At 38.4% G+C, this 72,089-nt stretch overlaps 2 protein-coding genes across 2 annotated transcripts; both read right to left on the reverse strand.

Annotated features, from left to right (window-relative positions):
• Window positions 1-14,028: 14,028 nt before the first annotated feature.
• Window positions 14,029-15,512, reverse strand: LOC145814199 (uncharacterized). Its single transcript, XM_082910752.1, has 4 exons — window positions 15,062-15,512; window positions 14,791-14,992; window positions 14,522-14,634; window positions 14,029-14,387 (listed from the first exon to the last, which is right to left on the reverse strand). The coding sequence occupies exons 1-4, from the start codon at window positions 15,510-15,512 to the stop codon at window positions 14,029-14,031; spliced, it is 1,125 nt and encodes a 374-aa protein (XP_082766878.1).
• A 7,510-nt stretch (window positions 15,513-23,022) lies between these two features.
• On the reverse strand, window positions 23,023-34,873 carry LOC114295920 (putative receptor-like protein kinase At5g18500). The gene is made up of 8 exons (XM_028240220.2): window positions 34,323-34,873; window positions 33,104-33,787; window positions 32,894-32,998; window positions 32,090-32,212; window positions 31,846-32,016; window positions 31,527-31,656; window positions 28,284-28,496; window positions 23,023-23,451 (listed from the first exon to the last, which is right to left on the reverse strand). The coding sequence occupies exons 2-8, from the start codon at window positions 33,766-33,768 to the stop codon at window positions 23,326-23,328; spliced, it is 1,533 nt and encodes a 510-aa protein (XP_028096021.2). The 5' UTR covers window positions 33,769-33,787; window positions 34,323-34,873; the 3' UTR covers window positions 23,023-23,325.
• Window positions 34,874-72,089: the final 37,216 nt, after the last annotated feature.

Genomic DNA, 72,089 nt, shown 5'->3' on the forward strand with positions numbered 1-72,089 from the left:
TTTGGACTTCAAAACATGATTTTGGCCACTAAAAAAGCTCTAAAAATCAGTGTTTAAAAGCTTGGAAAAAGATAGTAAAAGAGTGGGAAACATAAGGGTAAAGGCCTAAAAAATAAGGTACAAAAAAGGGTTATCAACCCTTCAACCTTTAATGGCCTTAAACCCAAGCTTCAGCGCAAAAACACAGAGTTTTGACAACCCAAAAATAGTGAAAAACCAGCAGGAATAAAAGCAAAGCAACCAAACAAATAGGTAGAGCCTTATACCTCTTGAAGAGAAGAAGCAAAAAACACCCTCTAGAGCTCAAACCAAGATCAAAAGTACCTCAGCTCAAAGATGAAAAGAATTGGATAAGGATGTATAGGCAAAGGTTAAGGAATTGGAGGCTAAAGTGTAAAGATTTGCCAGAGAGAGAGAGAGAATTGTAGAGAGAGAAGAAAATTTTTGAGTTCAAAATTTTCTAACCTTTAAAACAATACGAGAGGTCTTCTATATATAGAGAACCAAGTAATTCCCTCAAAAACATCCAGTCCTACATGTGGGTGAAGATGCATGCATTTGTGCAAACAACTGGCACAGCTGGCATAAAATATCTGCAAAACACACTGGTGGCCGGTCGGTCATCAGTGATGGCCGGCAAGCCACATCAATGGTCGGCACCAGGTTGGCAAGAAAAAAGTGATGACCGGCAAGTCTCTATTAGTGGCCGGCAGGTCACTAGAGGTTATAGACTGAAAAGGATAGCTTTGGTCCAAAACTAGGTTTGAAAGGCTATCAGGGTATGCAAGGCTCAAAGTTGTGGCATTCCGCTGAGAACTTCGAGCAGCTGATGAGCAAACAGACTCATCATCGGGTGTGCATGTGAGGACGTCCAAGTTGTAAGGGCCGTCAAAAATGGGGTGTCTACAGTTGCCCCTCTTTGACAGAACTCGGAGTCATGAAATAACGTGAGTGAATTGTCAAAGCCCAGGGACGACCCATTTTAACAAGGCCATAAGACTTGGACAGACAATCAAGACAGAAATAAATGGTTACATCCGCAGGCTGCATACATATCCCTTTGCAAGGAATCAAACCAGTGTAGTTCTCGGACAGGATGCAAACAATACACAATGTAATGCAATAATACAATGTAACAAAATAATCAAACCACAAGCAGTGCAAAACCAAACAAATACCATAAAGAGAAGGAGATGCAAAATCAAACTACGTTTTATATAGAAAAGAAGTGGGCACAGCCAAATACGCCTAACACAGGCTAAGTGCCTACATCTTTAATACTGGCCTCAGCGCAGCATGGATGCTTACACATAACAAAACCATGTTTCAACGTGAAAGGGGTGCGAGCACATGCAAAACTATGTTTTTCATAGAAAGAGAAAGAGTACAAGCAATTAGGTGATATGATATAAGTGAGGAATGATCTGCTGGGGAAAGATAATGATCCTAAATACTGAATGCAACAAGACAAAGTACAATGCAATGGATAAAGTAAATAAGGCGCAAGCTGAACCACATCTAGCCTAAGAAAGGCAGGGACACAAAAACAGACCACGTCTAACACAAAAAAGGTGTTGACACCCTCAATACTGGCCTCAGCACATCATGGGTACTGACACATGACAGAACCATGTTTCAATGAGGGAAAGGTATGAGCACATGCCAAACTAAGCTTAACATGGAAAGGATACAGGCGATAAAATGGATAATGATGTACTGGATGCGATAGATAATGTAGTAGATAAATATGGGTGACATACTCCAACCTCGCTGGAATCGTGAGAAGAAAACGAACAAATCCCAAACACGCTAAAATTGTGTAAGGAAGGGAACACTCAAACCACGCTGAAATCTTAAGAAGAGGTCCTGAGAAAACCGCCCAGGGTCACGTTCCACACGTCCTAAGATAAATTCCAAACACGTTGAAATCATGTGAGAAAAGAAAACACCCTAACCACGTTGAAATCGTGAGAAAAAGTCCTAAAAAAAGGCCCAGGGGCGCGTTCCACGCATCCTAAGACAAATTTCAAACACGCTGAAATCGTGTGAGGAAATGAATACTCAAACCACGCTGAAATTGTGAGAAGAGGTCCTAAGAAAACCACTCAAGGGCGCGTTCCACGCGTCTTGAGATAAATTTCAAACACACTAAAATCGTGTGAGGAAAGGAACACTCCAACCACGCTGAAATCGTGAGAAGAGGTCCTAAGAAAACCACTCAGGGGCGCGTTCCACGCATCCTGAGATAAATTCCAAACACGCTGAAATCGTGTGAGGAAAGGAACACTCCAACCACGCTGAAATCGTGAGAAGAGATCCTAAGAAAACCATTCAGGGGCGCGTTCCACGCGTCCTGAGATAAATTCCAAACACGCTAAATCGTGTAAGGAAAGGAACACTCCAACCACATTGAAATCGTGAGAAGAGGTCCTAAGAAAATCACTCAGGGGCACGTTCCACGCGTACTGAGATAAATTCCAAACATGCTAAAATCGTGTGAGGAAAGAAAACACCCTAACCATGCTGAAATCATGAGAAGATGTCCTGAGACGATGTGATGGATGCAAAGAGTATGATAAGATTGTGCTATAGATGCAGAGGAAATACAGTAAACAAACAAAGCAGCACTTTAGAAAGTACCTCATGTGGTGAGTGGCGATAAACCGCTTTACTCTAACGATGATCTCCCTCTTGTGTTCTTCGAACTCTTACCTTGTGTTCTTCGAACTCTTACCTTCAACTCACAGTACAAAGGTCCTCAAATGCTGATAAGGGGTAACCTCTGTATGTAGAAGCCACGAATGTCGCTTTTTTTCCTGATCATATTCACAACTTTTCCTATTCTCCAACGGGGTGACAGACTAGGTTGGTTCAATATCCAGAATTGAGGCACACACATGCTATCTATATCTATGGGGCTGCCATACAGATTTCAAGCCGGGGATACACCCCTGGGTATTTAAACCAAACTTTAGTCTCAGAAATTCTAAACCTTTGTGTTCTAGGCATCGCCATTCGAAGCAATTGGCCTCCTAGGAACTTATTGCAAACACAACCAAGATGCCTCTGATAGAGAATGGTGTTCGGGGATAGCACTTTGATCGCCATTCTGGTTTGAAGCAGACTTGAGCTTAAGCTTGAGGTAAAGGTACACTCATACTTCGGAGAAAAGACAAGGCCTAAGAAGGTGTATCCAGAATGCAATCTCGGAATTTTTTGAAGTTGAAATACACTAAGATGCTCTGAATTTTCCCTTTTTTATTTTGCTTTGCAGTCCGGAACCTATGTAGCTTCAGATAGGTCCTTGTTCGGTTGCTCTCTCTTTTGATCAAGGGTGGACCCTGCAGTTTATAAAAGAAGGAATTTTGTTTTGTACATCATGTTGGGAATGGCACAGCATTCTGAGCACAGCACGATTTATTTTTGGCGATTGAAACTAAGAATGAGTTCTTAACCGCGTATTGAGCCTTAAATGACTCAACAAAGGAAAAGCAAAGTAAAACAACCTAAACACATCTATTTACACTTAAAACAACTCAAAACAAGAATCGAGACAAACAAAAACAACCAACACAACACTCAGATGTTTACCATTGGTGGGAAACCTCTCAGTTCATGGGGAGCCCACTGCTTCTCCAGGTATTGTTTCCCACCCTTTGTCATTTATGATTGTCACATCACTTTGGCACTCAATCTTTTTTCTCTCATTGCACATCTCTTTATTCTTTAATCTCTTTGATTTTTATCCCTTCCTAGGTGTGGTTGCTGGATAAGCTAAAAGTTATGGACCCTATGAGGGGTGGTCGAATATCCTGCTCCACTTTTAGTTCGTGCTTCGCACTTGGTACGATACTTCGCTGCTTGGAGAATGAGAGAGCTTTCGGCACTTACTGCTAGCTTCAGATGTGCCCTTTTTTGGCGAGTGCATTGACAATAAGGAAAAGACAGAAAACCTGACTCAACTGTGCCCCTAATTCATCATTTTGACCATTTTTTTATTTTTTGGCTTTCTGTTAAAACAATTTTGATCAACATGAGAGTTAGATTAACATGCTTTTCGACTTTCTGTTTTGAAATCATGTAAGTCAGGTTGTGAGCACTGAAAATTTTCCTTTTTGGGTCCAAGAAATGGTCTAATTTTGGGAAAATAAAATAATTTTCAAGAGAATTAGTCAACTTCACTAAAAATCCTCAAAACTGTTGCAAATGGCCACTACCCGACCAATGAGGAATTAACTCTTGAGGTGCACAACCTCAGATCTGAACTTGATTTGCAATGCAGTTGAATCTTCTAACAGAATAGGACAACCAAATTTGAACAAAGATGAGCATAAAAATGAGCCAATTTGCACATGGAGAGGATAGCCGAGTTTGAATAAGGATAAGCCAATCAACATGGATGAGACCAGCAGGTTGAAAATGGTTGGGGCCAAACTTCAGGATGAAGTTGCCTACATATCCCAAAGATGGGAATCAGGCCGCACGTAGTTCCGGGTTTGAGGTTCACTCAGGTGTTGACACTCTCCTTTTGTGCTCTAACTTTTACCAAGGCAGCCCTTTCAGGTTTTCAACCTTGCGAGCTCTGTTTTTCCTTTTCATTTTTCTTTTTTCTTTTCTGTTTCTTCTTCTTTTTTTGCTTTGTTTTCATTCATTCATTTTTTTATTTCTTTTTCTTTTTTTCTTGCTCTAACTTTTATATGGGTCGCCCTTCCGGATTTTCGGCCCAGCAAGCCTTTCAAGGACAAAAAAGTTAACTTGTCCATGTTGATTGGCCATAGGATCTCTAAGCCATATGAATCCACATGAATGGCTGATGTTCTTGACTAAATAGTCTTAATGATGTAAGAGCCCATCCAATTGGGTTTGAATTTGTCTCTAGTGTCGCGGATAAAAACTTGACTATCTTTCAATAATAAATTTTCTTCTCTCAGATTCTGAGATTTGGTTTTCTTATCGATCTCCACTGGCTTGGGAAATGACCCAATTTTGACTCTTCGAGCATTTCTGACATTTTTTCCCCTAGTTCAAGGGTTGCTTCTAATCCAACTATGTAACCTTCCTTTGATCACATCTGACCTTATTGCCCCTAGTTCAAGGGTTGTTTCAAATCCGGCCATGCAAGCCTCACATTGTGGTTGATTGTTGAACATTCTGAATCAAGGTTCAAGGTTTGCAAGCAAAAGGGTCAAGTCTTGAGGCTAAGAGTGATCCTATGCTGTACAATCTTAAGATCAATTCTAGGCATGTCTTCGTAAAACCACGTAAAACATTTTTGAAATTCTTTTAATAAAGCGACCAGTTGCTCATGCTCTTCTGAAAACAATGTAGAACTAATTTGAATCAAGTTAGGATCCTTCCCAATACTCATATTAATAGACATGATCTCATTTATTAAGGGCTTAGCACGCCTCTCTTCCTCTGAATCGATCAAATTTTTGCAAATCCAAAGGAATTCCTTTCTCTCTGTTTTCACCACAGTTTCGGAAACAGTTTTGAAAAAAACTTTAGTCAATGCAATGATTTAAAGGCACAGTAGAAGTAAGTGGAAAAGTACTATCATTTCATTCAAATCTTCTGGCGCAACTGGCTCAATGGTAGAAATAGACTCAAAGAGTGAAAAAGACAAACAAAACAAGACAGTGATGTGATGTCCGAGTTAACACGCCCGAAATCACCTGACTCTAACATAACAAGACTGACTCAATACCCAAGTCTGAAAGTAAAATAAACAGCATTTTCAAAGTGCTAAAAAGTACCCACCACATCTGGAGTAAAATGAACGCCATCAGCAGGTGGTTTATCGCTGATCACATAGTCACATTATCTCCTCAGTTCATCAATCCAGTGCCAATACACTTTGTAGGACCCAGTGGAGTGATGACCTTATTGTCAATCAGATCTTGAACTTCATGGCGAAGACGAAAACAACCGTCAGTGTCATGGCCAATTTGTTGATGGAAGGCACAGTACTTGGTAGCTTTATACCGGGATGGAAGGGGATCAGGGAGAGGTCGAGGGTCAAAGGGTTTGAGATGGCCTTGCCCTATGAGGATTTGGAGAGCTTTGGACAAGGTCATGTAAAGGGGATTGAAGGTGCGATTACCAGTCTTGACAGGATTGACAAATGGGTTGGCAGGTGTTGACTGGGTTTGATGACCTCTAATGGGTGTAGGATTGGAGCTGAAAGAGATGTTTCTAGTCCGGTAGCCCTTTTCATGGTTTATCCCTGGATTCAAAATGCTCCTAACCTGAGTGACAAAAGTGTCATCCATAGTTTTTGCAACAACTACAAGCACTTGCTGCTTGTTTAGCCCTTTGCCCTTTAAAGCCTCAATAGCCCGCTAAAGATGTTCATAGGGATCAATGCTTGCCCTGGCCTTGTTCTTGCCCATTGCATCCACTTTGCCAAGGGATTGGATCGCTATATCAGAGTAGAGCCCAGTTGTTGTTGACGTGCCATCACCCAGACTTGAGATAGCTTCAGGTTGGCCATTTTCAATTGTAACTCGCCCCAAGATTGGGGAGCCTTTTAGCGTGAAAATTCTAGCATGTGATGTGGTCGATGATGGAGCCAAAATCCCAAAGGCTAAATCTGCCACAGTTCTCTGAAGATCTTCAATCATGCTCATTAACTTAGAAGTAATGGGTTCATGGGTTTGAGATGATTAGGGTTCAAGTGCATCCATCATACACAAGTCTGTGCTTTCTGGAATGAACACCTCAGGCTTGGGTAAATGGATCGGGGTGATGTATATGCTGGGGTTGTAGGTGGATGGTGGTGTATAGATTAGGTTGAGTTGTGAAGATGATGGGTTAGTGGTGGCCTGAGGTCCTTTTGGTGGAACTATGATCTCTTCGTCAATAAGATCCTGAATCTTATGACGGAGGCGGATGCAACGGTTTGTATCATGACCGTGCTGCTGATGATAGGCACAGTATTTAGCAGGATTATATCTTGGTGAAAGAGGATTTTGGAGGGGTCGAGGTTCTAGGAGCTCTAGATACCCTTTTTCTACCAGCATTTTCAAGGCTTGAGAGAGACTCATGTAAAGAGGATGGAAATTTCAAGCTTGGGACCGAGTTAAAGTGGCGGGTTTTTGGCTATTGATGGGAGTGGTGACAGTGTTTACTTCTGAGTATTTCGTGCTACCATTGGAACTACGAAAAAATATTCCTTCTTATAGGTTCGTTACCCTCCACAATGATCCCTTGCCTGATGGCATTCTCGATTTGAACCCCAATTTCATGAAGGTCCTTAAAGTTGAATAGCGGGAGGACCATCATTTTCTGTAATAGCCTTTCATGCAGATTTCTAACAATGATACAAACTTGCTCTTTCTCTGGAGGCTTGCTTTCCATCATAGCCGCCTTTGCCATCCATCAAATAACAAACTCTGAAAAGCCCTCCTTTAGTTCCTAACACGTTGCCTCAAGATCACGAGTTGTGACCTCAATCTGCATGTTGTACGAATATTGGGCAATGAAGAATTCGGCCAACTCCTGCTAGCTCTGTTTCACAGAGTCCACCAATTTAGCATACCAAATGGCAGCTATTTCGGATATGGTTCGGCTGAATAATGACAACTTCTGTACTCGGGTCAAACCCATTGGTCGTAAGATATTAGAAAACAGATGCAAATGCATCATCGGATCTCCAAAGCCATCAAAGCAGTCAACATACAGCATCTTGAACCGCTCCGGTAAGGTAACCGCCGATTCAGTGTGCTCATCCTTTATGTCTGGAATAGAGTTGACCCCATGTGCCTTTTTGAACAACTTTTCCAGCTTGTTAACTTTGAGCTCAGTTGGATCAACCTCGAGTTCGAATGGTGCCTCGATTTGATACACCAGGGCTCTGGAAGTTTGTGCTAGGATGGGTTCTGCTTGGATTGGGAGAACCGAAACACCCTTGGTTTGTGGATCTTGAGTAGTGGCAGCATTAGTTGTAGTACCGGGAATAGGGATAGCCGCGATGGGTACATGTGATGTAGAGGCCGCTGCTACCTGCAGTTGCTGTTGCTGTAGGCTAGTTATAACCTCAGCCTGATGGGCCATAACCTCAGCTAGATGGGTTACGTCATGCTGGAGGGAGTCAACTGTTTGCTGCAAATGGAGTAATAATCCCTCCAAATTTGTCTGAGGTTGAGCCATGATAAGGGTAGATGCCCGGGATGAGCTGAACGAAGGAAAGCTAACTGGTGAATGTCGGAACAATGGAACTGGTGAACCCTGTCTGGCCCTCCTTTGTCACGCCACCGGTGAAAGTGAAGCAAACAATGGCTGCCTCTGAACTAGGTTCCCGATCTTACAAAGTCTATTGACACGAGTTCAGAGTACTCGGGGGATATCAGAGCCTTCTAAAGCTATAGTTCTAAGACTACCTTGCAAAAAAGAAAACAAACAACACCTCAGCCCGATTTTACTAGAACAGATATGATCACAGCTGAGTGACTGTACTATACGCTAAATTTTGCCCAAAAATAGATACCAACTTGTAACTGATATGCACATTCTTGTACAATTTCACTGTAAAACACATACTAGTTAAGTGAGAGCCAAAACACCCCTATGAGAGGGTAAGGTTACCCTGTCCTAGTTTCGTCAGGAACTAGGGTTCACTATTCAAACAAAGTGGTTTCATATAATCCTGTATTCAGGTGAGCATCTTGTCCTAGTTTGGAACAATCTCTATGGTTTTCGATATACAACTAGGCCGAATGGTCAAAAAGGGTACCTCAGCAAGACTACCTAATATACCTCTCACACCTAACACCGAGAAGTGAAAGGAGGATCAAATGGTACAGCAGTAGTCCAGATTCAAGGGTTGTGTTCCCATCATGGCAGAGCCCCTGACCGGTCAGCCTTTTGGTAAGCTTTTCAAGCAAGCCTCTGGCAAGCCGTCCAGGAATAGTAGATGGCAAACACAGTGACTTAAACACACCAATGCAAATGCTATGCAAAGAAACATGTAAGTGTAGATAAAATGTCATATCATGAGTTCAAGTCAAATTCTCTAAGTCCCTAGCAGAGTCGCCGAAAACTGTAGCTCGGCTTTTTCGCACCCCCTTTCGGAAGTTCAAAAGAAGCCCTACAGTTCGGACTTCCGCAGTTCTGAATCTAATCTCACAAGTGCAATGTGAAATTGATAAACACCAAAAAGTCCAAATCTAGAAAAATCTTTTTGGAAAATTAATTTTGAATCAAAAATGCCAAAATTTGACAGCTTTGCCTGATACAGAGTCGCCACCTAAATATTTTGTTTTGGAAAAATTTAGGAAACCCATGACTCGTGCCAAAGGACACGTGTCCGTCATCACCAAGATTGTCTCGGCTCGGGAACGTAGGTATGAAAGGAGAAGGTCATGAATTGAGCACCCCCACTCGCCCGATCAAAAATCGGCCTCTACTAATCATGATATGATTTTTATCAACATTATATGCTCTTGTTCCAATTTATTAGGCTAGCATTTACTATGTGATGCGTGCACACAAGGTATAAACTAGTTTGCCCAAATTGGAACAATTCAATTTCATGTTTGTTTTTTGAAAAGTGTTTGATTTTGCCACTTAACAAAGTGGGCTTAAAATTTGTGAATTTGCCACTTGACAAAGTGAGCTTACACGTACGTTCATTGAATCAGTCCAATTCAAGCAAAAGGTCTTTATCCACAAGCATTCAAACAGTTATAGCAATTAAGCACTTAGCATCTTAATAAGCATGCTAGACATGGCAATCACCTACACTCATGCAAGTCTGCTAAAGCACTAAAAACTCACCTAGTACTCCAAGCTAAGATAAAACAAAAGAGATAGAAAAATATGCGTGATTTCTAACTATGCAAGATGGCTAATGCAACACATGCAATAATGCGACTAAAATAGGCTGGGCTACTTAACCTGTTATTTGCAACAATTTCATAGCATGCATTTAAACATGTATTCAACAAGGTATTGAAACGACGATGCAGTTAGAATGATGAACCGAGCCTCGGTGCATGCAAGACAAATGAATGGATGCAAACATGCGATATGCTAATTGAAACGTGATGTCCCTAATCTAACCATCAAAAACGGATAAATAAAAGGGAGAAAGACGTGGGGTTGGAAGACATACACATAATTACACCATTGATGCCCTCACGCAGGAGGGTCCAAATGAATAAACTAGCTAACTAGCAACTAATTAGAGCTAAAGCTAATTAATCTAACTATTGCGAACCGAAATGAATAACTAGCTAAACTAATTAAACTAACTAGCTAAACTAATAGTTATGTTGTAACTATTTAACTAATTATTACACCTCTTGAATTAACTAACTGGTTAACTAACTAATTAAATAATTACAACATAACTAATTAACTACTTAACTAATTAAAGAATTACAAGACAATTATTAATAATTAAACGAAGCAATTAACTACTTCTCCTCGGGAAATGAGAGATGTTCATGCGCATGCACAGTTTCCACCCGAAAACACCGCTGTTTGGCTTCCGAATGCCTCTGTTTACACAGTTGAACATTTCCAGAACAACTTTGCTCCACCTTACCAAGACTCTGCTGAGTTTTACATTAGTGGCCACCCAGCCACCAGCTAGCCATGGAGGTGGTCTATTGGCCACCTGCCGGCCATGAAAAGTGGCCTGCTGGCCACTGATGCCTAGGTTCATCTTGCTGCAACAGAGGACAAACAGAGCATATACATGGTATTTTCAAGGATTGTCTGCACAATTCATCCCTCCTTTTCATGAACAAATCCAAGCAGTGGTGAACCTAAGCCACAAACCACCAATTCAAGCAATTTCATTGCATGATGGCTTATGAACCCAAGAGTGCAAGTTCAATAAATGCAAGAAAAAAAAGACACAAATCTCCTCCCTTTCATGAAAGATCAAGAGAAATGGTTGACCTTGGAGACTTTGATCATTTCATCACTAGCAAGTATAAAATGGTCCAAGTTCCATGTGTTCAATTAACATCTGATTGAACACACCAAGACACAATCAAATTCTTATCTTTGCACAATTTTAGTTTCAACTTTTAGTTACTCCTTTTAATTACCCTTCTATTCTTTAACCAATTAAGTCCATTGGTGAGTTGAGTCCTCTAAAAGAGAAGGGAGTGTCAAACAAGGGGTAGTTTAAGGCAAGAGAGAGATGTCATGCCGTTGATAATGAACCCCCAAAAGAGGATTAAACCATTAAACCATTAAGCATAGATCTCAATCTCAAGCTTAAACAATCCCAAGGTTGAAACAACCCTCAAAGCAAACAAAGAGTGAAGAAATGAGGAAGGTTGCAGAGATTATGCTTGCTAAAATTAAGTGAGAAAAACACTAGAACAATGCAATCAACTCAAACAAGTGGTGTCTAAAAGCCTAAAACACCAAGCTTGTGAGGACACTTACACTAGAAGCATGCAAAATAAGACTCAAATGACTTAACCAACCCAAAACAGAGTTAAAACAGTCCAAATCAAAATTTAAAACATGCTGGATTTAAGCTACAAAAGGCTAGAAAAATGAGCTAACAGATAGAGCTATCTAGGCTAGCAAACAAGACATAAGGAGGAGAGGCTAACCCCTTCAAATTTGGACTTCAAAACATAATTTTGGACACTGAAAAAGCTCTGAAAATCAGTTTTTAAAAGCTTGGAAAAAGATAGTAAAATGGTGGGAAACACAAGGGTAAAAGCCTCTAAAATAAGGTACAAAGAAGGGTTATCAACCCCTCAACCTTTAATGGCCTTAAATCCAAGCTTCAACCCAAAAAACTCAGAGTTTTGACAGCCCAAAAACAGTGGAAAAACAGTAGGAATAAAAGCAAAGCAAGCAAACAAATAGGTGGAGCCTTATACCTCTTGAAGAGAAGAAGCAATTCCAAGCAACAACACAAGCAAACAACACCCTCTAAAGCTCAAACTAAGCTTAAAAGTACCTCAGCTCAAAGATGAGGAGAATTGGTTAAGGGTGTATAGGCAAAGGTTAAGGAATTGGAGGCCAAAGTGTAGAGATTTGCTAGAGAGAGAAAGAGAGAATTGTAGAGAGAGAAAAAATTTTGAGTTCAAAATTTTCTAACCTTTAAAACAATATGAGTGGTCTTCTATATATAGAGAACCAAGCAATTCCCTCAAAAACATCCAGCCCTACACGTGGGTGAAGATGCATGAATTTGTGCAAACATGTGGCATTAAATTTCTGCAAAACACACTAGTGGCCGGCCGGCCATCAGTGGTGGTTGGCACCAGGTCGGCAAGCAAAAAGTGATGGCCAGCAAGTCTCTATCAGTGGCCGGCAGGTCACTAGAGGTTGCAGACTGAAAATATAGCTTTGGTCCAAAACTGGGTTTGAAAGGCTATCAGGGTTTGCGAGGCTCAAAGTTGTGGCATTCTGCTAAAGACTTCTAGCACTTGACGAGCAAAGAGACTCATCATCGGGTGTGCATGGGAGGACGTCCAAGTCATAAGGGCCGTCAAAAATGAGGTGTCTACACCATGACAACATAATTTAAGGCTTGATATCTTATTTGCCTATTACTCCCTTCAATAGGATTCGACAAGTATTTTATTAAAGGAAATCTCCAATCTTTCTCTGTCACATCCAAAGTAAGAATTGGCAAAAAAAATTCTACACCTATTCCTAAGCGCCGAAAAGTTTCTTTTCTTAATTTGAACCACCCTTTCTTGAGCTCCTCTAGGAATTTTTAACCCAAAAGCTGCTTGAGCCATCTCATTGGCTTCTTTATTTTCCAACCTGTTTCTATGTGTGAATGTGATATGGTCAAAGAAACTCATTAACCATTTAACTTTAGTCAAATATTCCTCTAGAGCACCACTTATACACTTGAACTCACCCAAGACTTGCTTAATGACCAACTGTGAATCCCCAAAAACTTGAAGACTCTTAATCTTGTAAACTGGTACATTTTCCTATCTGGTGCAATTAGCACAATACCTGCTTTAACTCCTGTATCTGTCTTTGAACAGTCAAACATCAACTTCCAAGGTTCATTCTCCACCATATTAATCTCATATGAATCTAAATCGACAGATGTACAAGGGTGTTCTGTCAGAAAATCAGCCAAGGCTTATCCTTTGACTGCTTTTTGTGGCATATATTTAACACAATATTCAATTAAAGCTAATATCCATTTGCTTTGTGTTCCTCTCAAGATGGGCTTGGACAACATATATTTAATCACATCTGTTTGTGCTACCACATACACCTCTATAGGTAGCATATAATGCCTCAATTTAATAGCTGCAAAATAAAGTGCCAAACACAGCTTCTCAACAGAGTTATACCTGGTTTCAACATCATTTAACCTTCTACTTAGGTAATAAATGGCTTGTTCATGACCCATATCATTTTCTTGAGCCAATAGACAACCAATCGGCAAGTTAGAAGCTGAGATGTACAATTTCAAAGGCTTACCTGTCACTGGGGGCATAAGCACTAGAGGGTTTACCAAGTACCTTTTGAGTAAATCAAAAGCTTCTTGATGGCATGTTTCCCATTTAAACTCATGGTCTAACTTGATTTTTATCAAGGGAGAAAATACTAAAGTTTTCTTAGCCAAATTAGCTATGAATCTCCTCAAAAAATTTATCTTTCCTAGAAAACTTTGTAACTTTTTTTTATTTGTTGGGGGCTTTGCCTCTAAAATTGCTTTGGCCTTATTAGCATCCACTTTATCCCTTTGTGGTGTACTGGGAAGCCTAGAAAGTTTCCAGCAGATACCCCAAATGCATACTTTAAGGGGTTCATCTTGAGTTTGTATGTCCTCATTCTTTGAAATGTCTACTGCAAATGTTCCAAATGCTCATAAAAAATGTCATATTTGATGGCTACATCATCTATGTAGACTTCAAAGTATTTTCCAATCAAATCATGGAAAATGAAATTCATTGTCCTCTGGTATGTTACTCCTACATTCTTTAATCCAAAGGGCATGACTACCAATTCAAATGTCCCTAAAGCACCAGGACACCTAAATGATGTCTTATGTATATCATCTAGGTTAATAAAAATCTAATTGTACCCAACACAACCATCCATAAAGGACAAAATCTTGCTCTTGGCTGTTGAGTCTACTAACAAGTCAGCCACTAGCATAAGATATTCATCCTTGGGAGTTGCTAGATTCAAGTTTCTAAAGTCTATGCACACTCTTAACTTACTATTTTTTTCCACAATAGGGACAATATTAGATAGCCACTCAACATACCTGGCTGCTCTAATAAAACCTGCTTTGAGCAACCTTTCAATTTCCTCCTTGACCAATAGGGTGACTTTGTTAGTCATCCTTCTTCGAGGTTGTTTATGGGGAAGGAAATTTCCTTTAATTGGGAGCCTATGCTCCACCAATGTTCTATCTAATCCAGGCATTTCTTCATAAGTCCATGCAAAGCAATCAACATACTCAGAAAGCAAACCAACTAGTTTGCTCTTACATTCATTAGATAGATTAGCATTTACATAGATGGGCCTCTTACAGGGCTACTGCACATCTGCTTTTACATACTCGCTAAGTTATATTCCTCTAAAAGGTCCTGCACATCTGCTTTAAGGTCATCAAACTTGGCAGGAGCAGCCTTCAGATGTTCCAGTTGCACCTCTTTATAACTCAGAGAGCTACTGTCGATAACACATTATGCCCAGGAACAATTGGGCAAACACTTAAGGCTAAACTTACTTTCTAAGAAGAAATAAAAAAAGCCTAGTAAAAGTAGATCTAATTACATTAGTTGTCTCATCCAGCTTGACTTCTTCTATCACATGTAACTGCATTACTCTTGATCTTCAGTAACCTCCTCTATCATAGGCCTTTTTTGCTTCTGCATTAGGCTTGGTTTGGCCAATTCCTGGTATATCTGCTTAAAAACTTCCTCAACAAAGACCTTGAACTCCTCATTAGTCAAACTCTTTCCCTGGAACTTAACCTCTTCCTCATCAATCACAACTGGACCCAAATCCTCATCATACAGCACAACTTCTATATTGTTAACATCAGCAACAAAGGGATTTGCATCTGCCCAGTAAACTTCTGTTCCTCATTTTTTACCTTGACCACCACTAGTTAAAAAGGTCAATGCCTGGTGCAGACCATTAAGGTGTATCCAATCTCTACCTAGTAACACATTGTAGTTAGAGGTAGAATCTATTACAAAGCAAGTTGTTCCCATTAACTTGGAACCAACCTGAAGCTGTAAAGCCATTACTCCTCTAGCCTCAGATGATCCACCAATGAAATTACGTATATTCACATTAGCAGGAAACAAGTCATCGGCAGATTTCCCAATAGCTTTTAGTGTCCTAAAAGGAAGAACGTTGACAATAGCTCCATTATCAACCAACATTCTTTCCACTGGCACCCCATCTAGATAAGCTCTGACATATAAAGGCCTTAGATGCCTGATAAGCTTGTCTTCTGGCTTTTGTAGCACAACCTTTTCTCCATCGATAGACCTAACCACCTCAATTGATCTCAGAGGCTTGGCTTGTGTCTCAATCATTGCTATCTGAACTACTGGTTCAGTCAAATCTTCAACATCACCTACGAATTTATCTGGCTAATTTGGATTGGCCTGAAACCTCTGAGGGATGGCCATAATCATATTGCACTCCTTAGATAGAGGTAAAGAACCAAAGTGAATGGCAGCCAACTTCTCTCCAAAGTCACCACCAGAACTATCTGATTTAGCTTTGTCTTCTCTAATTCCTTCATTAACATTCATGCTATCAGTGACCATTTCCTAGTCCTGATCATCCTTCATTGACACATCTTTCTCATTACTATCATCTTCATTAGACATTAGATCCTTCTCTAACTCTTTCAGCTTCTGCCTCAACAAAGCCTTCTCAAAAAGCTTCCTAACAGGTCTGTCATCTGCCTTTTTTGGCTCCACTTTCCTTTCCATAATCTGAACTAGTTTGTACTGGATGAGCTGTAGAAGTAGAAATTGAACCTTTCCCTCTAACAGCAGAAACCAATCCATCTCTAGTCCAGACTAAATCCTGCCTTCCAACTGGCTTGTCTCCTGTAGCTGTAGACATCATAGCATGGAATTTTCTTTGTTCCCTCCTTTTCTGAGTTCTTGTTTCGCCTATTGGCCTCCAACCAGTCATAGGAAACTTTGGATGAGATACTCCTTGCCATTCTTAATGAGATGGTACTGGAGGCTTTACCATACTTGGTTGAACTTGTTGCATATCTAGCCTCATTCTTGGGCCACGATACTACTGTTGAAGTCCCCCAAATGGCCTCACAAGCTGCTGTTGCCCTCTATATAGCCTTCCAGTCTGTTGGTGGCCATTATGTGGTGCACCAAATTGTTGTTCCTGGCCAATGTATGGCCTAGTCAGTACCTTGGGATTTTCATAGGGCTTAGAATCCTTTTGTTGTTTGAGCATGGCCCTTACATTACTTGATCCACCAAAGCACAGATGAACAAGAGCCCCGTGGAACAAGAATGGAGCATCGTTCTTGCCATAGTTCTTTGCAAGACCAAATATCCCTGGGTCTGTCCCATCATAGAACAAACAATCATTGTCAAAAATCTGCAGATCACCACTACCCATGGTATTAAACCTCAGGCCAACATTTTTTTCAATTTTTTGAATTCCATCAATCACAATGGCCTTAGCTCTTTCTTTCTCAGTACCACATCTGAAACAAATCAACCTTTCACTAGGCTCTTCTTGAACCTTTTTTCCCTCTTGTTTCTTTTGCCATTTTCTCCATTCTCTCTTTATGAAGCTTTTCTAACTCCACCAAGAGAACTCTGGGTTTTTCCCTTTTTTCTGTTGATCATTCGACTGTAGATCAGTGGCTATTATATTGATTTCCACCATGTTTGGGAATGGGTCACTATCGATTGCCATAACCCCTTTATCTTTTTCAACATATTTTAACATTCCTTTTTGAATTAAGTCCTGCACACAATTTCGAAATGTAATACAATTATTAGTGGAATGCCTAAAAGAATTGTGCCATTTACAGTACTCCTTGCCAACCTTGTCCCTTTCTTTGGGAATATTGTAGCCAAGAGTCAAAGTTAAAAACTTGTTTGCTAACAACTCATCAAATAATGCATCTGCTTTTGATAAGTCAAAAGAGTACTGTCTATGTGACACAACCACATTCTTTTTGGCTGGTTGTGTTACTGGCATGCTCACAGGTTTGTCGGCTTTCTTTAATGTTTCACAAACCATAGGTTTTTTACCTATTACGTGAGTAACATCTATGACGATATCCATGTCAAACTCAACCTCTTGGTAATGAGTCCCTAATGAGGCTTGCATTTCTCTGCTGCTCTTCTCTGAGAATGGCCTCATAGTTAGTTGCCCTTGAAAACAACTCAAATAGGTCTCTAAATATCATATCTTCAAATTTTTTCCTAAGTTCAAAATCTAAACCATTCTAAGCTAGTCTTATAACTTTTATTTCAGGCATGTACACATGACATCTATTTTTTGCTTTCTTAAACCTGTCGATGTATTGTTCTGCACTTTCTCTTTGTCTTTGTTTAAATTTTGACAAATCCATCATCGTCACTTCAGGCTCAGGTCTGAAGAACTGGGCATGAAACTAACTCTCCATTTCTTACCAAGTATGAATAGAATTTTCTAGCAAGTTAATAAATCATGTAAATGCCACTTTCGACAAGCAATGAGGAAAGAGTTTTAATTTTAAATTGTCATCATAGCCATGTTCTCCACACTGGAGTATGAACCTACCTACATGTTCTATGGTGGATTGCCTCTCTTTCCCTGTAAATAAAGTAAACTCATGAATTTGTAATTTCTTGGAATGGGAGTTGTTTCTATCCATGGAGGGTAAGGACTCCTAAACATAGGTCTATCTGGCCTTCTTAGGCCTGGACCATACATTTCTTGTATGATGTTCATTATTTGTTGTCTATTATTAATCTGAGAGTCTAAGTATTGCTGTTGTTGTCTTCTTCCTCAGACTTTTGGTTGGAAGTAATGAAAGGGGGGGCAAGCCCTCTAGGCCTTGGATGCATCATGTTGGGTTCATAATATGGTTGTTGCATGGCATGATCTCATATATTCTGAGGCGTTACATGATTAACTGGTTTATTTCTCTATTCTGTCATAGCCTGATAACCTACAACAAGCCCATCAAATGCATGAGTACCATACATTTGTGGCCTTGGTTGCCCCCCAGGTCTCATTCCCATATTATTCAAGTTATGATTAAACGCTGAGTTTGTGGGTACTCCCTCTCAAACACAAGACTTATAGTCATACCTTCCTCATATCTTTCTTGGCGTGTGGGAGGCCTATAAAATGATACAGGTTCATTTACATTTTCATGTTGTTGAGGGGCCACAAGAGGTATGAATTGTGCTTTTACCTGAGTCTCCTCCCCAACCCTTCTTGATTAGCTGGGCTTGATGTTGGCCTTCTCAAACAAAGCCAGTAAGTCATCTATCATCACTTGGTTTTCATATGCAGACATGGAGCCAATTGCTTGCTGAGTGTACAACAGAAAAGCCCTTCTTGGATCAGCAAGAGGGCAACTGGACTGGCCAGTGTTGGCCACATTTTGGCCATTTCCTCAACCTATTTCTTGCCTGGCCACTGAATGGCCATCAGCTAGGTTGTCTTGCACTCCTTCAAGCCCACCATCCAACTCTTCTCCATTTTCAACCCTTTTCTCAAGGTCTTCAAAGACTTCGTGTTTTTTATTCTTAGCCATCACTCCAAATTAGATAGGTCCCATTAGGCGTGCCAAAATATATTAGCAAAAATTTGGTTTGGGTCAAATCGACAGAGGTGATTCGACTAAACAACCAAAGTTTCACAAAAAACAACAGATCAAGCAATTGTGGTTTGAATGTTCTATGTCTTGAAAGCTTCAAGGACTTATTTGGAGGTTGTAATACGAAGAAAAAAGTGTGAATAAACTGAAGTTTGATTGAAGAACAAGTAAATTTGACACTTAATTACAAGAATTAAATTTCAAGTTCAATGTGCATCACAATCGATAGAAGAAAACTTAGCCACATGCTAAATTACAAACAGAAATACTCCTAAGTATAAAAGCTATTGCTAATTAAGTTATGTTACTCCTAATTCCACATGGGTTGTGAATGTTGTTAAAGATCTTCTTTACTTTGAATTTTCAGCCTTTATACTGCTGGCCTTACTACTTCTCTGCTGCCACGTGTCCCACCATTAAGCAAGTTACCTCCACTTCCTGTATAACTGCCCATGATCTCCATAACTGCTGGTAACTGCTTCTCTGCTGCAGCATTCTCTTTTCCTTGCAAACAAGACACATACCCTACATCACTTGCATGCCTAACTTCATGGCTTGGCATCTGGGCCATGTTTGGCCATATCCTATTGCACTATCAGATGAATCGACAAGAAGAACTACGTCTGCCAAATCTGCTCCTTTAACTGTTTCGTTTTTGTGACCTACTTTGCATTTTGGGATCCACATCCCACTATAAACTCGTGGTCTTTCCCCCTAGCATCCACTGGATCAGCTTTCTGTATTTTGTTATGCTTATTCGACAGAGAAAAATAAATTTTAGTCCCAACACCATCCCTGTACAAAAACCATGGATCCATAATCATATATATACACATAATGGAATCATATATATACACTGTAAATAATCATATATATACATACATATTGGAATCATATATATACATATATATATATATATATACATCTATAATCATATATAAAATTACACAAATGCACACAGATATTGGCTTGAGAGAGAGAGAGAGGGTAACCGTAGCCGGTACAATGGACGGTGACACTCTGACTGGGGACAGGCTTGGGTCCGGTTCCGACATTGAGGACTTCCTTTTCGACTTCCATCTCTAAATCTATCTGATCTCTTTTGGTAGTGGTTCATTCAGCAGTGGCTCCATTCGGTCTCCGCCAATCTTGAAGGGGTTTGGGGCTGTCGCTATTGATGACGATTGGGATGGTGGAGAGAGGGAGTGAGGAAGATGGAAGATAAAGAGAGTAATAGGGGGTTTGGGGTTTGGTTGCCAGCAAGGGTTGGGCTCCGACAGGGAAGCATGGAATGGGCTCCAATGGTGAGTGAGATAGAGAGGATGTGTGTGTGTGTGTGTGTGTGTGAGAGAGAGAGGGAGAGAGAGAGAGAGAAAGAGAGGATGTGTGTTGAAAATGGTCCAAAGAGGGTGAGTGAGATATTTTCAGCCCTTAGATTGAATCAATGTCCAAATTTTGACAAAGGGACAAAAGTCTCATCCGGATTCAAAATCTGAGCTGTTTTGTTATATAGATTACATCATTAGTGACTAAATATTTTTATTTGCCAATTAATTTTATAAATCCCTTTAAAGTTTGAAATGTCTCCCTCCAAATATTTTAGTTTTTTGGCGATTAAAATGTTTTTTTGTCGCTAAAAACAAGTTTTGGGTGACCAAACTTTTGGTCACCAAAGATAAATATTTTTTTGTCGCTAAAAATAAGTTTTTGGAGACTAAATTTTTGATCACCAAAGATAAAAAATAATTTTTTATTTTCCATTTGGCAACTAAATGGTTTAAGTTGATGGAATTCGGGGTGAGTAACAAATATACCGATCTGTCCAAACCGACTGAATCGAACTGATCCGTCGCATTTTGGACGAATGCGTAATGATGAGCAGACGGTTGCAAATTAATTTTTTCCAATCCGCCTAGTTTTGGGCAAATGGTGAATTTGAAGTTCCTTTGGCCGCAACCGTATCGCCAAACTGCGAGTACCCCTAGTAATTTGTAAGACTTTATGTTTTTAATTTGTTTAGATATTCTATTTGTGATTTCAATTGAAAAAGAGTTTAAATATTATGTTGAATATATTTTGTTGAAAAAGAGTTTTCAACTTAAATATATTTTTTGAATTAAAAAAAATAAATGTATTATTTATCTATATTTTTTGGTTTTTAAATCTAACTCTAAAAATAATAAATAAGAAAGATGATATATACTGGTTGGTTTTTGTTTTCAAAAACAGATATAAAGTAACAATACAAAGACATACAATATCTACTACTGCTCTGTTCATGGTTTTGGTGATTTGAATTGTTTCTATATTTTAAGAATCACAGATTGTAATACTTTATGTGGATAAGGCATGCAGTGATTGTAATATTCTAAAGTTTCAAACTTTCTTTCTTTGGATAAGGGATCCAGTAATTATAATACTTTTTTAAGTCATTGACCATAATATTTTATTTATTTTTTTTTTTAGGAAGTACACAAGTTGAATTATTTTGAAAATTTATTAAATTTTAAACCGCCAAACCGATTCGCATCCAATCCACTAATCTGCCAATCCGCTCAATCCACATCTGCCGAATTGCCAGACGGATGCGAATTGATTTTCTCCAATCTGCCAATCTGGCAAACAGATAGAGGATTGAAAGTTCCATGATCGCAACCAACCCGCGCCCACCCCTAAGAATTATGAATGCGATGTGATTGAATGAAAAGATTATTAGTGTAATGATATTAGGTTAGAGATATAGGATAAAAAAATTTTGTTTGTATACTAATGTAGTGATATTAATTAGTTAGAACTAAATCTATAAAATTACCTAAAAACCCTCCTCATATATAACATAATTTTATTAGTTTTGTAAAGTGAATGGCAAAATGATAATTTAATCATCAATTTATGTGAAGGGATTAGCTATCCCAACCCTCCTATGGGAATGTTAATCCCACCATGAGAGGAGATTCATACTCCCATGGGATTGCTAATCCCATGACATTTTATTGCACACAAACATGAGTTTGGTAGGTTCTACGGATCAGTAATCCAGCCCTCCCTCCCAAACTCTCAATCAAACATAACCTAAAGCTTCTCATCACATTGACAAAAACAAATGTGAAAAATCTAAAAATCCCCTAGATGTTCATTTGTGATTATGTATCAATTTTAAGCAGTATATAACAATCCCAATCAAACAATCAAGACAAAACGACACAACGATTTTTCGTGAAAAAACCACAATTGGACACCTCCAATTGTGATAAAAAAAAAACCACGGGCAACAGCCACAAAACAATCCACTAAGAAGATATAAAGGAATTACATAGGTATACTCTCAATTACCTAGCGAATCCACGCCCGAATTGAACCAACCTCTGTGTTTCTTCCAACCCCGTCTTCACCTCGGAATTGTCTTGACGATGAGCCACTCCGAAATCCACCAAAGCTTCAGGCTCGAATTCTTCAGAATCCACCGAAGAACAACTCTCCCTTTTGCGTAGAATTAACAAACAAACCTTTGATGTATGCTTCTTAAGTCATGAGTTGAATACTCAATGAAAATATCAAAAAAAACTAGCAAAATATCCTCAGATATAAACTTTAGAATCCAAAAAGAAGATCTGGAGGACTTGTCCAAGTTTTGGGAGAAAACTAACTACTTATAAAAATCCAAAGTAATCCTAGTTTTGAAAAAAAACCAATTCCTTATAGAAATCCAAAGTAATCCTAGTTTTGGAAGAAAACCAATTCTTTATAGAAATCCAAAGTAATCCTAGATTTGACCCAACACGCGAATTTATAGAATCTGTGTTGGGAATTCCCGCTTGAGCGGAGGCTTCAAAATTGTGTGATTCATATAGGCTTCACGCTCGAGCAGAAGTTTCCACGCTCGAGCGTCAAATCACACCATCCAGTACTTTTTCAAGCAAAACAGAGATGCTGTGAGCTTGCAATCCCCGCTCGAGCGTCACTTTCCCCGCTCGAGCGAGACGACCAAAATTGAAAAATCTGAAAAATTTGATCCTATTACAACCTCGGTTTTGATCTATAGAAATTGACAAAGGCATGATTCAGGTTGAATTCGCATCTAATAAACGCATAGCCTCACTGAAATAAAAGATACGAAAACAAATACAATTGAAAGAAATTTTGGCAAATGAGGTTGCCAAGAATAAAACCTAACAAAATGGATTTAGTGAGTTCTTTTTTTTAATTATTATTATATTATTATTTCATAAAGAAGAGCATTTCAACAAACAAATTTAGAATAGCTAAAATAACCTGTACACACCCACCTCAATGGTTTTGGTTTTACACAATATCACCACTTTCTTACACAAATAAATCATCTCTCCAGCTACTTAGATACAAAACAAAACAAAGAAGCAGCAACAGCAAAAAGAGTTCTCCACCTTTTTCCAACAGACATTTTTCCTCACCCAAATTTATTGCTAGAATCAGCTTGGACATGGAAAACCAAATATTTCAGTAGGCTGAAAAAAACTAAGAACTGCCGGTACCAGATCCACTAAAAGAATGAATAGGTTTTGTTATGTTCTGTAGCTGCTTCTGCCCTCTGACTTCGGATCTGCATTGTCACTCTTGTCAGTGTCGTAATTCTCCCTCTGGGATTCAATCTCCATGTTATCTGCGTGAGCTCTTCGGTGCCTTCGATCCTAATATTTTTGGAGTAAATACAATTAAGATACACGTCAAAATCAATTACTATCAGTCTCTCCGGTCCTTGAAAACATTCAAAATAAAAATTTAGCATGAGCTTTATTTGATCAGATCAGAGGAAGCCGGATTGCATGGCATGAAATCAAGAAGATTGGCCTTGTTTGGAAAGGAGACTATTTTAGTTTTTAGCTATTTTAGTAAGCTAAAATATTTGTATTTGGGAAGAGAGTTGGATTTTTTTGTAGTCGGATGTGATGCTTACGAGAAAAAAAGTAAAATGATTATGAGTTTTGATATGACATTTTGTCTTATTGACTATTTTAGTTTATTTTGTCTTTTTGTGGATTTTAGTTCAAAAAGCTTAAAAAATCCTTTCCCAAACATATGAACCGGGAGAAAAAGGAAAGTTATGCCTAATGACTACCACATTGTGAAGGTTGACAAAACTGCCATGAATTTTTTTGATTTAACTACATAATTATTTGATGTCACCATAAACTAAGAAATGTGGACCAGTAAGTGCATAATGTGTTGAACCTAAGAAATGCAAAAGGTTAAAGTTGAGATGAATCTCTCTCTCTCTCTCTCATAAAGCCTTCAAAAGATGTTAAACTCCTGATCAAGATAACTACCAAAAACCAACTTCTCATCCACATTCAATAAGGTAGTGCTCTAAGAAAGAAGCCAGCTTGGTCATAGGACACTGTTGTGAGGTTCTCCCTTCTAAACAATTTTCACAAAAATGAACTTGGTAAACATAGCAAATGGTATTAGCTTAATAATCTACAGATCTGAAGAACTAAGTAACACAGGATCCACTACCACTTAATTAGCACACCTGTGCAGCCCTTAACAATAGGATTGTGTTCTTGCAATTTATGTCAGCATTACTGTAGCTCTAAAAAGAGTTTAACCCAAGAACAAATAAAAATAAAACACAAAAACAAAAGGTGAAAGAATGGAACTTCACCTTTAAAACAGAAGGAGAAAGACTGGAATTTGACTTGGTTTACCATGACTAACCAATTTTTCTTTTTTCTTTTACTATAAAAAAGGTAAATTATGTCTAGCCATTTGAAATAGATGTATAATGCCTTTTATGGATCCTGCACAGATGTCCATCTCAGGTATAACAGAGTAAGCTCCAAGTAGTAACACAGCATGATTTAAATTTACACCGTCAAGAAATGTTTAGAACAAGCAAACAACCATCAAGTTCAAGATGGATTCCTTAGACAATGATAGGCAAACTAAATTTGATCAAGGAAGTTGATGAACAAACATAAATTCAGGGATACCTCAACAAAAAAAAAAAAAAAATACACACATCGTAGGACATATATTGTATGGCCCGTGTACTTGGGCTTTATCCCATTTTGATCTTTTTTATGATTTCTGGAGATCAGGTATAACCTAGGTAATAGTCAAGACCAAGTTTTCTATGGCTGATCCAAAACTGAAGAAACGGCTGGCCTGAAACAGTGGAAGATACTTGACTAAAAGGTTTTAAGATGATCTAGACAAGCGTAAAATACATAAAACAAGATGCAATTTCAATAAAATAATTAAATAGAAGAGATTGGTTGCCAAAAGGTTAACTAGAATGACTTTCTAATTTATCTTGGTACATTATTGAAAGGGATGCTGAAAAATGACTCGTGTAGCCAACCCCACTTGAGTGAGACACAAGGTTTAGGCAGTGTTTGATTCACTAGAATGGGCTAGAATGGAATGATCATTCTATCAAAATGTCCATTCCCATGTTTTGTTGACTAAAAAAATAATGAAAACTGTATTGCAAATGGAATTATATTAATCATTGTAAGGGAATCATCATTACATAGGGGATCCTAACGAATGACCATTTCACCTCATTCTAGTGAAACAAATAGAGCATTACTTGGTTTGGTACGCTCCAAGAAGAATGGACATTTCATGGACACTTCTAAGAAGATAACATGTTGTATCCAAGATAGACATAACAAGACACTCGTTGGACACTTTTCAACACTTGAAAACACATGAACCACATTATAAGTTTGAATAAAATGATAAAATAAAAAAAAATGTAAATTTAAACTTAGGCCAAGTTTGGCATCCTCCAAAAAAATCCAAAAAGTCAAAAAGTCACTATCCTATTTAAGTCACATCACCTCTCTAACACATCACTTCAAACCCAACAACCCATATTTCATAAAAAGTCAAAAAGTGCACTTATTTAGTCTTCCCAAACTTGGCCTTACTCTACTTATTTAGACTTTAAAAAAATTATTATTCTTGACTTAAATATTCATATATATGACATAATAATTATTTATTCTTATATATGACATAAAATAAAAATATAAAATTATATTTTGCACTTGTCCTCACGTGTCGTGTCCTACATTTTTTGAAAATTTCCGTGACGGCGTATCCAAGTTGTGTCTATGTCATGTCATGCGTCTGTATCCATGGCCGTGCTTCCAGAGTTCGTCTCTGTTTTTCGAAGGACTTCTCCCCTTAGATGAAAATTCTCTCCATTCGACAAACTCGCCCCCTTTCTGTATATACTGTCGACTTGCTGTTGGCGAGTGGAGTTTTTCTATATTTGGATGGTAGATCCTCCCATTGGTTCCAGTGAGATCGAAAAATCTCGGGTTGGAGGTTTGGATCTTCTTCGTGCATTGAACCATGGCATGAAGGTGAGGGTTTCCATCTTCATGGAGCTCCCTTGCGACAAGTATGTAGTATGGCTGACAGGCTAGTTGGAGGAGAGACTGGAGGAGTTCTAAGAGTTGTTCTTTTGGGCATGGGCATTGTGGGTAGGTGAGGAAGACATTCTTGGCATAAAAACAAAAAGAGGATTGGCGAGGCATTATTTAGCTTATTTAGTGATTAACACTTAACTTACACTGGTGTGAATGTTGTTTGTCGAGGCTTTATATAGGGGGAGGTCACACCAGCCGCGGGGGGGGGGGGGGGGGGCGCTATATATAATATTACTAGCGCCCCCTGTTGAAATTGTACCCGATAGGCAATTTCATCCGTCGATGGACGTACGGATGGTGACGTGTAAGATGGAGATTAAATCCGTACTCACACCAAATAGTAATCACTATTTGGTGTGAGTGGTGTGAGTAGACGTGGCCGGATCCTGTCCACCCACGTGTCACGATCGTGGTGGTTTTTCTTGGAGATAAAGCAAAGGTGCACAGAATTCCGCGTGAATGAACAGTAATGGGCGGGAATTCAAATTTTGAATTCCGAATCTTCGTATTTACAGCTGTCTATATATCTGGGTCCAGCCTCAGATATTTGTCGGTGGAGAGAGATATGAGAGATATGCTTTTGCAGTTGGAGAGTTATTACACTGAGGTGATTTTCTGGTACCTTGTTTCGTCCCTCCTTTTCTTTCTGCCATTTTTGTCGATTTATTTGGTATACAATGTTGTACTCCTTAGAAGAGTATCCCGAGAATTACGGGCAGTTCACTCAAATGTGTGTAGATCGCTTTTTGACGTGGCAACTAGGACTGTGGGAAGAGAGCCGGCGGAGAGCTCCGGTGAAGTTTGTTCCGGTGTACGAAGATCAGAGGGCAAAAATATCAAAGCTAAGGTGTCTGAACAGAAGGGTTAGCAGAGGTAACAGATCCTGTAGAAGTGTTCGTATAAAAGATTTGGAGTTATTTATAAAAAATGGAAGGAATAGGAAGCAGCCATTACCGGACCCCCCTTGCGTACCGGAGGTCAAGGACACCGGCGGCCAGTGGATATAGGCGTAGTTACCGTAGTCGTGCACCTTTTAAGACCCAGTATGTTCGCAGACGGTACGTTCAGAATATTCCCCGATTTATTAAGAAGACTAAGAGGGGAGTAAGGAAATTACAGCTATACGATGAACAATTAAGGGACGTTAAGTTTGATAATAAAGGCGTGTCGAGATTACTTAATGGTATTGAGTTGGGTAATAAGAGATCTGACCGTCAATCAGACAAGATCGTGGTTAAGGGTATCAAATTCATTGGTAATGTCCAATTGGGACAGGATGCTAAGGACGAAGCTGTGGTCCACCACGTGTTGTTTTTTGTCATCAGTGATAATAGTCCGTCAGACTCCGTCCCTACACCTGACAAGATATTTATTGGAGTTGGCGAGGGTAATCCTGAGACCTGGATTGTTGATCCTGACCAGTCTGACCGTTTTCGAATGCTAAAGAAAATGAGATTCAAGCTCGTTGGTGGCAAGGACAAAGAGTACGTTCGTCACGGGATAGAAGTTGTAGACCGGTTCTTCCCAGTTGATGTTTGGACGGACTACAAAGATACGCTGTTGGGAAATGTTGGAAGCATTCAAAAGGGTGCCATATATTTAGTGGCTGCTACTGTTAGTGGAAAGGAATGCAAAATTACTTTAAGGAGTCAAATGTACTTTAAAACTGTTTAGAATTGTAATTTGATGTATTTTTATTTTTAATGTTCAGGTTAATGGAGGTGGACGATATAAAAACTGGGGTTGTTGAAGGTGTTTCGGCAAGTGATTTTAGTTGTATTGAACTTGCGTTGCCTAATTTATTTTCTCAATTTATTGAATGTGTTTTTAGAGTGTGTGGTTGATGATTTATATATGTTCATACATTATCAATGACTGAATGGGTAGCAAAACAAGCTTTATATGCAAAGCATCATACCAATAGAACCTGATGCGAACGCAATGTACGAGTGACAGAACTAGATACTGTATTAAAATATAAAAAAACCAATTCAAGTAAAATTATACAAGCAGTTATTTTCTTAATCGATAAGTCAAACAGAATGTTAGACCTATACCAGTATAATTTAGAAACTGACCTCTCTGGGTATGGGATACTCCTCTGACTCAAGCATTCGAACAACTTGGCTCATCTTGGGTCTCTTGTCTGAATCTGGGTCAACACATCTCAAAGCTGTCAGAAGGGCTCGTTTAAGAGCTCTTGTTGACGGCTTTGTTTCAATGTTTGGGTCCACCACTTCCTCTGAGCGCCTGCTTCCAACCATCATTTTCAGCCAATCAACCAGATTTACCTGCAAAGCATTATATGGTTTATGTTCAACGAGACTACGAATAGATATCATGAACTACATTTTCTAAAAAGGGTCCATCAGATTACAATGTACACAAGACCTGCCTAGGAGCACATAAATGATTGAAAAAGAAAACTGCAATTAAAAATGAAGTAGAGCGAATCTGCAAAGAGCATTTATTAGATAAATTTACAAGCATATGGAACCTATGGGGCATAAGAAATGGATATATCCATAGAAACTTCTTAACATTACCTATAAAACAGATATACCCACGTCTGAAAGTACAAATATATGGAAGGATAAATCATAAACCATTTGAACAGTCTAATCTATTTCAGAGACTATACTATGAATCACATTAACGGTTCTATAAAAATGGTAAAACAAATCCATTTTAAATGATAACTAGTACGAAAGGAAAATTGTGTCTGGGAAGCCTTGAAACTACAGATATGTTGATGGATGTGCCAAAAAATATCATGGATGTTCTACTCTCTCTCTCTCTCTTGAAAGTACAAATATATGGAAGGATAAATCAATGTTATTAAAATGGATAAATCAATGTTTTCTTGAAGCCTTGGCGCATCAAGGCGCCAAGGTCTCCTGGGGCCTAGGCTCAAGGTACAAGGTGAAGCGCAGGCTTCACCAAAGCGAGGCGCACCTTGTACGGGAAAAAATAAATAATTTAATATAAGTAAATAATTTAGGGTTCAACATAAACAAAATGAAATGTTAAACATTTAGTGTTTTTTGGATATTAGGATTTAGGACTAATTTTTCTTCTATCATTGATTTGGGGTTGAATGCCCAATGTATTGACATCTGTAATAAGAGTAGGGATCTTTTGTAACTGCACTATATTAAATCAATGGTTAGATTTTAAACAAAACCAATTAAGGCAACAATAAAAAAAAAAAGCCCTCAAGACTCAAGTTTTGGGCCAATCAAGTGCCTTATCACAGTTGTCTAGTCTGGAACACTACAAGGCACAAACCTTGGGCCTGGACGGGACTTGGGCCTAGGCGCACGCCTAGGCGCGCCTTATTGAAGTCGCCTAGCGTGGAACACTACAAGGCGCAAACCTTGGGCCTGGATGGGACTTGGGCCTAGGAGCACGCCTAGGCGCGCCTTTAATAACACTGGGATAAATCATAAACCATTTGAACATTCTAATCTATTTTCAGAGACTATAGTATGAATCACATTAACGGTTCTATAAAAATGGTAAAACAAATCCATTTTAAATGATAACTAGTACAAAAGGAAAATTGTGTCTGGGAAGCCTTGAAACTGCAGATATGTTGATGGACGCACCAAAAATATCATGAATGTTCTCTCTCTCTCTCTCTCTCCCCTTCCTTTTTTATTTTTGTTTTTTACAGTGATAGTATCCAAATAGCTGTCAACAGAAAAGTCTTAGTAACTAATGTTAAACAAAGGAATAAATCATCAAGAGTGGTGATAAAGCAAAATTACATTATAACATATATTGTTCTCAATAGATTATAATTTATAATGACAGCAAATCCAAATGCCAGATGAAAAGTAATTTTTTAACCAAATTCAAACTATGTTAGTGCCTACAAACATTTTCCCAGCAGTGAGACATCTTTATAACATTTAAGAGATTCTTGTATTGAATCTCTTCAGCTCCTTGTTTTCTGTCTTTAGCACACTTATCTCTGCTCGCGCATCCTTATACATGCGTTGGAGCAGAGCCAGCTGGGAGTTTAACTGTTGAACCTCATTTGTCCTACTCTGCAGCCGGTTCGACAAATTTGTAACCGCAGTCATGGTTTCCACACATGACTTCAATGTATACTGATTGGCCTCCACATCCGACTGCACTGCCATTCTTTGCTCCACAGACCGCATAGGAAAGTTCAACGGAGCAAACTCCGGGGCGCTTGGTTGAGGTTCCAGTGCCACCGCACCAGTTATCTCTCTTGTTGACTCGTTGAGATCGGGAAAAAGAGTGAGCAGACCACGGGACGAAGAGGCCATATTCTGGGTAGCTGAACGGGAAGAAGAAGCCGTGTTTTTGGGTTGCTGAGTGTTTCAGAGAAGGGTTGGTTACAGAATGTTACAGAGAACGAAGAGGTTTCAACTGGTTTGTTATGCTTCCAAGCCTCAGACTTCGCTTTGGTTTATAAAGACAGAGACGACGAGGCCGACACGCGCTCTGTCAATCACGTGCATCGTCGCGTGTCAGGCGCCCCTTTTGATGGCTCGACGCTTTCTGTCGGGCACGCTTTTTGATGAAGTGGGCGCGCCTTTTGATGGCACGCCTTTTTATGGATTGGGCACGCCTTTTGATGGCACGCCTTTTGAAAGATTAGGCACACCTTTTGAGGGTGCGACTTTTTAAGGGTCCGACAAGACTCTGTAAACTGTCCCGACATTGATTCCGGTTAGCTCCTTCATGGGTCCGACAAGACTCTGTAAACTGTCCCGACATAGATTCCGGTTAGTTTCTACAAGGGTCCGACAAGACTCTGTAAACTGTCCCGACATTGATTCCGGTTAGCTCCTTCATGGGTCCGACAAGACTCTGTAAACTGTCCCGACATTGATTCCGGTTAGCTCCTTCATGGGTCCTGCTACAACGGTCCGACATGACCCCATAAACTGTCTTCTACATCGGTCTGACACCACCATACAGTGTCCTCTACCACGTTATGACACCCCCATACAGTGTCATCTACAACGTTATGACACCACCATACAGTGTCCTCTACAACGTTATGACACCACCATACAGTGTCTCCTCTCCTTTTTATGTATTTTCTTATTTTGTTACTCTCTCCAAACTCAAGTTGGTTAGTTTCTATCCTCCTTGAGTTTGCGGGGGGCTGTTAAAATTTACCATCACCTACCACCACTTACTCCTCACCTACTCCTCATCTACTACACTCACCCTCTCCTATATAATGAGTCACTCACCATTTGTAATATACACAACAAGACATCAATCAATTCATCAATCAATAATACATAAATTCTTACAGAATTGTAATAATTGATTACCTCTTGCGCAGCACGACCATAGTCCACCGGATCTCGTCCTGTAATGGCTTCCAGAAGCACAACACCAAAGCTATAAACATCACTCTTTTCATTCAAAAGGCCGCTATTTGCATATTCGGGAGCCACATATCTGCATAATTTTTTAGGAAAGCAAAAGAACATGAAATATGATAGTACATAATTATAGAGAATATTCACAAATTCCACCAATAAGGAGACAAGAAAGAACCAAAGCAAAAAATATATAAAAAAGAAAGGTGACTCAAGTTGGGATTGCAACTTAGCATATGCTGGAGAGAATATGAAAGAAAATACTAACCCAAAGGTTCCCATAACCCTAGTTGTGATGTGACTTTTTCCGGCACCAAGTAGCTTGGCCAGGCCAAAATCAGAAACCTTGGCATTGAAGTCATTATCAATCAATATATTGCTTGACTTAATATCTCGGTGCACCACTTTTGGCTCGATTGCTTCATGCAAGTAGCCAAGACTGCAAAAAAATCAGACAGATATACTAAGAGCTACAATGATGGAAATAAAAGATTACAAATCAATTAACTTACGCTTTAGCCGTGCCAAGGAGAACCTTCATCCTGGCCTCCCATGTAAGATGTCCATGTTGGCGCATAGCTCCATGAAGCCATTGTTCCAAGTTGCCATTGTTGACGTATTCGTAGACTAATAACCTGAAATATTTAAATATGTGAGACAAATGCTGTTTCTTATATCTTACATTTCAGTAATGCTCCGTTTTGTTTCGGTGGAATACATTTCTAGAAAACGTTTTCCTCATTTTTTTAGTATTTGACATGATGGAAAATGAAAGTCGATGGAAAACAAGCTTATTTGGGCGGAAAACATTTTATACTTTTGATGGTGGAAATGTTTTTCAAACTAAAGTCGTACCAATGCTACCACCAGCATCATCACCTCCACCACCACACCACACCACAACCACCGCCACCCCACAACCACAACCACAACCACCGTTAACCCTCAACCACCACCTTACCTCCACCTCCACAGCCCCACCATCACCACCCACCCCACTTCACTAGTGACACAACCACTAGCATATTAGTCTCAAGTTTGCAACCAAACATAGAAAAATGTTTCCGGCGAAGAATATTTTCTGAACAAAAATTTCAAAGAAAATGTATTCCGTTGGCAAATGTATTCCATTGAAACAATCGGAGCATAAAATTAATCCAGCTCTTAGAACCAGCACTATCATGCCACTGCACATAATTTTAAGATCATAGAGGATTCTTTCCTTCATGACTTTGCTTTTTTAACACTTTTCTTGGATTTGGATTCAAACAGAAAAATATTCAAGACTTCTAACATACTCAAAATGAGAGTTGTACCTATGAGTTCCTTCCATGCAATAGCCCAAAAGTCGAACCAGATTTTTATGACGCACATGGCCAATAGCATCAACTTCCACTCTAAATTCCTTCTCTGCCTGGCCCCTAAAAGGAAAAAATTTAAACTTTCAACTGCAGATGAACTGAAAATATCGAAAGGAAATAAATCACATAAAGATGTGAAATCAACAAAGCGATTTTCAAGCATACAGATTGTTCAGAAGTCTTTTGACTGCCACTGGACTCCCATTAATCAAACATCCCCTATAAACAACTCCATATCCACCCTCGCCAATAACATTCTCCTTTGAAAACCGGTTTGTTGCAAGTTCGAGATCCCTCAATGTAAACCAGTGACCCCACCCCAAATGAGAGAATTCAGGCAGTCCAGTTAGAGGAGAAGAGGCGGTTATTGGATGTGAAGAAGAAGGTTTATACGCACCAAAGTTGCCCGAGCTCACTTCTCCTGATTGAGACCCTCCACCATCTTTATCCAAATTACGAAACGAACCTGACTGACTACTATTATCTCCATTTTTCGTTTTCCCCATACCTAGATGAACAATAACCTTATCCGATTCTTTATCACTGGATTTTTCGTGAATGGTGAGAAGAATCCCATCACGTGGAGCAAATTCATCCGTAGGGACTTGCTCCATGCGTACTTCTTTAATTTCCTTGGAAACAGTTGGGATTTGGCTATTGGGAATATTGTCTTGAGCTTTCCTAGATTTCTTCCGCGAAGTAAGATAAAAGGATAATGCAAAGAGGATAACTATAATAAATAACCCAACAAAGATCCCAATCAATTCCCAGACTTTGAGACCAAAAATGGAAGTTCTTTTGGATAATCCTGTATTCAGATCAGTAGTCATCCTTTCGGTGTCAAAATACCTACAAAATGAAATAAGAAAGATAGTTATGCAACTTTGTAATCTTCTCTCTTTTTCAATGATAGGTGAAATTTTTTGCATGAATAGTATTACAATTATTTTCTTGCCATCACACTATATCCCCTCCTAATATGTAGTTTGTCATCTGATAAATTTTCATTCATGGCACTAGGGATACAAAAGTTCACTATTACCTTTCAAAGACAACAAATTGGAGAAGAAAATATATATTTAAAGATAAAAATGTAAAAACATGCAGACTAGATAAATGCACAATGGGATGCAACAAGAAACAACATCAAAATAGGAAGAAAATTGGGGAAATAATAAGAAAAAAAAAAGATGAAAAAGAAAATGCATTTCAAGAACTCTACAGAAAGATCAGAGAACATAATGGGGATCCAACAGCATGAAAGCACTTTTCAGTTTCCCATACAAATATTCACCAACATAAAACAAGAACTTTCCATCGACCACAATCTCTAAATGATCTAATAAATTTTATGAAAAAACAGAGACAATGTTACAATGTTTACCTCTCTGAGACACAATTGACAAGAACAGCCTTTAGATGCCAGATCTCACAAAACCCATTACCATACCCTCTCTACAGACATTGAAGAAGCCATCAATCAGATCTCTGAAAACAAGATCACATATCAAGACACCCAAATCAACCCAAGTTCAGAAAACCAGTTATATATCCAATTTGGTTGGATTTACTATCTGGGTCTCTCTGTAGGAGCAAATGTGAGTCTAAATCTAAGTTGAAAATGTACTTTCGGCTTAAAAGCCCTAACCCAGAAACAAGAACCAGAAATGCTGTACTGGCAGAGGGAGGATGGTAAAAGAGAAAAGTGGGGATAATAAGAACGAATGATGGGTTTATCAGTGGTAGGTGATGAGAAAATGCATCACAAACAGTAAAGAGAGAAGTAGAATTGGAAGGTACTGAACTCTTTTGAGAGATTTTTCTTTGGGTTCTTGTGAAGATGACTGATTATCAAAAATTCACTCTTGATAATCAAATATATAAACATTGTGCTAAAAACTGTAAAAACTTTTTATTCTTTTCTTTTCTTGGGGCTTTTCTTGTACTGTTGTTTTGTTCGTTCATACGGTTTCATTATTTATCTATTAACTTTTTGTAATATTGTTAGTCATCACTTGTGGTTCAGTTTTGGCCGGTTTAGTTTGCGATTTCAATATATACATGGTTGGAAGAAAATTAAACTCCTAATTGTGTGGTGTGTGGATTACGATTTGTGCGAATAGGATTTTGAATATGTAGATAATTTGTGAATTAAATTTTTTTAAAAAAAATTTATTTTTGAGTCTTTTTCTTTCGTTTTCTAAATATTATTTTGGGTTCTTTTTTCCTCATTTTTTAAAATGCTTAACACTAATAATTAATGAATTAAAATTTATACAATTAAAAACACACAAAATCAATTTTCAATATTAGCAAATCATTCAAAATCTTAAATTTTTAAATAAAATTATAAACTAAAATAAGCCCATCTTTCAAAATCTTAAACTAAATCATCAAAATTATTCAATACCCAATAACACAATTAAAGCAAAATCATTCAAAATCCTAAACTTACCTAAAAGTAATTCTTTATTAACTTTTACATTAATCCAAATTATATAATAAAATAATAATAAATTATTGTCAAACTTCATCTGATTCAAACCCATTAAATAAAATAAAAATATTTACAAACTCACAGATTCCATCATGAATCAGATCCATAATTAGGTTTTGTTTTGTTGGGCAAAAATATCTAGGATAGAAGGAATAAAATCAACAGCTCAGATTAAAAAAATAAAATAAAAATAACTAAATAAATAAAAGACTAAAGTGCAGGCAGGTTCTTGTGGATGCTGGTAAAACCCGCAATAATATCACATTCCAAACTGCATCCGCTTGCATTGTGTCTGCAAAACCACCCATTTGTATACTGATCGATTTAGGTTGTGCAGGGTGTACGGTTCGAATAACTCTATGCTCAACCCTAATCAATACTATCTATATACTCCCTTCGTCTTAAAATAATAATTTCTTTTAGGGAATTTAATTATTTTTTATAATACAATTATTACATTTTTAAAATATTAATTTTTCAAAATTACTCTTTGATAATATATTTTTTTCAAAATATCAGCCTCGTTTGGGGAGTAATTATTTTAGCTAAAAAATTAAAAAATTATTATAAGTTGTTACATCACTCTCTCTATTTTTCTGCACATCTTTTCGTAAAAATTCAAAAAGTTACTAAAATAGCATGTTTTCAAACGAATTGTCATGATTGTACCTTTTGTATTGTTAATAAATTTATAAGAAAAGTAAAATATGAAATTCATATTATTTTAATCTTTAATTTTTAAAAATAGACTAATATTTTGAAATAATAAAAAATTAAATAAAAGACTGATAGTTTGAGATGGAAGATGTAACAAAAATGAGTTGATGATTGTGATAGTGAAGGCATAGAAACAAACCCAAGTGAGAACAAAAAAAAATTATTTAATATTCCTGAGGCATCATGTGAAATATTTATAATCAATTACAATACATTATGTTTCTTGTTATTTTTTAAGTATTTAACATAAAATCGTGAGTTTTATATCATTCATCAATCACAACACGTATAGGTAACATATGGCCGTGCCCAGGGGCACAAAATAACTTTTCAGTAAGAACAGAAGTGAAAACAGAAACACTTTAGTGGAGCTGCTTTGGAGGGTCAAACAATGGATAGGGGTGATGCTGTGACTTAAGGCATAGTAGTTATTGTTACCTCCTTTTGGGAGGTCTTTTTGAGTGTTTTTCGATAATCTGAATCGTGATATTGTAAGATTCGTCAAGAATATTATTCCTATAAAAAATCAAATTAATCGAATATTCATAACCCCATGATTAGATCTCAATTGTTTTTAAAAATTTATGAAAGTTATGTTAATCATTAATTTTTATAGAACCAAATATGCTTTGGCTATATGGTTATAGATATCCAATCAATTTAATTTTTTATACGGATGATCTATTTGACGAATCCTACAATATAAACGGTTCAGATTATCAAAAAAACACTCAGAAAAGCCTATCCAAAGGACGCAACAGTAACTAAGGCACAGCAGCAACCATCTGACAGTAAGGGTATTAACACTAGGTTGAGTGATTTAAATATGAAAATGAAAAATTATGAGAAATAGATGTTTGATGTGATTTTCAGAAATTTATTTTAAATTTTATTTAAACCTAAAAATTAGTTTCTTAAGAAAATGAAAAAATCAAAAATACTTGTCATTCTTAAGTAGTTTTATTATTTTTGGGGACAAAAATAATTTTAAAATATTTTTTATATTTGTTTTTGTCAAACTAATTCTATTTTTTTAAAATAGTTTCTTTTTATTTCTTACTAAAATTTGTAAAATTTGATGGAAAATAAATTGATTGGTTAAATTTTGAATTGAAAGTGACGTGGGAGAAAAGGGTCCCACACACTCTTTTTTACATTCTATTATTTAAATGAATGAATATTTAATACATAAAATTTTCTCGTTTTTACTTGTGTATACACATTAAGGCCTAATTTAACATTCAATTAAAAATGTTATAATTTTTTTTTAGTATTTTTTCTACGTAAATTTTTGAAAAGTCTAAATTAACGAGAGTATAATGTATTAGGTTTAGTAAATATTTTGTATTAGTAAAAGGTCTATCATTTGTGAAATAGTTTGATGAGAAATTATTTTTTATTTTAGGAGAATATTTTGTTTTCAATTTTACATTTTAATTTATCTGTTGACTTTTTTGTTAACTATCTGTTCAAATTTATATCTATCTGTTCAAATTTTTTGTCCATCTGTTCAAATATTTATCTATCTGTTCAAATTTTTGGACTATCTGTTCAAGTTTTTCTCTCTTATCTGTCCAAATTTTATTATTTGTTCAATTTTTTCCTTTGAATTCGATCTGCCTAAATTCTATCTGTTCAGTTTTATTTTTTTTTCTATCTATTAAAATATATAGCTAAACAAAATCATAACCATTGAACCAAAATTTTACTATTTGTTGAAATTTACCACCTGATCTGTTGAATTTTTACACATTTCTTTTCTCTCTCTCTCTCTATCTCTATTTGTTGAATTTGTTTCCTATTTATTGAAATTCTATAAATTTTATCTGTTGAAATTATGTTATTCTCTCTCTCTCTCTCTCTCTATATATATATATATATATATATACAGATATTAGGGGTGAGTATGGTCTAGATTGGACCGGATTGTGATAAAATAAGGACTAATCCGTTATCTACGGTTCTTGAAGAATTAAAACCAATCCAATCCGTTTAAATCATGGAACCAATCTGAACCAATCTATTTAAACACGGATTGGATCGGTTTAGGACCACAGATTCACATAATTAAACAACAAAAAATATATATATAACACTTTAATTTCATAAAAACATAAACATAGTGCTATATTAGTTCCACAATAACAACATGTCTTTCTATAATAGCGACATACTGTTCTAAAATTTAAACAATCATAAGAAAACTGGTTTCATCATAAGTATTTAGACCATTAAAAATTAAAACTAAAAACTAACAAACAAAAGTAATAAAAGAAGATAATATGCGGGTTTAGGTTTGAGTTTAGGTTTTATATGGAATAAGAAAAGATACAATGCGAGAGGATGTATAATAAAAATATAGACTATTTGTATACGGTCCGGATCGGTTCTAATCCGGAACCGTGGAGTTCAATCCGGAACCAATCTGTAGACTATAGATTTTTAATTCTTTAATTCGAAATCGAACCACGGATTCAAAAAATAATCCAAACCTACTGGATTTGACTGGACTGGATCAGATTACGGATTTCACAGATTCCTTGCTCAGCCCTAACAGATATTATTCAATTCAATATGGTTTTATCATTTGATCAACTCAGATCACAAAAATCAAAAAATAAAAATCATTAACATCATCATCATCATCATCACAAATCAAAAAACTTTTAAGCTTAACTCAGATATAAAAAAAAATAAATACATAGATCAATTTGAGATCATCAACAATATCATCAACATCATAAATCATCATCAAATTTACCACAGATCTAGGTTATCAACATCATCATCACAAATCATCATCTAAACTCTACTGCACGGAGATTAAAATTATAGAAACCTTAAACCAGTAGACATATATCAAATATACATATATATATATATAGAGAGAGAGAGAGAGAGAGGTCAGTGCTGGAGATTTTGCATTTTTTGGCCAGTCTTAGATTGAGAAGGAGATTTATATCCCGGCTTTGGGCCATGGTAGAAGCCGGGCAGATAGGTCCGAGCAGGTTTAGGCCGAGCTATATGGGCTTCTCCAGAGTTAGTTTGTTCGGTCGAGGCCCAGTTCCCATGTTGGGGCTGAGCTAACTTGGCCGAGGTAATTGTCGGCCAACTCGGGTTACGCGGTTCGCGCGTCTAGCTCGGCGGGAAGGGTCTTCCGAACACCGGCTTAATCTGTTTGGAGCTCAGTCGTACCGGGAAGCTATTGAACTCGGTTGTAATGGAGCTCAGCGAGTGGCGCTGTCGGGCTCGTTATGTAGCACGGTCATTGGAAGCCGAGGTGATGCCGCCGGGCTGCCACATTCCCGCTAATGTTGTTTGGTGATTTGATTAGGTGGTGTATAGCTGGATTTACGCTGACAAATGGAAGAGCAGCTCCACGTGTCAATAGACGAGTGGGTGCAGAGGTGAACGCAGAAAGCATATAAGCATGACTGCGACCCCATACCTGGCATGGAACATCATTTTGTGAGATACAATTTGACATCGATTGATTTTCTCTCTCTCTCTCTCTCTCTCTGAATGTGTGCTAACTTGACTGTCGGAGGGGTTTTCCGGCAACACACCATCGGGTAGCTCACCGCCGTTGTGTTCTTAGGTCGATCGGATAGATTCGGAGCTTGGATGAAAGGAGTACGGACAGCAACGAATATCTTTTCCCCGTACAGATCTACCACAGATTCAATATTGGGAGTGTTTGGAAAGGGCTTTTTTGGGGCTTTGTGGGCTAAAATCCACAAAAAGATAAAATAGGCTAAAATAGCCAATAAGACAAAATATCACATCAAACACATAATCATTTCACTTTTTTTTTTTCACAAACATCACATCCAACTACAAAAAATTCAACTATCTTCCCAAACACAAAACTTTTAGGCTACTAAAATAGCCAAAAACTAAAATAGCCTACTAAAATAGCAACTTCCCAAACACCCACAATAGATCTGAAGCCTGACATCACAAATTTGGCGACTGAAACGTCTTCGATCGAAGTAGAGGTTGGTTAGTTCCTCGTCATCTGTCTTGATCTCAAATAGTAAAAACAAGGATCCCTACGAGCTTAAAAACAAGAAAAATCGCCTAGTACATCAGATTCTCTCAAATAAAAGCGTAGAATTCTAAAGAATCACATAGATAAACCTCTCTAGAACATGGAAAACCCTAAAAAATGTGTGTGTGAGAGAGAGAGTGATCGAAGCCTAATTGGCAGATTAAAGCGAAAAGTATCTCGATCCAGAAGGCTTGACTGTATGATTCCAATGGCCAAGTTGTCAGAAATGGTTGAGCGAGATCAAAATGAATGCGCTGACGTGGCCCCACATCTATTAGGAAGAAGAGAGAGAGAGAGAGAGAGAGAGAGAGAGAGAGAATTAGGTGCGAAGTGGAGGGGTGGCGACGGCGAGACAGTAAAAGAAACGAGACGAAAATGGTGGAGGAGGTAAGACGGTGACAATAGATGAGGCAACGGCGAAACGGCTATAGCGGAAGTGAAGAGAAAACAGAGAAAGAGAAGACAGAGAGAGAGAGAGAGAGTATTTGGTTTGGTTACATAGATAGTATATGTTGTATATATATATATATATAGAAGGATAGTTTGGTCATTTTATACGAACTTGTCCTTATAGACAAAGGATGTGTTTGATTGGACGAACTGGATAAGGGAGGATTAGAATCTATCGGACTTGAGTCCTGGGACTATGAATCCCTCGGACTATTTGGTTGGATTGGATATGTATCATGTGTTTGTTTTTTCATGGGATTAGATGTCTGGAAAGGACTATTTTTAGTGAATCCAACGTTTGGTTAGACGGACTGGATAAGATAAATAAATAAAAGACTATTTTACCCTTTTTCAATTATTTACTAAGTAATAGTAATATTAAACATATCTTTAATATTTTAATTATTTTTAGCTAGATTAAATAAAAATTTATTTTATTTATTTTTTACACAATTAAATAAATTTATTTTTTTTAAATTAAATAAATAAAATATCAATAAAAACATATATTATTTTTTAATTAAAATTTTAAATAAATTTGTTTTTAAAAATGATAATAATAAAACAATGAAATTAAATAAAACATCTATTAACATTTAAATAATGAAATTAAATAAAATATAAAATAAAATTTAAAATAAAATATCTATAAAAAATTATTTTTAAAAATTAAATAAATAAAACATCAATAAAAACTTAAATAAAATTATTTTATTTTTAAATTGAGACATTTAAATTTTATTAAATTTTACTAAATATAATACATAATTAAATGGTAGAGGGTTAAAATGGTCATTTCATCACCTAATCCCAACAGTGGATAGTCCCCCGAAAATTGTCACACTCTCCCAGGATACAACAGTCCCCCATATGGGGGATAAGGAGTCCGGCCGGATTCCATGTTTGGCGGACTAAAAAAAAAAACAAACGGCGGATAAAGAGCTTTCAATGGATTACAATTCAAATAATGGATTGTCCCCCCTTAATCCAACGAATCAAACACGCCCAAAGTATTTTAGAATGTGAACCTTTGGACAAATAAAATTAAAAATTGGATTTTTGAACAAAGTGTCCCTTTTTTTTTTGGTCTAGTGTAGAAGAATATAAAAAGTAAAAAAAAAATTAAAAATAATTTATTAAAGATAAAAAAAATCCAACTGCCTTTTATTTAATTAAGAATTTGTTTGAGAATTGATTTTTTAATTTTTAATTTTACTTTTTACGAAAAGACGGAAAAAGATGTAAAGAGAATGAATTTATTTTTTGTATTGGCTTATTAACTCTTTGGTTTAACAATTTTTGAGTTTTCAATTTAATTTGTATTTTTTTGGTTTTTAGTAATTTTTTAAAATATTTTAATCAATTTTATTTTTTATTTTTTAGATCCATTTAACCTAGATAATTTGAAAATACAAAATTTGTTAAAAAAATCTTTTAGAAATTCACTAAATACAAAAATAAAAAAAAAGTATATTTTCGTTTTTTTATTAGATTTATTCATAAATATTTTAATTTTTAAGTACATTAATATTAGGTATATTTGAAAAAAATTTGACTAAAATATAAAATGTTCACTAAAAATAACAAAATACATAAAATAAAAACTCAAAAACTATTTTTAAAAACTCAAAACCAAATATATTTTAAAATTTTATTTAAAAATTAAAAAATATTCCATAAAAAAATTATTAAAAAGTCAATTCCAAACGTACAGAGACATTGGAACATCGAAGAAAAGATTCTGATGCATATCTATATCTATACTATTAATAAAGGAAACACCTTAGTTGGCATCCTAAAATCATCCTCCAACATCTAAACAAAGATTCTAATACATATCTATATCAATACTATTAATAAAGGAAACACCTTAGTTGGCGTCCTGTAACCATCATCCACTTCAATGCCGAGTGTTCATTTTGTCAGTAAGAAAAAAAAAAAAACAAACCATTAAACAAACAAAAATGTTAGAAATTCTAAAAATTTTACAAAAAATTATGTCAAATGTGAGATATTTGGTAGAATTTTAGACAAATAATAGGCACAAGACTTGAACTATAGACAAATAATATAATAAACAAAACTCTTATCACTTGAATTAAACATAGTATATCTCAAGTGATAAGACAAGTAATGGATATTCTCATCAATTCTAATATACACCAAGAACTTTTTTTTTTTTTTTTACTTTTCATTAATGATGGGTTTAGAGTCACCAAATTAGTGGTCTCTATCATAATTGTTAAACATAATATATGTAATAAATATTCTATTTTATTTTTACTTATTTAAATTTACCACGTATCGAGTGTGCAGTATTATATACCTACATACCATAACACTTGCAAAGTAACTAAAGGTAGACTGGGGCTGTTTGGGTTCTCATTTTTGTGAGTTTATCACCTAAACATCCTACATTTTGTCTTCTTTCTTTCTTTTTTTCTTTTCTTTTCTTTTTTGTTTTTTATGGTCATCGGGGTCAAATGCTCTTAGCAACTGTCATGGTAGAAGCTTAGGTTCTAGCATTTTGGAAAGATGGAATGAAAGTTGTTGTAAATTACGAATTGATTTGAGTGGAGGATTTAATTAGGGGTTGTTTGAAATGATCTAAATAAGTGTATTTTTTTATTTTTGTATGAAAAGATGTACAGAAAAGTAGAGAGGTGATATGATGAAAACAAGATAAAAAGATGAATTATATTAGGGATGCCAAATTTGACCTTAATCAAAATTAAATTTTTTCAACGATAGAGTAGTACACACCCATTAAAAAGGCACTTTTTTTTGTAATCAAATTATTTTAATATAGTGTTAATTAAGTTATCGTTTTAATTATGATCTAAAGTGATATTGAGATACGCCTATGTAGTGTTTGATCATTTGCCAAAATGATTTTTGTTATGAATGGTGAAATGAGTTTTTTTATTTTTTTATTTTAAGCTTTTCACTCTTTAATGCCTTTACTTATCAATGCAGCAATGGCATTATAATTTACATTTTTTGTTTTCTTTCCACTACTTCATTTAAACCAAACAAAATAACAGAAATTATTTCCTTGAATTTTTTTATTTCATTTCAAATCCTTTCCTTTTATTTCATTATAAAATTGTCCAAATGGATGTGATTCCAAACACAGTGCAAGTTATTCCCACTCTTCTTTCCAAACATGTCATCTCAATTCCTAAATTCTTTCTCAGGTTAAAAATGTTCAGTAGATCAGTCTATGACATTGGGAACCTTCTCTCTTCAGTGGTGGCCTGCAAGCATGCCACATGCTGCAATCCAAACTAGATTATTTCTTCGTACTAAGGGGTTGTTTGAAATGTTTTAAATAAGTTTACTTTTTGATTTTTTATGAAATATGGGTTGGATTTGAAATGATATGATAGAAAGGTGATGTGACTTAAATAGGAAGTGACATTTTGACTTTTTTAGTATATGCCAAACAAGGCCTAAGTCTCGGTTTGTTTCGGTGAAATTTTTTTATAATGAAAAATATTTTCTTATGTTTGATTGCGAAACGATGCATTTACCTAGACCTTGGAGTAGGAGGTTGGAAACCAAGTCGAGACGGGTTCTCATTAAAAGGGAAGTGAACCACAATGTCAAGACACCACTCAAGAACTGCAATTCCGACAACATTGTTAATACTAAAGCAATTTGGGTGAGAAAGCTTGAGTTGATTTAATATATTTACTTAGCTTTTTTTATATATTATTGTTTTGTTTTTCTCACTGTTTTTGGATGTATGTTTGTTTTTCTTTTTGGGTCGTTTAGTGTGTGCTTGTTAGTTTTTCTTTTGTTTTTTGTTTATAGTTTTTTTTTTAAAAAAAAAAATGCAAAAAGATTTTCTTAGTATGGTTTTGCGAGTTTGGAATTTTTGAAAAGTTCTTGGTGCATATTAGAATTGATGAGAATATCCATTACCTGTTAATATGTGTGTGCTATCTATGGTCGTTACTCATTTCGGAGTGTGTGTACTTTGATTAGTATATCTCATTTTGTACACACTCTTGAATTAGCAAATATCGGACTCTTCCGCATAAGTGATCAAATTTCTCTATGGACTTTTAGCATTGTGTCTTTTGCATTTCTAAAGAAATTGACCTATACAAACAAATCATGGGTGATGTTGAATCTCTTAACCACCTTCCATTTTTTTGTATCTCCACGACTTTCCCCTTAGTTCTTTGTAGTCAAGCCATGAGGAAAAGACTACCTTAGAGTCACCAAACAAGCTATCCTTATTTTGTCCATACTTCTCTAGTTTGATTTCCATACTCTTAAGTGTGAAAGCCGCCAATGAGTGCGCAAAAGAAAGAAAGAAAATTTTAAAAAATATATATATATATATATATGATTCATTGATTGAAAAGGAAACTTTGCATTTACTCAACAAATTCCCCTTAATTCCTACTGATTTGACTTTCCTAAGTTGTTGTTAGATTCTCTTGCTGGAAGTCCAGCTATCAGATCGCTACTAGGATTAGAATCTAGTGTTTGTCGAACTCCAAGAGCCGCACACACGTTTATCATGGGATCTGTACTTTTCACATGTTGCATCACATTCTTTTATGAGGAATCTTCTAGAGACTGTGCACATTGTGTTTTCAAGTAATTATGTTTATTCCACCATATCATTTTTGTCTTTTTCTTCTTGTTCATTGTTTTCAGTGTTTGTGGTTGCTTTTAGTGAGGGGAAGTTTGATTTATCATTGCAAGGGTTTTTTAGCATGAACTTACATTGATTGGTTTGGTAAGAGAGGTTGGCATTAGTTGGTTTGCATGTTTCTATGCATTGCTTATTTATTGCGTACTTTTCATATGCTATTAATTTTTACATCATCTTGTCCTTGCTTGTGTGGTTTATGCTCTTGCTTTAGTTGATTGAGCTTCCTTTGACAATTCATGACAAAAAGGAGAAGAATTTTAAGGGGAAATTTTGAGTATTTTTGAGTGTTTTTGCATGTTTCTTAAAATTTTCATTTATTCATGTTGCATGTTTTTAAAATCTATAATTTTCAATTTATTCATATTTCCATCTCATGCTTCAAGATAAACTTATCATATATCTATTGCTTTTTCATATACTCTTGTGGCACTAATAAATGTTTTGCAGATCATGACCTTGAGAAAGAAGTTTGTTTTTGTTGGCTGTAATGGGTTGGGGTGATTAGGATTTTATTTGTTAGGTGTGTTTTGTCACGGAATTGCCAAATGAAGAGATTGTTAGGTTTTTGTAATTGACAATCCCGTCTGACAAAAACTCCTTTCAATTGTAATTTTATTCACTCTTTTGTTTCAGTGAGGCTATGAGTGTTTAGATGAGAATCTAACCCGAATTGTGCCTTGCAAAAGAGTTTGTGATCTTAATCCTTTCATGTTTTCCATTTCGTTGACTATGTACGGGGGTCGAGCTGCCTGGTCAACTCGGAGGTCCAAGGGACAGTGCCCCATGGCGGGGTCGAGGGGCAACACCCCCGAAGCAAAAAATGTAATCAAAGTTATTTAATCGCTTGAGCGGTCATTTGTGCGCTTGAGCGGTGAATGGCATCATCAAGTACTTTTGCAAAGCATCCAAACTTCTGAGAGTATCTTATATGCACACGAGCGATGGAGTCTTGGCTCGAGTAATGGACATACATTTTAATGAGTTCACTCGAGTGATGAAGTGATCGCTTAAGTGATCAACCTATATGTTTCACATAGCCTTTAGTTACATCGCTCGAGCGATGAAATGTGTACCCGAGCAGCCTGCGTGATCCTGTTTTCTATAAAGTGCGTTGTTTGCTATTTTTAGATTTTGAGTCGTCCAAATTTTCAGAGAGGAAGAATAAACAAAGTTCTTTATATTGGAGGGTGCCTTATGAGTGTTTCCTTGATGATTTAAGAGTTATCAATGGATCTGTGAACTTCATATCAACACCATCAAGGGTTTGTTTATTTTTTTTTATTCACAAGAGAGAGAGTTATTCTTTGGTGGATTCCGAAAAACTTGAGCTTGAAGTTTTGGTGGATTCCGGAGTGACTCATCGTCGTGGATTCGATATCAGCGCTGTGGATTCAATGTTGGACAAGACAATTCTGAGGTGAAGATAGTGGTAGAAGAGGCACATTGGGGTTGGTTCAATTCGGGTGTGGATTCGCTAGGTAATTGAGAAAACACTTCTGTAATTCCTTTTTGTTTTTTTAGTGGATTGTTTTGTGGTTTTGGCTTGTGGTTTTTTTTATTACAATTGGAGGTGTTGGAATTGTGATTTTTCCACGTTAAATCGTTGTGTCGATTTGTCTTTGATTGTTTGATTAGGATTGTTATTCGTTGTTTAAAATTGAAACATAATCACAAATTAATATCTTGGGGATTTTTAGATTTATCAAGTTTTATCATTCCAAGCAAATATATACGTCTGAGAGAAAACGGAGACACAATTCACAACTTGCTAGTTGTATGAACCAGAGGCGATTTGAACATAGAAACTTAATCTTAAACGGTTTTACCACTCAAAGCTTGACCAAGTAACTGATGACCCATACAAATTCTAGAAGTAGAACATTTTCCCATTATTTCCTTGTTTCTAGTGTTCGAGAAAAATTACATGTTTGAAGCAATTAATCAAGTATATAAATTCCATATGTGAATTGATGTGACCATAATTACAGCCCTCAGTGAAATTGTCTCTAGAAGTCGGAGGAGCTCCACACCCATTCCTTAAATCTCTCATACTCTTTCCTTAATCAAATCTATCATTGGCACTATGAGCCACCATGGCTTATGAATCATCATCAACGGCTCTCTCTCACTACCCTCTTGCCGTTAATAGTAGCCATTGTCTTCACCTTTTTTTTTTTTTCTATTTGTCATCAATGGTGGAATTGAAATTGTTGTGGATATGAAAACTAATGATCATGGGCGTTGATGAGTTTGGTGGTAGTTGTGGAAAAGAGCATGGCTGTGGAGTGGAGATTGGGTACTGATTTGGTGGCAGCGCGGCAAAAGTGGTAGAGTTTTGATGGGTTAAGGTGGACTGTTTGAGTGACAAGAGAAATAGTCGATGGTGTGTTGTAACTTTGGGAAGAAGAATTAAGTATTAGGAGATGTAGTTACTGAGGATAATTAGGTAAGGGTAATAAAGTAATTTTACATTTTCTGTTAACTTAGTTAAAAGGCAAACACTGACAAGAGGTGCAGTGTTATTGTCAAATGATGGAAAGAGAATCTGTATTAAACCCAAACCTCAAGTATTGTCAGTGTAATTTACCTTTTTTTTTTTTTTTTGTGTTGAGTTTTTATTAGACACTTGTGAAATTAAAATAAGTTAGTTTTGTGTAACTTAAAAAATGCTCTTCTAAAGCCAAAATGACATAATTTTATAGTGATTAACAAAAATTCTCTAACTACTATAGCTAATTATAATAAATTAAAATTTTAGAGATAAAAATTTTAAAAAATATATTTTTAAGGAACAAAATATTTTAATAGTAAAAAATTTTATTGGGTGTTTAGTGACTAATTTAGATATTAGTAATTCTTACATTTTATTCCTTGTGTCGTTTTGATCCTACTTTCAATTAGCTTAATTTTGACCATTGATTTTATATTTTATGTCAATTTGGTATAATTGATAATGTCATTAGGATTTTTTTTCTCCGAAAATCATCATTGAATTAATCAAATTTATAATTTTGTCCCAACAAACATGACATATGCCATTCATGTACATATTTTTGTATAATAATACTAACAATTGTATCCAATTAAGCCAAATTTAGACAATCAAAATCGAATTAATTGAAATGACATAAACTAAAAGGAATTTTTATTGATAAACCTCATTTAGAAGATGTTCTAATCCAAAAAATCCATGAAAGAATTTTTAACCCACTTAGTCCCATGTATTTATATTTTTATTCCATAAAGTTTGTTTTTTTGATTTATATTATTTTCTTAGACTCTTATACCCTTATATTTAATATTGATATTTAATGTTAGGAGAGGAGAGAGAAGGAAAAAGACCAAGGCATAAAAAATTTCATACACAAATTAAATAACATTGATGTTATTATTTTATATTATTATATAATGTGAATATATTTTTAATTGACAGCACATTAAAAATAATGTGAACATTGAACGTTCACAACACATTTCTGAAATATTTTCTCTCATCTAATGCAGTGATGTGAACGTTCACAACATGTTATATTTTTAATTGACAACACATTCTTATTCACAACATGTAGTGATGTGAACGTTCACAACATGTGAACATTCTCTCTCATCTAATGTAGTGATGTGAACATTTACATTCGTATGTTTTAATATGAATATCCACATCATGTAATTGAAAGACAATGAGGGAAATTCATTTCAAATACATGATGTGAATATTCACATCATGTAATTGTCAAAAACTTCATTTCAAATTAATATGAATATAATAACAGTCAATATTCTAATGAATGAGAACTACCCAAACATAATGACAATTAACATTAATATGGGACATGAGAGATTGAAGGTGTTTTGGTCTTCTTATCTCAAATAGGATCTAATGGAATAGTCGAAAAAAATATGAGTTTGATGGAATAAAACTCTTAGAAAGAGGACTTATCAAATAAGCTCCCAAACTAAAATGACACAAGAACTAAAATACACAAATTACTAATAAAATTTGCTCTTGATTTTTTTTTTTTTTGTAAATGTTAGCAAATACAATAATCATGAGATACACAGCCGTGAATTATAAAATAAAACAAAAAATGTGTCATAAAGTATTTCCTTACATTATATTTCAATTTTGGTGTTTGTGAAATATTGAAAAATATAAAAATGACCCAGCCCCATACAAGTATATTATACTGAATCAATTGTTATCATTTAAAAAAAAAAAAATTACTAAAACACAGTAAAATGAAATTTGTTTATAATTTTTTTTAAAATAAAAGTAATTGATTATAAATAAATTAGTGGGTACACATAATTAATATCATATATAAATGATTTTAATCAAATAATAAAAAAGAAAAAAGAAAAAAAATGGATGTTATGCCTTGCATTTGCACACACAGTTGCTTGACACACAGCAGCATCAATACGGCGCCGTTTAATCTCACAGCAAGTCTGTTGCGCAGCAGGCACAAACATCCGATATATATAGTGATGAATAAATTTATTAGTTGTAAAATATTTATAATACTAAGATTGATTGTAACACACAGTTGCTTGACACACAGCAGCATCAATACGGCGCCGTTTAATCTCACAGCAAGTCTGTTGTGCAGCAGGCACAAACATCCGATATATATAGTGATGAATAAGTTTATTAGTTGTAAAATATTTATAGTACTAAGATTGATTGTAAAATATATTTAAAATGCAAAGGAAGCAAAAAAAAAAAAAAAAATCCACTAATTTACTTGTGTATATATAAAAAATGACAAACAAACTAGCACTGAACTTGAAATATCACAATACAAGACTCTCTTACTTTCTTACTCTTTTTACCCCGCGAGAATATTTGATAATATTCAATGGCATTGCAGCCACCCACGCCTCTTCATCCTTGCTCCACGAGAATATTTGATAATATTCAATTGCATTGCAGCCACCCAGGCCGCTTCATCCTTGCTTTATCAATTTTTCTGATGGTACCCAAATCTAAATGATATGCAAACAATCCTCTTGAATACCAATCCATCAACAACTCACTATTTTGGATTTTCAAAAGCTTTACTTCAAAGTTCAAATAATGAGAGGGGAATTTATATGTAAATTGGGCCGAGTTGGGCCGTTGTGGGCCTCAGTGCGAAGGGTTGAGTAAAAATGCCATAAAGTTACTCCGATCCCAAAGAGGTTAGCTTGGTCACCATACTAAAACTTGTACCGGTTGTCGCAGTATGGTTAGTTCGGTTGCTACAGTTAGTTCGGTCATGGCATAGGGAACCGAAGTATACTGAGCCCTCTTCAGGACTTGGTTTTGGGTTAGTTCGGCTTAAACTCTTCTATGGATAGCTCGGTCTTGGCATGTGAAGCCGAGGTAGGAGAAAAGCAAGGAAGAGCCGAACTAACAGTTAGATCGGTCACTCCAGTTGGTCTAGCATGACAATGTTATTTCGGTTGTATGGTAGTCCGGCCATGGTAAAACCATCTCACTTGGTTTAAACAGTGAGGGGGGTGTTGAAGGATAAGCATTATCCTTCAGGAGTATGAATCCTATGAGGACTCTGCATGGAGAAGTAAAAGTCCTACATGGATTATGCCACACGAAACCTATAAAAGCTCACAAATATCACCTTTGGAGAGGTAACACACGACTTTGATACACTGCTTTTTGTCTTTGTCTATTTTGCTGACTTAGGCATCGGAGAGGTATCCGGCACACACCCCCGGCTAGCTCACGTTTGTGTTTTCAGGGAATAAAGTGACGACGTTCAGAGGAGCGCAGACTTGATCAACAGGATTATACGAGAAGGTTTATTTCTTTCCCATACAATTGGCGCCGTCTGTGGGAATTCAGACAAGAACAAAACCTCTTGATCAAGCTTTTCCTCTTTAGAAGCAATGGCGCACAACGAAGATTTGCCGCAGTCCACCATCGACGGACAAACACCGGAGGGGGGTGCAAGACGCGAAGGCCTACCTTCTATCCCTCCCATGGTGGACTTAGAGCCACAGCGACAAAATCCCATGAGGGATACAAGGGGAAGGAGGCGGACTAATAGCCCCCGTCACCCTCGTTCACGAAGTCCTGACAGACAAAGGCGGAGGATTGATCCTCAAGTTCTGGAGGACTGCGTGAAGGAGCAAGATGAATTAATAAGGAAGATGGCGGCGGACATGGAGGCCATGAAGCGCCAGATGAAGGGAAAAGGAGTGGCGACAGGAGAGGGGCGCAAAAGCAAGACGCCTCCTCGTCGCTCAGAAGACCATGAAAGGCATTCCACACCATCACAAGCAGAGAGTAGAAGCCTCAGGACAGACGATACTCAATCCAGAACCTCCAGAACTCGTTACTCCAGGTCTGAGAGAACGAGATCATTGAGGTCTTTCACTGAGGGAAGTACCTATCGACCCTCACGCTCGCACCAGACATCATCCAGGCAGACGGAGTTGCCAAGATCGTCCGATTTATGGAACATGTTGGAAGAAAAGGCACGAAGGAAGGAGGATACTAGGGCGCGCAACCCTCACAGGGTATCTGCCCTTCAGCGGTTGGCTCCTCGGACGCATGGAAGCGTCGACGTCGGAATGCCATTGCCACGCCCTGCCTACAAACCAATGGACAAAGCATTAGCAAGGCTGCAGACCTCGCCGTTCGTTCTGGCAATTGAAAACGTGCCCCTTCCTTCAGGTTTCCTTCAATCCAAATTCACCACGTACGAGGGGAAGATAGACCCCTACATACACCTAAGCCACTTCCGCCAGGTTATGGCGGTATATAGGCGAAACGAGGCTTTGATGTGCATCCTCTTCCCATCAAGCCTCGGTGACCTAGGCTTAACTTGGTTCGAAAAACTTCCAGAAGGCAGCATAGCCTCCTGGGCACAATTGGCGGAGGCGTTCATCATGAGGTTCAGAACGAACACCAAAACCCCGGTAGAGATTGACCAGTTACTCTCCATCGACATGGGCGAAAAGGAGACACTAAGATCCTACAATAGTCGCTACTGGGAGACATTCAACCAGATTGGGGACTGTCCCACCAATCTTGCCATTGCACAATACAAAAGAGGCCTTCCAGTCGGAAACAGACTAAGGGACTCAATCACCATAACACCGCCCCTCACCATGGAGGCCTTGATGGAAAGAGTGCATCAGCACATCAGGGTGGAAGAGGATGGCGCCCGTGCCAAAACAAAATTTGGCACGACCGCAGTACCAGATAAAAAGACCACAGCAAAGATCAACGCGGTAGAACATCCGAACAAAAACGGACGAGGCAGGCGAGACAACAGAGAGGACCAGGATAAAAGATGGTTGAGAGTCCGCACTGCCATAACCAAGATATTCAAGAAACCGATCTACCAGATTCTGAGCGAAATACGTGATGAACCTTTCGTTAGATGGCCAGCAAAGCTAGGAGAAGCACAGAAAGACTACGATGAAAGGTCGCGATGCACCTTTCACAAAGAAAAGGGGCACCGCACTGAAAATTGCATGCCATTGAGACAGCATCTGGAGGAGTTGGTGGCAGCCGGTCACCTGGATAAATACATTGAAGGAGGGACACAACCAACCCCCCAGGACCATAATAACCCCAATGGAATGCCAATTGACGCCCCACCACAAGCTGTGATCAATGTGATACATGGGGTATTCGAACCTGAGCGTATATGCGAGCTCAGAGGGTCGATCAAGAAAGCTGAGTACTTAAGGGAGGTACTAAGTGCCCAACCTACCATCAAAAAGGGAAGAACATAGGCCACGAACGTCATGTCTTTTTCAGACAAGGACTTGGAAAGAATATATTGCCCCCACAACGATGCACTGGTCGCCACCCTCCGCATCAAGGACTATAACGTCAATCGAATTCTGATAGACCAAGGTAGCTCGTGTGAGATAATGTACTACGACACCTTCAAACAACTGAAATTGGAGGACAAAGACCTGGCACCGGCTGTATCCCCCCTGATCGGATTCAACTCAATGCCAGAATGGCCAGTCGACAAAATCATTCTTCCAGTCAGAACAGGAAACGTGACAAAACAAGTGGAATTTTGGGTATTGAAAGTCCCTTCCACTTACAACATAATCTTGGGAAGAACATGGCTCCATGCCATGAAATCAGTAGCATCATCCTACCATCAAGTAATGCGGTTTCCCAACGGAACCGGAGTAATTGAAGAGGTCTTTAGAGACCAGATTATGTTTGCTTTGTCACGGCTAACGGCAGCCGTGCTGCTAAGGGATATGTACATTCGGTGGAAGAACCTGAGAGTAATGAACTGTTCACAGATGTCGGCAGAACAGCTGATCAAAAAGCAGTGAAAGATTTGGTAGAGGTAAGAATAGATGAAAAGAACCCGGATAAGTTCCTCGGTACGTCGTTGTCTAGCACTGAAAGATTAGAGGTCTTGGAATTCTTGACCTCTAACATCGAGGTGTTCGCCTGGACACCCTACGACATGCTAGGCATTGATCCAACCAGACCAGTCATTCAGCGCACTCATAGATCGGCACTCCACCATGCCAAGATAGTGGCGGAAGAAGTGGGAAATCTTCTAGAGGCAGGAGCTATCAGAGAGGTGCACTACCCTAGATGGATTTCCAACACAGTCGTGGTACCAAAGAAGAATGGCAAATGGCGTGTCTGCGTCGACTATAAGACAGTCAACAAAGCATGCCCAAAGGACAACTTCCCCCTATCACGGATAGATCAATTGGTAGACCTAACAGCGGGGCACAACCGGCTTAGCTTTCTGGATGCATACAGAGGCTACCATCAGATCGCCATGTACGAACCAGACTAGGAGGTCACGTCCTTTACTACTCCAAGAGGACTGTACTGCTATAAGGTCATGCCCTTTGGCCTAAAGAACGCAGGTGCAACATTCCAAAGAATGGTCACCAAGATGTTTGAGCCGTTGTTAGGCAGAACAATGGAAGCTTACATCGACGATATGGTGGTCAAAAGCAAGGACGAGAACGACCATCTAAGGGACCTAGGTGAGATGTTCCAGATTCTGAAGAAACACAAGTTGCGCCTTAATGCATCTAAGTGCGCGTTCGGTGTAGGATCTGGCAAATTCCTGAGCTTCCTGGTGACCAACTGAGGTATAGAGGCAAACCCCTCCCAAATCAAAGCTATTCAGGATCTGAAGAGGCCTAACTCAGTAAAAGAAGTACAGCATCTCACCGGCATGGCTGCTGCACTCAACCGATTCATTAGCCGGTCGTTAGACAGGCTACGACCATTTTTTCAAGCATTGAAAGCCAAGTTTGAGTGGGACGAAGAATGCGACCGAGCTCTGGAAAGCTTGAAAGAATACATGTCTTCTCCACCACTACTAGTAACCCCAATACCTGGAGAAGAACTCTTCTTGTACCTGGCAGTCTCTCAGCACGCAATTAGCACAGTATTGGTCCGCGCGGAAGGAATCCAACATCTGCCCATCTATTATGTTAGCAAGACATTGCTGGGTGCCGAAATAAGGTACTTGCCACTAGAAAAACTGGCATTAGCCTTGATGATGGCCTCAAGAAAGTTATCGCACTACTTTCACGCCCACACCATAGTCGTCCTCACAGCTTTCCCATTAAAAGCTTTGTTTGAGAGGGTAAACTTTTTTGGGCGAATCTTGAAGTGGGCAGTAGAGTGGGGACAATTCGACATCAAGTTCCAACCCAGAACCGTGATAAAGGCCCAAGCTTTGGCAGACTTTGTCGTAGAATTCACCCGAGGAAGCCATCATATCTGCCTAGTCGACCTGACTGATACAACCAAACCAGGGATAGAAGTTGACGCCGGAATAACGCAACCCTTGGTGCAGGATATTCAGTCAGACCCCAAGGCAGACCAGAATAAAGAAAGCAAGGAAGAAGCAAACCAAGCTACACCGAGCCAAGACTCACCAACAAATAAAGACTTGGTACAATCAGATAGCGAGGGGCAGACAGCAAGCATGGACCTTGAAGAAAACACCAGCAACATTCTTGACCCCACGACATCATCTGACCCCTCCACTTGCTGGAAGTTGTTCGTTGGAGAGATGTGGAAGCTCTTTGTGGATGGAGCATCCAATCGGCATGTGTAGACACCCCATTTTTGACCGTCCTCAAGACTTGGACGTCATCGTTTGAACACTCGGTGATCATCCTTGTTTGTGTTCGTCTTGAGTTCCCGGAGGTCTCGGCTACGCGCCCTGCCTCAGGATCTCTCGACTTGACTGTTTTGTGTTTGGTTTTGCACCAAACACTTGTTGTTTTGCTTCTGAGGGTGGGAAGTAGCTTGTGGGCCATCCCCACACCTCACCGGCCATGGCTTGAGGCCACCGGCCTTGTTTCCTTGCCACCGGCCATTGGTGATGGCCGGTCGGCACTATTGATGGTCGGTCGGCATTGTGTTTGGTCGGCCGGCCACTGTTTTTGATCAATCGGCCACTTGTCCTGACCGAGACCTTTTCTTGAGGGAGCTTGACCCTTTTGACCTTTTTTAGCTTCTCCAAGAAGCTTGAACCTTTTGACCCTTTTTTGGCTTCTCCAAGAAGCTTGACCTTTTTTAGCTTCTCCAAGAAGCTTGAACCTTTTGACCCTTTTTTAGCTTCTCCAAGAAGGTTGACCCTTTTTAGCTTCTCCAAGAAGCTTGACCCCTTTTTAGCTCCTCCAAGAAGCTTGACCCCTTTTTTTAAAGCTTCTTGAAGAAGCTTGAACCTCTTGACCCTTTTGCCTAGCTTCTCCAAGAAGCTTGGCCCTTTTGCTCCAAGCTTCTAAGAGAAGGTTTGCCCCCTTGGTTTCTCTATATAAGGAGAGCCTCACCTTCCATTTTAGGGGTTAGAAAAATTAGATATATATGATATATATATCACTCCCTCTCTATATCTCCCTCTCTCTCTACATTTGTGTCGATTAGAGGGTCCAAAAGGGCCTTGTTCTTGGCCTATTGCACACCACTTCATAGCCACACACTTCCATCATCACTTGGAGGTTCTTGGAGCTTGTTTTCAGAGGTTGAGGACTGGTTTTTGAGACCTAAAGGCTGCTGGTTCTTGCTGGTCTTCAAAGGTAACTTCTTACCCTCTTTATTCCCCGTTTTTGCACACCCTTTTAGCCTGTCTTTCTTTCGGATTTGGGCTTTGTGTATAACATAAAAAAGTTCTGTTTTTTTTGTGTTTAAGATACTTCATTAAGACCACTTTTGTGTTTGGGGTCGTTTACCCCCTCTTAGGCCTTGTTTGGCCCCATTTTGTGCTATTTTTGGTGAGTTTCGGGACCACCTTGTTTGGGCCTCCTCACCACTGAAATCTTGAGGGATTTCAGTGGTGAGGGTGGTGGTTTAAGGTCCTAAGAAGGAGAGGGCCATCCCCTCTCCTTGTCGTCTTCAAAACTTGTCATTTTAAGCCTCATGTGTGAGCACCATTTTTGAACTCATGTTGGCCATGTATTAAGTAGTATTTGTGCTTATTTTACCATGATATAGCAATGTTTTAAGTTGGTTTAGACACACCATGCATGCTTAGCATACTTGTCTTGTAATGCCATGAAATTGCCTTAACATGCTTTGTGCTTTGAGACTTGTTTCTAGCATGATTTTGGCTTAGCTTTGTGAAGCTTTTATGCATATTTTGGCATGATTTAGGTATGATTTTGGTTGTTTGGGTCATCCATGACTTGCTTTGTATAGCTACCATGCAATTTAGCTTGTATGCTTTGAGTGTTGGCTCCTCTACCATGCTCTATTTGCATCATTTCAGTGGTTTGGCACCATTAGCTATGATATTTCAGTCCTTTCTCTATGCTTGTATGCTTGTATTTGATGCCTCTTTAATGCTTTAAAAGGTTGGTGTTTCATGCCCCATGTTTCGACCTTTGTGTATGCTTCCTTGTGTAGGCCATTTAGATGCCATCTAAGTGTGTTTTGGGCCTTGTCTCAACCTACATTGGGACTGTTTTGAGTCCCCTCGGCCCTTTGGGACTTGCTTCATATAGCCATGGTTTAAGCCCCTTGGCTTGCCTTGAGTTTTGAACATAATTGCATGCCTTGCTTGCATTGATAGGTTGACTTGGCATCATCCCTCATGTATTTTTCAGAGTTTAATGTGCTTGCCATTTGTCCATAATAGTCTCTTTTAAATACGTTTAAAAGTTGCTACTTTGTGCTTAAGTGTTGGACCATGTGTGCATGCATGTTTGTATGAACATTCGCCCTCATTTCCATAGCATTTGACCACTGTTTCGGGCTTATTTGAGAGTTGCCCAAATTAGTCTGAGTCCACTTTTTGCATGTTGCTCAAATGTTGTTACATTGCTTCATGCCTTACATGCTTGTTTGCTTAGGTTGTGTGCCTAATGTACATTACTTGCTAGGATGCTCATATTGCATATTTAGCTCACATGTTTAGGTTGCATTTGGCATGCATGCCTTGCCTCTTGAATCACCATGATTAAGGTTGGGTTCCTTATGTGTTTGTATGCATTACATTTCACATTAAAATGCACACTTTGACTCTTTGGGCCATCACGCATTGAAATGCGCGATTGGTGGTCCGAGAATCGAGCACCATACCCCTTTGAGTCACAAACATGATAAGGGATGTGGTGGTGCATACATTTACTTGAAATGCATTGCCATGCCATGTTTTGCCCTCTACTGCTGTCAGCTGCAGGTTTCAACAGGAAGAATTGGCCGGCCGGCAGTGTTGGGTGCCGACCGGCAAAACATGTTTGGCCGAGAGCATAAGTTTGCGGCCGGTGACCATTCTCTATGGCCGGTGGTATTCCCACTTGGCCGGTGGTGCTCCACAGCACTCAGAGAAGCAACCTTGGGAGTTGTGCAATTTTCAGAGAAGCAGAACAGTCAAAGCAGAGGCAACTTGTGCATGGCAATGGATTTCCGGGCGAAGCCAATCCAAGCTTACATGCATCCCTCTTCCCGAGGCCATTTTACTGCTTTAAATAGCTTAATTAATTTGTTAATTAGCTAAGGGTTTGTAATATTTAATTAGCTTGTAGGTTAATTAATTTGTATTATTCTTTCGGTCCCTCCGAGCGAGGGCGAATTTGTAATAAGTGTGGGTGCGTGTGTGCATGTCTTCCAACCCCCACTTCTTTCTCCCTTTTACTTACCTGCTTTCGATGGTTAGTATTAGGACATGTTTACTTTAGCATACCTTATGCTATGCATGCGTGCATCATTCATCAGTATTGCATGCACCAGGCTCGGCGCATCATACTAACTGCATAAGTATTTCAAATCTAACTTGAATACATGCTACTTGTGCATTTTCACATATCATCTATAGACTAGCCGAGCCTACTCTAGTGACATTCTGTATGCGTTGCATTAGCCACTTAACATGGACTTGGATCATGCATTGATTGCTAACATGTTTTTGTTTTGGCTCGGAGTACTAGGTAAGCATTTATGCTTTAGCATACCGCATGCGTGTGAGTGTTGCCATAATAGCATGATTACCATGAGGCTAGATGCTTATGTGATATAAACTGCTTGAATGCCTGTGGGTGAAGGTTAGATTGTTTGAGTTGGAACAACTCGTTAAAATCCGTGCTTTAGCCTACTTACGAGTAGCAAATTCCAAAGTGTTTTTCAAGACAAACGGATATGCAATGCTTATTTCCAAATTAGGCAATCTAGTCGATACTTGTTTGCTGTGCACATAACATAGTAACTCTAGGCTAATAACCGGAATAAGAACACATAACGTTTTCAAAATCGGATATCACGGTTAGTAAAGGTCGATCTTCGGATCGGGCAAGAGGGGGTGCTCATAGCTGACCTTCCCCAATCGTACCCTAGCTCCCGAGCCGAGGCAACTTTGGTGATGATGGACACGTGGCCTTTGGCACCGAGTCAGGGTTTCCTAAATTCCCCCATATTAAAATATTTAGGTGGCGACTCTGTATCTGGTAAAGCAGTCCATGTTTGGCACTTCTTTTCAAAAATCTGTTTCTCAAAACGATTTGCCGAATTTGGACTCTTTGGTTCAGATTAAGAACCGTGACACAAATCGAGTCCGAACTGTAGTGAGGCCCACGGGCGTGTCTACAGCATGGTGCAGGACTTGGCATAGTCCTCATCTCACCAGACAGCCTGGTTATGGAGCAAGCAATCAACCTTGGCTTCCCAGCATCAAACAACGAAGCGGAGTATAAGGCACTTCTTGCAAGACTCAAATCAGCATTCTACATGAAGGCCACCGAACTAATGGTCTACAGCGACTCACAGCTGGTGGTAAACTAAATTTCTGGCGACTATGAAGCAAAGGATGACAGGATGGCCAAGTACCAAGAATTGGTCAGAACAGAGATCAAGAAATTTGAAGTAGTAAGGATAGAACAGATCGGTAGGGAGGAAAACGGCAGAGCAGACGAACTAGCAGGCTTTGCGTCGACGGCAGATACATCCATCCCTCACCCACTACTAATTGACTACCTACCAAGACCAAGCATTGAGGACCCCGAAGTAGAAGAAGTGTGTTGCGCCGAATTAGGTCCCTCATGGATGGATCTCATCATACTGTTCTTAAAAGACGGTATCTTACTAGAAGACAAGAAAGAAGCCAACAAAATTCGAGCAAAGTCGCAGCGATTCTGGCTCTCCCCATCTATGGCATTGTACAAAAAGTCATTCTCAGGACCTTATCTAAAGTGTGTCCACCCCAGTAAAGTAAAAGCATTCTTGTTCGAAATACATGAAGGGGTGTGCGGAAGCCACCAATAAGGAAGATCGTTAACTTACAAAGCCATTTCGCAAGGATACTGGTGGCCATACATGCAAGCAGACTCAGAGAAGTATATGAAGAAGTGCGAGAAATGTCAGAAGTTCGCACATCAAATACATCAGCCGACCAGAGAACTCCTACCATTAACCAGCCCATGGCCCTTTGCAATGTGGGGCTTGGACATAGTAGGACCACTTCCAACAGCACCCGGAAACAGGAAGTTCTTTCTCGCAGTAATAGACTACTTCACAAAGTGGGTGGAAGCAGAACCATTGGCATCAATCAAGGAAAAAGATGTGAAGAAGTTCGTCTGGCAGAATATCATTACTCGATTCGGCATACCTAAAGCCCTAATATCAGACAACGACACCCAGTTTGATGGCAGAATCTTTAGAGGCTTTTGTGAAGAATACAAGATAGAATTCTACAATTCTACACCAGCATATCCTCAAGCAAATGGCCAGGCAGAAGCATCAAACAAGGTCATCTTGGATGGACTAAAGAAAAGGCTAGAGAAGGCAAAAGGCAAATGGGCAGAGGAACTTCCTCATGTTTTATGGGCTTATCGCACCACACCTCGACGATCAACAAGAGAAACACCATTCTCCTTAGCCTACGGCATGGAAGCAGTAATCCCACTGGAAGTTGGCCTCCCCCCAATTAGAAGCGAAAGTTTTGATCCAGACTTGAATGGAGAAGCCATAGCATTGGAGCTCGACCTCGCCGAAGAAAGAAGAGAAAAAGCACTGATTCACATTGCCTCATACCAACAAGAGTTATCTAGGAAATACAACAAAACAGTGCATCCAAGGCAATTCAACATCGGAGATTGGGTGCTGCGCAAAGTAATGGGAAACACCTTGGTCCTAGGAGATGGCAAGTTAGGGCCTAATTGGGAAGGACCCTACAAAGTGATCGGATTGGCTGGCAAGGGGGCATACCACTTAGAAGATGAGGACGGCAAAGCAATTCCCAGGCCATGGAACACTGCCAATCTCAAACTATTTTATTTTTAGCTTTTCTTCAAAATACTTGTAATTTTCTTTTTTCCTCAATAAAACAAGTAGTTTTCTTTTCAACATAAAAGTTTTATTCTGTAAGAGATTGTATTAGTAAGTTAGGGACATCAAAAGCAAGGTTGGCTGGAAAAACCAACACCCCTCCTAAGTCCAGGATAAGGATCCAGGCTGCAGGACGTTTGGTCGGAATAACCAAACATTTTACTATAGGTTGGCTGGAAAAACCAATCTATAGGTTGGCTGGAAAAACCAACACCGCTCCTAAGCCCAGGATAAGGATCCAGGCTGCAGGACGTTTGGTCGGAATAACCAAACATTTTACTCTAGGTTGGCTGGAAAAACTAACACCCCTCCTAAGCCCAGGATAAGGATCCAGGCTGCAGGACGTTTGGTCGGAATAACCAAACATTTTATTCTAACTTGGCAGGAATAATCAATTTAGAGGTTGGCTGGATTAAACCAACTCTTAATACTCTTTAGCCAAAGAAAGGACATCAGCTAGAGAGTGATTGGCTGGATTAAACTAACTCTTGGTACTCTTTAGCCAAAGTAAGGACATCGGCTAGAGAGTGGTTGGCTGGATTAAACCAACTCTTGATACTCTTTAGCCGAAGTAAGGACATCGGCTAAAGAGTGGTTGGCTGGAATAAACCAACTCTTGTACTCTTTAGCCGAAGAAAAGGACATCGGCTAAAGAATGGTTGGCTGGATTAAACCAACTCTTGTACCCTTTAGCCGAAGAAAAGGACATCGGCTAAAAAATGGTTGGCTGGATTAAACCAACTCCTAGTACTCTTTAGCCGAAGTAAGGACATCGGCTAAAGAGTGGTTGGCTGGAAAAACCAACACCCCTCCTAAGCCCAGGATAAGGATCCAGGCTGCAGGACGTTTGGTCAGAATAACCAAACATTTTATTCTAAATTGGCAGGAATAACCAATTTAGAGGTTGGCTGGACTAAAACCAACTCTTAGTACTCTTTAGCCGAAGTAAGGACATCGGCTAAAGAATGGTTGGCTGGATTAAACCAACTCTTAGTACTCTTTAGCCGAAGTAAGGACATCGGCTAAAGAGTGGTTGGCTAGATTAAACCAACTCTTAGTGCTCTTTAGCCGAAATAAGGACATCGGCTAAAGAGTGGTTGGCTGGAAAAAACCAACTTAGAGGTTGACTGGATTAAACCCTTAGTACTCCTCAGCCAAAGTCAGGGTATGGGCTGAAGAGTGGTTGGCTGGATTAAACCAACTCTTGGTACTCTTCAGCCGAGGTAAGTATATCGGCTAAAGAGTGGTTGGCTAGTAAGCAGTCAGATGGCACAGCTAAGACCGAAATAAAGTATCTCGGCCGAAAAATAGTATGTTTCAAGTTGCAGTCAGAAAGCATGCTCAAACAGGAAGGTAAACCAAGATAACAGTTGGAGCAATAGAAGTCATTGAAAAGTCATTACAGGTACAAGCATACAGATCAAATCGGAATAAGTGTTGAGCAGAAAAGATGATTTTCATTGATCAAATTCAAAACAAGTACAAAGGAGGGGCCACAGCCCGGTTACAAGAGCAAAAAGAAAAAAGAAGATACAAAATCAGTTAAAGAGATCGTCCAGATCAGCATCCAGCTCAACTCTGAATCCGGTCTCAACAGGAAGTTCGGTCGTAGCCAGAACTCGGTTGGGCTCGATTGAAACAAGCTCCTCTGGGTTCGGCTCCGCTGGAGACACGACTATAGCATCAGGTGCTGAGGGATTGGAGATCACTGGAATTGGAGGAGTAGGCTGGCGACCGGGTTGGGAGTCGTCTTCAGAAGAAGAGCCTTCATCTCCACCTTCTTCAGGAAATTGCTTCTGAAGGTCGGCAGCATACTCCGCCAGTGAGGCCGGAATGAAATACTGAGGAGCATTGTAGACCTCGGTTTCGGGCCCACAACCAAGCTGCTCCATAGCACCTCTCCAGTCGCACTTAAAGAATAAATCCTTTGCTGCTTCACATTGTTTGATATAAAGGGCTTCGCCCTCCTTGAAACCCCGGAGCTCGGCGTCTTCTGCCTTCTTCTTCTTCAGCTCCGTTATCTCGGCGTCCTTCTTACCTTCGAGCTTGACTAGCTCACGAAGGTACTTATCCTTCATCACAGTTAGGGCCTTATGTTTGTCTGCATCGGCCGAGGCAACTAGTCCAGTCAGACGAGCTACCTCGGCCTCTAGCTCGGCTGTTTTCTGGTAGGACTCCTTCAGTTCGGTTGTTTTTGCTTCAACCTCTGCCATGGCTTGCCTTGCTGTGTTTCTGAGCTCCAACACCTTTTTATGCGCAATTTGGCTCTTTTGCACGGCCTGAAAAAAAAACTAATGACAAAACCGAACAGAAAGTTGGTGATATTTAGAGAGACTAGAAGAACAACTTACCAGGATCATTAATTTCGTGGCCGAGCGGATGACCCTTAGCTCGGTCAAGTTCTTGTGGTGTTCCATGTCGGCTGGGAGGCACACACTCTTGGCAAGGTTGAAAGCCATCAGATGGTCTTTTTCAGCGACAACTGAATCAGTGTCCTGAATATCACAGTTCTGGAAAGTCAGTTTGGGTGCCCATTTGGAAGAGCTTGCTCGGTCGGCGTGCTCCGGTTGCGAGCTCGGTGGAGGGCTTGGTGGCAGAGTGGTTTCGTCTTCATCAACTAAGCGTTGTTCGGTCTGGGTAGTACGGGCGCGCTTAGTTCGGCGTGATGAGGAGGGTTGTTGTGATGGTAGGGCCACCACGGTTTCTTGTGTTTGGTTTGGTGGTGGTACCTCGGCCCTGTTTGTCTCGGTCAAGAGGGCCCTAACTCTGTCTCTCTTGGCCATTTCTTCTTTAGCAGTCAGTGGGATTAGGTTAATTTGTGGCAAGGTTGGGTCCGGTTCGGGGGCGTCCTCCAACAAAAAGTCAGTTACTTTGGCTTTTCGGCGGCCGCTGTATCTGTATGTCGGTTCGAAATTTAGAAGTTTGCCCAACTTCTTTCTGGAAAACGTAGTGCGGCGCGGATAGTGCAGGTTGGGGTAACTGTACAAGGATTGAAGATGGGCTGAATCTGCATGAAGAAGACAAACTGTTAGTTCGGATCAGGAACGGGTAACCGAAATAAAACAAAGCATGCCAACAAATCGAAGTAATTATACCAGGTGCTCCTTTATTCCAGTTTATACTTCGGCTAGGGATCTGGGCTTGCTGGTCTTCAAAATTGCCAGACACCCAGAAAAAGTCATCATCATTCAAGTCTTTGTCCGGTGTGTCTTTTATTATTTTTTCTCGATGGCGGCGTATTCTAAGATAGTAAACCCAGCCGTCTTCTTTTGACCCTATGGAGTATTGGTGGAATATTTCGGCTAAGTCAAGGTTAATACCAGCTCAGCGGTTTAGCTCGGCTATGCCCATTATTATGCGGTATGAGTTGGTGGAAAGCTGGGTTGGGCATATTCTCGTTTGCCTAAGGAATTCACAAATTAAGGGTTGGACTGGAAATCTTAGTCTGGTTTCTATTATTGATAAAAGGGTAAAAGGTACAAAGCCCTGGTTTCCCCAAGGTATAACATCTTTTTTGGCTAAGGTTAGGTGGACATCTTCAGGGATGTTATAATCCCTTCGGAATTCGGCCAAGCCACCTGGTGTTTCTACTAAAAACCTATATTTACCCATTTATTCCTAAGTTATGTATAAATTATGCTTGGTGCTAGCTCGATCGGAAAATGTTGCTATGTAGCTCGGTTGAGCGATCAAAAGGAGTGCCTGGGCAACCTAAGTCTGCAAAGTGAAAAACATAAGTATTAAGCACAGATCTTTAGACTGTGCTACAAAGTAAAAACAAGTTAAGTCCTACTTCGGCTTTGTGAAATGTTGCAGGTCCTATCTCGATTTCAGCAAGGTGCTTGGTAGCTCGATTGGGGCAAGTGATTTGTTAGACCGGTTGAAATTCTAGGGGCAGCTTTCTTAGTTCGGTCTGAACTAAGCGTGCTGGTTTAGCCCCAAGATAGTTCGGTCGGAATTGAGGCCTTCAAACACACTAAGTGCAGACTTAGTTCGGTTTGTTATCTCGGCTAAGATAAATCAAAAGATGGTTTTTTGACTTGTTAAAACTACTGGTACAAGTGTTGGTTCGGTTGAATGGTCTGGCTAGACTTACACATAGCATAAACAGTATCCTAGTTCGGTTGAGACGTGTTTATGGATCAAACAGAGTGTTCTACAGATTGCTTCGTAAAGTTCATGGGGTTCTCATGAAGTTTTTTCCCAGAAAACGTAAGACAAAAAAAACAAAAACAGTGTTTTGTAAAAACACATGAACAGATTGCTGTGGATTGTATAAAGCAAATACGAAAACAACAAAAGCAAGAAAGATGGATTTGAGTGACTTACCAGATGAAGGGGCAGAAGCACTGAAGATGAAGCAATGGCAGTGAAGAACATGAGCTCCTTAGTTACAAGAAGGAATGCGAGAAAGAGAGAGAGAAGAGGTGAATAGGAAGATGTAATTATTTGAAAGGAAAAACGAAAAAAATTTGTTTTTGTGGTTAATGGCGGGAACTGTTCAAATTTTGCGAAGTACAAGGGCGGCGTGACAGCTGCAAAGGGCCAATCAGAGCCTGCCACATGTCACTAGAATGGGTAGCGATTCAGTTTCTGTGACTGAAGAGACATTTTGGCCGGATAAGGATAAGCTCGGCTAAAATGTAGCTCGGCTAAAAAGGCTTGAGAGTTTTTAGCTCGGCTGGAAAGGCTAAAGGGTTTTTTAGCTCAGCTGGAAAGGTTAAAACTTTAGCCCGGTTTATAGATAGGTAATCCCTATCATGCTACGCAGATGGAATTAAGGGGCAATTGAGAGGGGAATTTATATGTAAATTGGGCCGAGTTGGGCCGTTGTCGGCCTCAGTGCGAAGGGTTGAGTAAAAATGCCATAAAGTTACTCCGGTCCCAAAGAGGTTAGCTTGGTCACCATACTAAAACTTGTACCGGTTGTCGCAGTATGGTTAGTTCGGTCGCTACAGTTAGTTCGGTCATGGCATAGGGAACCGAAGTATACTGAGCCCTCTTCATGACTTGGTTTTGGGTTAGTTCGGCTTAAACTCTTCTATGGATAGCTCGGTCTTGGCATGTGAAGCCGAGGTAGGAGAAAAGCAAGGAAGAGCCGAACTAACAGTTAGATCGGTCACTCCAGTTAGTCTAGCATGGCAATGTTATTTCGGTTGTATGGTAGTCCGGCCATGGTAAAACCATCTCACTTGGTTTAAACAGTGAGGGAGGTGTTGAAGGATAAGCATTATCCTTCAGGAGTATGAATCCTAGGAGGACTTTGCATGGAGAAGTAAAAGTCCTACTTGGATTATGCCACACGAAACCTATAAAAGCTCACAAATATTACCTTTGGAGAGGTAACACACGACTTTGATACACTGCTTTTTGTCTTTGTCTATTTTGCTGACTTAGGCATCGGAGAGGTATCCGGCACACACCCGCCGGCTAGCGCACGTTTGTGTTTTCAGGGAATAAAGCGACGACGTTCGGAGGAGCGTAGACTTGATCAACAGGATTATACGAGAAGGTTTATTTCTTTCCCGTACAAATAATATGGATCAATAACACTAAACACAAAAGGGTAACAATTCACATCCCAATCAAGGTTGACCTTGTATGTTTTCATCCATAACCAATTTTTAATATCCTCTAATTGCCATATATCAATTAATCTTGCATCTAAATAACCAAAACATAATTTCACTCCCATCTTTAAGAGACGTATCTTTTCGTGCATTGGCCGTGAGTGACATTCCTTTCCTGGATGAGGCATAGAGCAAAATTGTTCAGTGCCCATGTTAAACCTCATGATGGAGTTGTTGCAAGGAGGAACGTTGTATTCATTGTCATATGTGTGTTTAACCATCCAATACAAATCTCTTTTTACAATTGTTGGGGTTGCAAAACACTTTGGCCGGTAAGAGACCAAATCAAGTTTTCTCCACAACTTATCCCCAATGGTAAGTATGTTATATTGAAAACAATTAGCTTTCTGGTGCACATGAAAAACTTGGGATTCCATTGTCAGTGGATGGTAGAACACACATACATCATCTCGTTTTGCTGCTCTTTTAGAAGCAAAATATGGTATTGACTTTAATGCCAACCACTTCTTACATACCTTTCGACATTCTAAAACACAATCCGTTGGGAGTCTACTGAGGATAACAATGATGATTTCATCGGGAAGAAGTCCAATAAAACCCTCCTTATGAAGAGTATCTGAGCAGACTAGTTGACCCCAAAGATGTGGAATCCATGACAACCATTGAACAACCATCGTATCTGAAGAAGTAAAAATACCAACAAGCTCACCAAATAAAACGTACTAATTTCATGATAGCAAGATGGAAAGAATTGAAGATAAAAACATCACAATAAGATTTATGAAACATTTACAAGTCACTTCAGGAAAGTAACATAATGTAAGCTTCTTCAAATAGAACTTGGACGTAGAGCTCTATACATGATGCTCACATTAAAGCTTCTTAGTTTCATTATGCTGCGGGAACGTACTAAAATAAATTTGACCATCTATACCAATTGGCTTATCCCACATAGCATCTTTAACTTGGGAGCCTTAGATTTATTCACCTCGATTTTTATATATATATATTTTTGTTATAGAGTTCATATATATGTAGTAGGGGGTATGCCCCTCATAATTTATGTGTTTTTTTATTTTCTACAAAATTCTCACTTAACAAGAAAAAAAAGCCTTGTGACATAGATGAATGCATAGATATACACAAACACTACAAAATAATGTGTCTAATGTGAAAATGCAAATGACAAAATTATACTAGCTACCTGTATGTGAATTTGAATCACTGGATTTAGATAATCCTCTTCTTTTTTTTTTTTTTTTTGGTTATAAATATCACTGGATTTAGATAATCATGTGATTAAGCACACATTTTCATAGTCGACAACATGAACAAGACATCAGAAGATAAAGTAGATCTAATAAAAGAATCTCATATTTGACTAAGCATAGCTATCCATACTTTGACAACAGAACAATCCATCAAAAGATGAAATAGTTCTTATATGAGAAGTGTAAGGTTGTTAAGATTGGGATCCTACATAGAATTGTTTTGGGGGTCTGCCGGATCGGATTGAGGATAATAATAATAATAATAATAATAATAATAATAATAATAATAATAATAATAATTTTTATATGTAATACTATCAAAATGTATATAGAATGACCCAAAAAAACATGGGAGTGTAGCTCAAATGGTAGAGCTCTCATACTTGCTTCATAATTACTGAATTATAAAGTTTAGTATGAGTAGATCAAGGTTCAAATCCTTGCATTCTCACTTATCAGGAATTTAAATTATCATTCTAGATCTTTTCTTAATAATATATCAATTCAACGTATCATTTAAACATTAAAAAACATAATAAAAGAAAATACCAACACTTGCACAGCGTTCTCATTGTTTCTTAATGAAAAGAAGACGAACTAAACAAGGGAAGAACAAGTAAAAGACTAAAATAAATCATCATTGTCACTGAAAATATCATCATTGCCGCAATCAACATTAATGTCATCACCACAATCATCATCATCACCCACGGTGTCATCCAACTCAAAAAAAAAAAAGGGTTAAAATTACTGTTTTTGTATCAAGTTGTGCTGAATTTTTTTTTTGGTTAAAAGAACTATTTTTGCAGCACAAGTTTAGGGAAAAAGAACTAAAGTAGTAGAGAAGGAAAAAATAAAAAATAAAAAATAAAATAAAAAAATAAAAATAGTACACAGTCAATCACATAAGAGGGAAGCAGAAAAAATGAAGAAGATGAGGAAGAAGTAGAAAAAAAATGAAGAAGAAAAAGTAAAAAAAAACACAAAAACAAAAACAAAAAACAAAAACAAAGCAAAACAAAAAAGAACATAGAACACAGTCGAACGGAGATAAGAGGACGAGGAGGAAAAAAGAAGTCGGAAGAAGAAAAAAATGCAGAATCGAATTCGAGAAGAAGAAGAAGAAGAAGAAGAGTACCTCGTTCCAGTTCCAGCAAATCTGAAGTTTGAGGTCCAATCTCTATTTCCGCAATTTGTGTTTGCCCTAATGGAACGTGATCTTAAGCTTGGAGTGAGAGCAAGGGTGTGTTTGGTTTGTATTTTGAGATAATTTTTTTTTAAATTTTTTTGGGAGGAGTGTTTAGAAATTTTTTTGATTTGTTTAATTGTATATCTTGAAAATAGTTTTTGAGTTTAGGGATTTGTTTGGTTTGTATTTCAAGATTTTGTTTGGTTTAAATTTTTTGAAAAAATTTCTAAAATCACTTTCTCTTTCTTACACATTAATCAATCACTTTTTCTCTCTCATCTTTCATTTTCAATCACTTTTTTTTCTCACACACATCTACTCAACTACAACAAAATATTAAATCATCTCAAACTTCCAAACTCCAAAAATATCTTCAAAATATACAACCAAACAAACCAAAAAAATTTCTAAACTCTCTCTCCATTTTTTTTTTGAAAATTTATCTCAAAACATAAACCAAACACATCCTAAGAGTTTGGGATGCTTTGATATTTTGTTGTAATTGAGTAGATGTGTGCGAGAGAAAAAGTCATTGAGAAGGAGAGAGGAGAAAGAAAAAGTGATTGATTGATGTGTAGGAGAGATAAAGTGATTTTAGAATTTTTTTCAAAAAATTTAAACCAAATAAAATTTTGAAATTTTTTCTCAAAAGTTGTATCTTAAGATACAAACCAAAATCTTCCTTGTTTGGAAATATACATTTTAGTAATTTTTAAAAATTTTTTTCTTCTAAAATATGAGTTTAAAAATATTAGTATGTTTGGGATACTTTTTGGTTTTTTACGAAAAGATGTGCATAAAGTAAAAAAAAAAAAATAATCTTTGATTTTTTGATACAAGATGTTATTTTTTTGATTTTTTTAGTGATTTTTTGACTTTTAGACTAAAAGATTGAGTTACCAAACGATGCATCAGAAGACGTATTTTGGCTTTAAAATTAGCAAAATACCTGTAGACACCCCATTTTTGACCGTCCTCAAGACTTGGACGTCACCGCTTGAACACTCGGTGATCATCCATGTTCGTGTTTGTTTTGAGTTCCCGGAGGTCTTGGCTACGCGGCTTGCCTCAGGATCTCTCGACTTGCTTGTTCTGTGCTTGGTTTTACACTAAGGACTTGTTTGTTTTTGCACCTGAGGGTAGAGAGTAGCTTGCTAGCTACCCCTGATACCCACCGGCCATGGCTTGAGGTCACTGGCCGTGTTTTGAGGCTACCGGCCATTGGTGAAATAGTCCATTGGCCGGTCGGCACTTTGTGTGGCCGGCCGACCACCTGTTTGGCCGATGGCCTCCTTTTCTGGCCGGTACCACCTTTTTTCCTTTTTCAGGCGTGGTGCATGCCAGCTGTGCCAGCTGGAATGCACAGACCCTACCCCCACACACGTGTGTGGCTGTTTTGGCCCCTTTGCACCCTTTTTGATCCAAACTTCTTCTAGAAGATTGCACCCTTTGCTCAAGCTTCTTGAGGAAGCTTGACCCTTTGTCTTAGCTTCCTCAAGAAGTTTGGACCTTTGGGATAGCTTCTCTTAGAAGCTTGGTCCCTTTGACCCTTTCACTTAGCTTCTCTAAGAAGCTTCAAGCCTTTGCCTTGTCTCTATAAGGAGACCTCCCCTCTCCTTTGTTTTGGTTCAGAAAAATCATACCTAGCACATATATATTCTGATACATACATCTTCTCTCTCTATATCTCCCTCTCTCTCTTCATTTGTGTGTGTTTGAGGGCCTAAAAGGGTGATTTGTTCTTACTTTTACACTAAAACACACACCATTACACCATACTTCGACTTTGGGAGGTGTTGAGGGTTTATTCTTGAGGTTTTGAGCTAGTTTTGATCAGAAGAAGGTGGCCGGACTTGCTGTTCTTGAGGTGTTCTTCAAGGGTAACACTTTTGCTTTAGATTCCCCAATCTTGCACTAGCTTTTGACCTACTTTGCATACTTATTTGAGCTTCGTGTATTACTAAAAAAAATCTTGTATTTGCATGCTTAAGATACTTCATTAAGGTCATTTTGTTGTTTGGGGTCGACCTCCCCCTCTTAGGCCTTGTTTGGCTCTTTTTGTGCTCTCTAGTGGTGAAATCTAGTGGATTTTCAATGGTAATGAAGAGGGTTTGAGGTCTTGCATAGGGGAGGGACACCCCTCTCCCTTTGTCTCTCTTTTGTTTGCATTTTTGGCTCATAAGGGTAGCATATACGCTTAGTTGCTTTTGGCTTCATTTCAGAGGTTTTTGGGTGTTATTTGGGCATACTATATCTCTGTTTTTGGTCGGATTAATGGCCCCTTGCATGCTTAATATACTTGCTTTGTATTCCCTTATTTTGCCTAGAAGTGTATCATGCATTTAGCCTGCCATGCTCTCATGTTTTTGCCTAGCTTTGTGAAGCTTTTGGTCATGTTTCATCATGCTTGAGGTCTGTTAGGTATTGATTTGGTCATACCTTTCATGCTTTGTATAGCCCCTTTGCATTTTGGCTTGTGAGCCTTGAGTGTGTGAGTCATTAACACGCTTTAGTTGGGTGATTTCAGTGATTTGGAGTCATTCCCCATGCTATTTCAGTCCCTAATCCATACTTGTATGCTTGCATTCATCATCCCTTTCATGCCTTGAAGAGTTGTTCTTTTATGCCTAGAAATGGGTCATAGTACATGCCTTTTGTTTAAGTCATTTGGGATGCCATTCATGCGAATTTTGGGGTGTATTTAGATGCATTGAAACTCTGTTTTTGGTTGAATAGTCCATGCCATGTGTGGTTAGGGTGGTTGTAGTAGAGCGCTCCCTTTTGTGGCCTTAAATGCCCTTTGTTTTGGGCCCATTTCTTGGCATGTTTTGACCATGTTCCGTGCATGTTCTAGTCCCATTTTGGTTTGCCCTAGGACTGATTTAAGTCACTTTGGCCCTTTGGGGCTTAGTTGGCATGGTTATGG

Source organism: Camellia sinensis, chromosome 2 (assembly GCF_055761805.1).
Source record: "Camellia sinensis isolate YWXY chromosome 2, ASM5576180v1, whole genome shotgun sequence".
NCBI classification, from domain to species: domain Eukaryota; kingdom Viridiplantae; phylum Streptophyta; class Magnoliopsida; order Ericales; family Theaceae; genus Camellia; species Camellia sinensis.

Excerpts from the sequence above, each read along its gene's own strand:
- LOC145814199 (XM_082910752.1), bottom strand. The coding sequence starts at position 15,512 with ATGATTGAGACACAAGCCAAGCCTCTGAGATCAATTGAGGTGGTTAGG. Across the intron at positions 14,993-15,061 it reads TTTAACTAGTGGTGGTCAAG|AAGTTGTGCTGTATGATGAG; the intron begins GTAAAAAATGAG and ends TTAACAATATAG. Across the intron at positions 14,635-14,790 it reads GAGGTTACTGAAGATCAAGA|TAGCTCTCTGAGTTATAAAG; the intron begins GTAATGCAGTTA and ends TGTTATCGACAG.
- LOC114295920 (XM_028240220.2), bottom strand. The coding sequence starts at position 33,768 with ATGACTACTGATCTGAATACAGGATTATCCAAAAGAACTTCCATTTTT. Across the intron at positions 32,999-33,103 it reads AAAAGACTTCTGAACAATCT|GGGCCAGGCAGAGAAGGAAT; the intron begins GTATGCTTGAAA and ends TTTTCCTTTTAG. Across the intron at positions 32,017-32,089 it reads CTCCTTGGCACGGCTAAAGC|TCTTGGCTACTTGCATGAAG; the intron begins GTAAGTTAATTG and ends ATTTTTTTGCAG.